This window comes from Gopherus flavomarginatus, chromosome 12 (genome assembly GCF_025201925.1).
Source record: "Gopherus flavomarginatus isolate rGopFla2 chromosome 12, rGopFla2.mat.asm, whole genome shotgun sequence".
In the NCBI taxonomy this organism is placed as follows: domain Eukaryota; kingdom Metazoa; phylum Chordata; order Testudines; family Testudinidae; genus Gopherus; species Gopherus flavomarginatus.
This window is the reverse complement of record NC_066628.1, coordinates 23,868,950-23,932,032: the sequence shown is the minus strand read 5'-3', so window position 1 is coordinate 23,932,032 and position 63,083 is coordinate 23,868,950. Positions and strand designations below refer to the sequence as shown.

Genomic DNA, 63,083 nt, shown 5'->3' with positions numbered 1-63,083 from the left:
TCAGGAATGAGAAGAGGGGTTGGATGGAGCAGCGGGGGTCCAGGGGCAATCAGGAGACAGGAGTGTGTGGATAGGGCAGAGGTCCCAGAGGGGCTGTCAGGGAATGGGGGGGTTGGATGGGGCAGGAGTCCCGGGGGGGGGGCAGATAGAAGGTAGGGGCCAGGCCACAACCCCCTCCCCTAACCAGCCCTCCATACAATTTATGAAACCCGATGCGGCCCTCAGGCCAAAAAGTTTGCCCACTCCTGCACTAGAGCCTTGAATAGAGCTGGGCAAAAATTTTTCAACAAACTTTCATTGAACAAAAAAAGCATTTTTCATTGTCTCAAATTATTTGTTAAATTTGGGTTGAATTCAACAGACAGTTTTAGTCAGAATTTTTTTTTTGAAAGAGTCGAAACATTTTGCTTTGATTTGATTTGAAATGGTGCCTTGATTTTAAATTTGGCCAGCTTTTCTTTAAAAAGCATCCCCCCTCAAAAAAAGGGGTGAAAAAAACCTGAAATGGCCAGATTGAAATGAAAAACACAAAATACGAATTAGTTTTGGCAACTGAAAAGGTTTGGTTGATTCAAAACCATTTTTCTTCATCAATTCAATAAAAAAAAAAGAAAAATAAAATTCTTTGAATTGGATTTTTTGTCCAGATTTTTCAGTTTGTCCATGACCAGAAAACCCTATTGTTTGCTCAGCTCCAGCCCTGCACGTCCTTCCCCATGTCCAAATATCCTCCCCTAAAGCCCAACCTATGTGGGTGTTCACACCTGTGGTGTTGGGGCATGTGCAGCTGCCTGGAGGGCAACTGTCCTACTAAAGTTAGCCCCTCAGGAGGCTGATGAAATGAGGGCCAGATGTGCAGTCAGCAAAGGGAAATTAAGTGGCATTGCTAGAATGCAGGGACAGAGGCAGCATTACCTCTGTGTTACAGATGGAGATGCTGCGGCACCAGGTAGACAGGTGCAGGTTCTGCAGGCTTGTCCTTTCAGTAAGCACTGAGGTGAAGCCTGGCTCTTGCACTCAGGTGACCGTAGCCCTCTGCTTCCTTGGCTGAAAATCAGGGGTGATGCTTCAGAACGGAGCTTTGAGGCTCAGCTAAACAGCTTGTAAGGTTTTATTACAGCCTGTCAGCAGTAGGAAGGAGGTAACCACCTATCCATTGGTCACACAGCATTCACCAGCATCAGGAGCCGTTTAAAAAGAAGCCCTTTGCATGTCCCCATGAAATCAACTGAGCAGTGTAATCTGCGTTCATTCTGCTACACATCATCTGCTGTGTCCGAGCCCACAGGCTACAGGTCTATAACAGGGTGGTGTTAGGCCCATAGCTCACCCTGTGTAGGGTCACATTTTTAGCTCTGGAGGTCCATGGTTCAATCCCTGGTGGCAACCAAGATGGCTCTGTTTACACAGTTGTACAACCTGCCTCAGAAAAATCCTTCGTATCTTTTGGCCCAGAACAATCTCAAACAAACATCTACTGATACAGTGCAGCCAACAGGATTGAGTACCATCATTGCCAGGAGGCATTGGAGATGGATCGGTCACATGCTTTGGATGGAAACTGATTCCATCACCAGGGTAGCAATAAGATGGACACCTGAAGGCAAGCGAAAATGAGGCTGCCCAAAAACAACATGGCGAAGAGCTGTAGAAGCCAAGCTGAAAAACATGGAATATAGCTGGGAAACTATTGAAAGACTTGCCAGAAACAGACAGGAGTGGAGAAGCTTTGTCATTGCCCATATATGCCAGAGGTGTAATAGGAACAGATGCAGCCAACTCATGCCAATGTGCTAACCTAGGGCATAGGACTGTAGCTAGTCCCAGAGGATTGATGGGGCCAAGTTCATTGTATACTTGGTTTTAATGGAATGTTCTGCAAAATAAGAAAAGTATGGGAAACTAGCCACGTTTCATATCAGAGTTGGGCACCATTTTTTCAAATAGATTTTTTTTTCCATACAAAAATTGCCTTTTTTTCTTGATTTTTTTTCTTGAAAATACTGATTTATTGATATTTGTATTGAAAATACTACTGAAAACATCATAATGATTCTAATGGTTTTTTTAAAATGAAAACCCAGTTTTCAGTAAATGAAATGTTTCAATAAAATTTTGATTAAAAAGTTTATTAAAAAAGTGAAAAAAATTCACTAAAAGAAAAAAAGGTCAATTTCAAGTCCTTCAAAACGAAAACAATGTAGACATTTAGTCATTTTTGACAAAACTAGTTTTCCTTTTCTTGGCTAACTCTGTTTCAGATATTAGTTGGTTCTCTCTCTGTCTCTCTCCTTTTAGTTGTTCCACATTAACAAAAAGCCACAACAATTGTTTTTGAAACAGTGGGGAAAATGTTTTTGTTTTCAGCCTCCAAAGCAGTTGAACAGACCCAGCTAAAATGGAAAAATAGGCAGATGCAAAGCTTTGAAAATGTCAAAAGTTACTTGTGTTGCAGTGTTTATTACATTTCCATTATAAAGGATTACAATCCTAACTACAGTGGCTGCAGCCAGACTTCACAATTATTAACTACTATCATTAATAATAAATATTTATATGGCACCATAACATGGCATGGTGCTTTACAGAGATTAAAAACTATATAGGCTTCCTGCTCCAAAGAGTTGACAATTCTAACAGTCTCATTGACTTTAACAGCACAGGATCAGGATCTATTTAAGCCAAAACTAGGACATGAAGATAGTCAAAGGAAGGAGGCAGGGAATGGAAGGATGGGCATTAAGACAAATATAAAAGAATAACATGATCACATAATAATAATACCCACGTGTACTGATATTTCTAAATAGCAACCAGGGTAAGAAAGAACAGCCCAGGGTGTGGGAGTCGATAGTTTGACATATGGTGGTGACATCCACATGATACACTGAATTTATTGTGCATTGTGCCCACAAAATCCATCTAACAGTCGAATCCCCGAATGCCTCAGGATGCCAGAAAAAACATGTCCCTCTTTCCTCCTGGAGATGAATTTCCTCCCCCAGTTTTCCTGTACTGAGGAGACTGGGGAAGGCGTTCGTTGACTTTGGACTTTGTTTCACTTTGCTATCAACCCTTCCTGGCCAGAATTCAGAGCTTCCCAGTGGTTCTACCCTTGGACTGTTCCCATTATTACTCTTCATAATTGAGCCCCAGCTGTGGCCCAGTACTCCATTGTTCTAGGTGCTCTACAGACACAGAACAAAAAGACAATCTCTGGCCCATGTGAACTGACAATGAGCTATCCCAAGGAATTGGACTTTAAAATCATGGCAGTAGGATGTAGGAAAAAGCTGTTTACAGTCAGTTTTAAAAGTAAGATGTGTTAGCGCAGCTTTCCTGTCCCAGTGAGCCTTGCACAGTTACTCTCAAGGTACTAAGGCAGCCTAGTTTTAAAGGCAGAAGGATATGAAAAATAGCATTGATACAATCGTTTAAAAGAATGGTTTTAAGAGCAATATAAGTCAAAAGACAGGTCTTTTGTGTTACAATTAAGATATTATTTACAAAAACATAAGAACTGGGGACATATAAAAGTAGATTTCTCCCCAGTAGAAAACCCATATCAGGAAATTACAAGATAATGAGACCTCTGGTTAAAAGAAAACAAAATCAAATAGCTACATTGTCTGAACTAGTTCCTACATAGTTACAGGGACATGATGATGGGAGGTTAGGTTGGGAAAAGGAAATGACCTAGCAAATCTCCCTAGATGATTGGAAGGCTATAATGCTGTGCTACTAAGAATACAGCACGCTTCTCCTTCTGGAGAAATGATATTTTCACACAAAACAATACAAAACAAAATAAAGACAAAGTTCTGATCCAAACGCTGGAGGGGACACCAGGATGTAGGGGAGTGTCTCTGTATCATCTGGGATCGCCTCAAGTGAAAAAGTTTCTAGTCTGATGTTGGAGAATTGATGCACAAGTTCTTTCAGAAACACATTCCCCAAATCTCTAACACTCTGGTGTCAAGGAAAGGTTCGGGGTTGCTGAAATGACATAAAGACATGAATGTATTTAGGATTCTTGTCACTGCTGCCAAGGGATGCAGAACAAAATGGTGTCTGTGGAAAGAGAAATGATCAGAAGAAAGAGCCATGGAGAGCCTCACTGTGTAAGATTATCTGTGAACTCTCCAAGGGAAGATGGGGCAAATGGGTTGAACTGATGACAAAAGAAAACTGATATAACTTTTACCAAAGCAATTTGTCTGCCTACTGAAATGCAGAATGTGTTCTGTCTCTGTTCAGCTGTATTCGTTCACCCTTTGTATCTGTCACCTTAAAACAGTGCCCCTTTGGAAACTCCAGCCACGACATGTATCCCATACCACAGCATCGCATGTTCTGCACACTCTCTCTCTGTCAGAGGATCCTTCTTCTAAAAACTTGTATTTTCACAGCTTGATTTCCTTATAAGCACAGTTTCATTATCAGACTCACCATGAGAAAGAACCAAAGAAGCCCGCACAGAAAAGATGCTTCTGCAGACAGTGATGTGAACTCTGCTGGCTCCCAGAGAAAAGCTGTCCTATGGGGAGGCCACTCAATAATTGCCCACTGCACAGTTTCTGGCACCTTCCTGTTAAGTGTCTAGTTCTGGCCACTGTTAGAGATGGGAGATTGAGCTGGAGGGACTATGTGTCAGAGCCAGTCTAATAATTCCTGTTCTGATGTCTTCAGCTCAGTAGCTCTTGCGGCCTCCACAGGCTGGAGTTTTGTTGCAACATAGGCCAAGTTTCATTAGACACTTGTGCCTTTCCAGTGCAGTCAACGATACATCACCTGTGTATTTTGTTTTGACCCAAAATAATGAATAGCATCCTTAATTGGACTAAAGCAGACTGAGCAGTGTAAAAACCAGGCGAACAGTTCATTGAACTGAAGACTAGATTTCAAATTGTTTTGTTCATGCCCTGTTATTTGTGAACAGTTCTCCAAATAGAGCTTTGCCCAAACCAGTGTTCATGGCCAGAAGCCTTTAGCTGAGATTTGTTCAAGGAACGAACAAAATTTGTTTTGCAATGAAAGAAAATGAATTGTGGATGGAAGCAGTTTATAAAGGTCAAGTCAGTCCACCAATCAGGGAACAGAATCTGTACCATGTGATATTCCTTACCTCTATATTGAAACACTGTGGAGGCACTCATACAATATGGTGACAGGGGCCATCGACAGAGAGATGATCCAGACAGACAAATGGCACAGCTCAAAGCAGAAAATCACAACTACTGCATAACTGATGGAAAACTTCTACATTTTGCAAACAATCCCAATTTCAAATATGTTCATAAAAACTACTCAAACCATTTCAAATAATAAACATTTTCTTAGAAATTGTCACCCAGTGGCAGAGAAGTCACTCACAGAGAAAACAGCTAACTCTGTGGAACACTGCTTTTAGCCAGTCCTGTGAAGTGTCTGCCTCCTTCCCGCACTGCTGGCCAGCAGTTCTGCTGAACGTTGCACAGCCATGAAGCCCATCACTTTGGACAGGACACAGACGAGAACCCTGTATCCAGCTGGAAATGCTGCAGGCGTTTTCAGGGGACAGAAGCTGATAGTGCCAATCCTTCCATGAGTGCTGCTCACCAGGGTCATTCTGCAGTCCAGTGAGCTCCAGATGCACAGTGCCCCTTCCTGCATGCTGAGGCTCTAGGCGCCACACGGTCTCAGCAAATGGACTCCCTGCAGCTTTGCCCTCCTCAGACTGGCCCTGCCGTGTGTCAGGGGATCTGCTTAGGTCAAAAGGAGCTCGGCTGTAGCTGCTCTTAGCCTAGGCCAATAGAGATGTGCTGGGCAAGCCCAGAGAGGGACCATCACAGGTACTGTCTGAGGAGGCAGCTGACACCACTCTTCTTGCATTGCTACAGGTTTCTTATGAAGAAAAGCAAATGCTCCCAAAGGGGCTACAAATGCCCAGTCAAAAGCCAGGGCCAGAGTCTGGCTAGGACATGCCCAGCCAGCTGCATGATGTTGGGGAAGCCTTGATTTGTCTTTGTGTCTCTGCTCTGGAGACCCTGCAAGGGAGGAGACATGCTGCAGCCCAGCCGTGAGGGTCCATGCACCCAGCCTCCCTGGGAGAAGTTGCTCCACCTCTGAGCAGTCTCCCACACACACCCTGGGCTCCAGGACTCTGCTGGTGCAGCTGTCAGTCCCCTGAACTGACCCAAGTTCCAGGGAAGGAACAAACTCTGGAGACTGAGACCCAGGTAGTCAGAGCCAGGGGAGCAGAACCACGGCAGCACCCAGCTCGCTGTTCTGGGGCAGAGATGTCAATGAATGGGCTGGTTGTGATATGGGGAGCAGGGTAAAAAGGGATGGACTGAAGGGAATGTAATCCACCCCAGCTGCAGAATTGGGGAATCTCCAGCCCCCAGCTCTGGCCTCTCATCAGCTCAGCTCTGACACCAAGACAAACTGGAGCTGGGGCTGATGTTTGGTTCAAAAGGTTTTGTTAATGACAATCCGTGTCCTTTATGGGTGCAGCTCGGCCCCATGTGTCATGGATGAGCTGGGGGGGTTCTCTCACAACCATAGCTGTGCGGGCCAGTGCAGAGAGACAGTGACATTAATAACTGGGGGGAGGAGCTATTTACACAGGAAAGGAGCGACAACCACCTTTTCTAAATGTATCAGCCCAGGGGGATCCGCCAGATCCATGTCGGATTCAACAAACTGCACGAGAGAGAGATGGGGATCAGTGCTGGGGAGAGGAGCCAGGTTCAGCGGCCGTGTGATGCACAGCACTGGCAGTGCAGTCCAAACTGTGTGCACATACACACACACCCCTACATCTCTCACATCCACACATACATGCACATACCTGCACACTCACAACCAGGCACACAACCACTCACACTCTCACACACATGGATGCATGTACACAATACTTGCGCACACACATGCATGCATGTATACCCACACTTGCGCTCACACACCCAACCACTCATTCTCTTCTCTCCTGGTCTGCAGGAATCGGTTCCAGGGAGAAGACAGAAGTTCAGTTTCTGCCCCATAAAAGCCTTCATCTCCCAGATGACACTGTCCCCAGGGTCCCAGCTAGTCCTGATCTTGATCCTGGGAGTGTTTTTTTGATGTAGATACCTGAGCTGCTGGAGACAGAGCTGAGAGCTGGAACTCATATCATACAGGCCAATGATGCGTTAAAACAAAAGATCTGAGTCTCACAGAGACCAAAACCTCCGTACATAGCTCAGGCAATGGGAAGGAGCTTTAAAAGCTAACAGAATGTTAGGAACCATCAGGAAAGGGATAGATAATAAGACAGAAAATATCATAATGCCTTTATATAAATCCATGGTACGCTCACACCTTCAATACCCTGTGCAGTTCAGATCACCCCATCTCAAAAAGGATATATTAAAATTGAAAAAAGTACAGAGAAGGGCAATAAAAATTATTAGGGGAATGGAACAGCTTCCATTCGAGGAGAGATTAAAAAGACTGGGAGAGTGCAGCTTGGAAAAGAGACGACTGAGGGGATATGTGATAGATGTAAATAAAATGATGACTGGTGCGGACAAAAATGAATCCGGAAGTGTTATTTACATCTTCACATAACACAAGAACCAGGGGTCACCCAATGAAATTAATAGGCAAGGGGTTGAAAACAAACATAAGGAAGTAATTCTTCATACAACACACAGTGAGCATGTAGAACTCTTTGCCAGACTATGTTGTGAAGGCCAAAACTATAACTGGGTTCAATAAAGAACTAGATAAGTTCCTGGAGGATGGGCAGGGACAGAAACCCCAGAAACCTAACTGCTAGATGCTGTGGCTAGGTGACAGGGTGGATCCCTCGAAAACTGCTCTGTTCTGTTCATTCCCTCTGAAGCATCTGGCACAGGCCACTGTCAGAAGACAAAATACTGGGCTAGATGGACAATTGGCCTGACCTGATATGGCCATTCTTATGTCTTTATGTTCAGTGAGGAACTGGTTAGAATCTGAAGTCCAGCTACTTGTGTGAAAGTGAGCATGACAGATTTTGTGATTCTAAGGGCAGGAAGGAGTGAGAGCAACAGAATACAGACAATGCACTTTAAAAAAGCAAATTTCAACAACTCAGAGAATTGATAGGAATTGGAAGGAAATCTAAGGGAAAAAGGAGTTATAGAGGCAGTTTCTAAAAGAGACAATATTAAAGACTCAACAGCAACCTCTAGGTAGAATAGTAACATACCAATATAGCTGCATCAGGAGTTCTTTAATAACCTGAAAATCAAAAAGGAATGGTACAAAAAGTAGAAACAAGGACAAATTGCTACAGATTATTACAAAAGAATAGCACAAGCATGTAGGGACAAAATCAGAAAGGCTAAGACATAAAATGAGTTACACCTTGCAAGAGACATAAAGGGCAATAAGATGAGGGTCTGTAAATACATTAGAAGAGTAAGAAGGTAGAAAGTGCAGGTCCAGTATTCAATGGAGAAAAAAAGAGCAATAAAGGATGACACATAGAAGGCTGAAGTGTTTAAGGCCATTTTTGCGTCAGTCTTCACTAAAAGGGTGGACTGTGACCAGGTGATTAACACTGTTAACGTTAACAAGGGGGAAGGAAGACAAGCCAGAATAGGAGAAATGGGTAAAAGAATATTTAGATAAGATAGATGAAGTATTCAAGTTGCAAGGGCCTGGTGAAATTCACCCTAAGGTACTTAAGGAAATAGCTGAAGTAATTTAAGGAACAAGCTGAAGCAATCTCTGAACCCTTAGAATTATCTTTGAGAACTCATGGAGGATGGGTGAGATCCCAGAGGACTGGAGAAGGGTGAACATATCACTTATCTTTAAAAAGGGGGGAAGGAAATTACAGACCAATCAGTCTAACTTCAAAATCCAGAAAGATATGGAAAAAATTATTAAACAAACAATTTGTAAGCACCTAGAGGCTAATAGGATGATAAGTGACAGCCAGCATGGATTTGTCAACAATAAATCATGCCAAACCCCAACCTAATATCCCTTTTTGATAGGGTTACTGGCCTAGTGGCTAGGGGAGGAAGTAGACACAATAAATCTTGACTAGCAAAGCTTTTGACACATTGCCACATGACATTCTCATAAGCAAACTAGGAAAATGGGGTCTAGATGAAATTACTACAAAGTGAGTGCACAACTGGTTAAAAGACCATATTCAAAGAGTAGTTATCAATGATTTGATATCAGATTAGGAATATGTATCCAACGGGGTCCCACAGGTCTGTCCTCAGTCCAGTACTATTCAATGTTTCTGTTAATGACTTGTATGATGACTTATAAAATCTAAAATCTCTGGATGACACCACGCTGGGAGGGGTTGCAGGCACTACGGAGGACAGGATTAGACTTCATAATGACCTTGACAAATTAGAGAATTGGTCCAAAATCAATAAGATGAAATTCAAGAACTACACTTAGGAAATAAAAAAATGAAATGCACAAAGACAAAATGAGGAATAACTGTCTAGGCAACCATACAGCAAGAAAGGATCTGGGGCTCATGCTGGATCACAAATTGAATAAGAGTCAACGTGATGCAGTTGAAAAAAAGGGAAATTTCACTCTGGGACATATTAACAGGAGCATCATACGAAAGACACATGGGGTGTTTGTTCTGCTCTATTCAGCACTGGTGAGGCCTCAGTTGGAATACTGTGTCTAGTTTTGGGTACCACACTTTGAAAAAGAGGGGATCAGATTGGAGAGAGTCGAGAGGAGAGCAAAAAGTGGTAAGAGACTTAGAAACTTGACCTGTGAAGATAGGTTGCTAGAACTGGCACGTTTAACCCAGAGATCAGTAGACCAAGGGGGGACCTGATAACAGTCTTCAAATATTTTAATGGCTGTTTTAAAGAGGAAGGCCATCCATTGTTCTCCATGCCCACTGCTGGGGGGATAAGAATAGGCTGTTTGCAGCAATGGAGATTTAGGTCAGATATCAGGAAAAACTTTGTAACTATAAGACTAGTTCAGCACTGGAAGAGGTTACTAAGAGACTGTGGAGTTCCCATCACTGGAGGTTTTAAAGAAGAGGTCAGACAAACACCTGTCAAGGATGGTCTAGGCCTCAGCACAGGGAGATATACTAGATGGCCTCTTGAGATCCCTTCTAACCCTACATTGTTATGATTCTATAAAGCACACATGAAGCACATACACACAACACACACAATCACAGATGCACACACACACCTCTTTCTTAAGCCACTAAATTTCCATGTCCCCAGGGTCCTCACCAATCAGTTATCCTATGAGCCAGCTGTCCCCCTGACACTCTCCTGTCCCCATAACCCAGCCAATCATACAGCCTGCCCCTCCCTACCCCACCCCTGTCTCTGGAGGCCCTGTCAGAGGGGTCAGCAACTCTAGAAGTTCTGACTGGGGTAGTGCCACAAGGGCAGGAAGGTGTCAGGGTTCTCGCCGGAGTGGGTTCTCTCGTGTCTCTTATGGTGGGAGCTGCGGCTGAAGCTCTTCCCACAGTAGATGCAGATGTAGGGCTTCTCGCCCGTATGGATGCGCTGGTGCTGGGTCAGGGTGGATTTGTCGGTGAAGCTCTTCCCGCAGTCGGGGCACTTGTAGGGTTTCTCCCCAGTGTGGATGCGCTGGTGCCGGGTCAGGTTGGAGCTGACGCTGAAGCGCTTCCCGCAGTGAGTGCATTTGAAGGGTTTCTCTCCTGTGTGGATCCGCATGTGTTTGACCAGGTCCGAGTTCTGGCTGAAGCTCTGCCAGCACTCAGTGCACGTGTTGGGAATCTCGATGGTCGGCGTCCGCTTTTTGACCTTGATCTCCTTGGCCTTGGCCACGGCGGCCTCCCCGCTCCGGTGGGAGCACTTGCTCCGGCCTTTGGCAGGCGGGTTCCGCAGGTGCCGCTTGCGGTGGGAGCTGCGGCTGAAGCTCTTCCCACAGTCAGCGCATTTGTAGGGCTTCTCGCCGGTGTGGGTGCGCTGGTGCTGGGTCAGGGTTGACTTGTCTGTAAAGCTCTTCCCACAGATAGGGCACTTGTAGGGCTTCTCGCCCGTGTGGATGCGCTGGTGCCGCACGAAGTTGGAGCTGACGCGGAAGCTCTTCCCGCAGTAGCTGCACTCATAGGGGGTCTCGCCGGTGTGGATGCGCTGGTGGGTGATGAGTGTGGAGCTCTGCCGGAAGCTCTTGCCGCAATCAGTGCAGATGAAAGGCTTATCACCTGTGTGGATGCGCTGGTGGTTCACCAGATCCGAGCTGTGCAGGAAGCTCTTCCCACACTCGGAGCACAGGTTGGGCCTGTCACCCTTGGGCAGCGGCTGGTAAACCAGGGTCTCCTCCTCGGGGGGGCTGCGCTTTGGCTTCTCTGACTTACGCTTGTTCTTGGGCTTCTTCTTCTCCAGGGTCTTGGCCACATTCCCCTTGGATTTTTTGGGTGACATTTCAGGTTGCTACTTGCACTTGACCCCTGGGGCCTGCGGAGAAATATTCACCTCCTTGTGCTCACTCACAGCGCTGTCATCTGCTGGAGCAGAGAGAGAGAGCCCAGGCATTAGCCGTTACTTCAGGGAAGGGACTGTCTATTGCTTTGTGTTCATATAGCACCCAGCATGATGGGCCCCACTCTTGGTTGTATAATAAACCCCTGATTAATAAAAATAAATTCATATCCCAGCAGTGCCTACAGATTTTCACTGAGATCAGGGCCCCATTGTGCCAGGCACTCCACAGATACACAGTGAGAGACAGTCCCTACCCCCGCAATCTTCATCTAAACAGACAAAAGGATGGGGGCAGGGGGAAACAGAGGCAAAGAAACCAGCCCCCATGCCACTGGCAGTTTTGCTAGCTATTTATATGGCCCTCATCACTGCAGTATCTGAGCACCTCAACTTTTTAATGTATTTCCCCTCACATAACCCCATGAGGTAGGCCCTTGCCACTGCCCCCACTGTACAGATGGGAACAGAAACACCGATGCCCAAGGTCACACAGGGAGTCGTCCACGCTGGAAACTGTCACTTCCAAAAAATCCTGCTGTGGTTCAACCACAAGTAACTGAGCTTGATTACCAGGGAGGGTTCCTGGCCTGCATGGTGCAGGAGGTCAGACTAGATCAGTGGTCTCCAACCTTTTTATGCCCAAGATCACTTTTTGAATGTAAGGGCAACCCAGGATCTAATCTGCCCCTTCCCCAAAGCCCCGCCCCGCTCACTCCATCCCCCTCATCTCTGTTGCTCCCTCTCCTCGACCCTCACTCACTTTCACCAGGCTGGGACAGGGGGTTGGGGTTCGGGAGGGGGTGTGGGCTCTGGGCTGGGGCTGAGGAGTTCACAGTGTTGGAGGAAACTCTGTGCTAAGCCTGGGGCAGGAGGTTGGGGTGCAGGAGGGGGTGAGGGGTGCAAGCTCTGGGAGGGAGTTTGGGTGGAGGAGGGGGCTCCAGGCTAGGGCAGAGTGTTGGGGTGCAGGAGGGAGTACAGGGTGCTGGCTCTAGGAGGGGGGTCAGGGCTGGGGCAAGGGGTTGGGCTGCAGGAGGGGATACAGGGTGCAGGCTCTGGGATGGGGTCAGGGCTGGGGCTTGGGGTGCAGGAGGGGACATGGGGCGCTAGCTACTGGAGCAGGCTCAGGGCTGAGGGGCACTTACCTCCTGCTGGGCAGCACTTACCTCTGGCAGCTCCCGGTTGGTGGTTCAGCATGGCTGCCACTAAGGCAGGCTCCCTACCTACCCTGGCCCCACACCGCCCTTATCCAATAAGCCCCTGTGGCCCCTCGGGGGGCGGGGCGCACGTGGCTCTGCATGCTGCCCCTCTCTGCAAGCACCACCCCTGCAGCTCCCGTTGGCCACAGCTCCCCTTTCTCAGCCAATGGAAGCACCATGCAGGCCAGGGACCCTCCCCGGTAATCAAGCCAATGCGAGCTGCGGGGGTGGTGCTTGCAGGCAGGAGTAGCGCATGGAGGGAGATCTCTGCCCCCTCTCCCCCAGGGCTATGGCAGGCGGTAGGGGCAGGCTAGAGAGCCTGCCTTAGCGGCAGCCCCAGTACACCACTGGAGATTGTGATTGACTGGGAGATCCTTTAGGATTGACCAGTCGATCGTGATAGACCAGTTGGTGATCACTGGATTAGATGAACACAGTGGTCCCTTCTGCCTTAACGTCAATAAGTTGAACACAGTCTATTCCCAGTCCACAGCCCTCCACTAGTCCATCCGCTCTACCCAGAACTGGAGGACAGGAACCTGAGAGACAGGAATTGGAAATGTAAAAACAAATGATAGTAATTTGTTTTAACATTTCCTAGGGTTTTCCCAGCATCCAGCACAAGATAGAAAATCACCAAGACATTTTTTTACACCCCTTCCCCCATGAATAAGGGAGTCTGAATCAGCGCTGCTTTGGGGGATTCCCCTGACACTGTCCCCAGGATAGCACACTCCCGCAACAGCGTGGGGACTAGGCAGAGGCAGGACTAATTAAACCCATCTGTTTGAGCTGAGCAAGTCATTCATAATTTCTCATTTCACAGGGCTCAGATATCACACCGATGGGCACAGTCCAGAACCTGAACAGAACAGTGCATTTTCCCAGTTTTTATGTTCACAAATTGTCCTTGGATGGGCAGAAAAATTCTCAAACCTGCTTGTTCTTCAGAATTAGGAGCACAGGGTGACAGCAGCTGCCACAGTAGATCGGAAAAATGGGCCCATCTAGCCTGGTATCCCACCCTTCGTGCTGCACCAGTTCATACTAGTGGGCTCTCTGGAGCAGTATCTCCATCTCCCAGCTACCTCACGTCAGACTAGGGTCACGTCAGAGTTGAGGACCAGATAGTACAGGGGAAAGTGTGAGAAATCCAGTCATGGGCAATTACAGAATAACCTGCACATACAGATACAGTCTCACTAAGACAGAAGCTGATTTTTGTCTTGAAGCAAGAGCATAGATATCCCTTATATACTCCTCCTAATTATGAGTGTTCTTGAGGGAGTAGCTCTGGGCCAACTGATTGTTCTGAACGGCGAGTACTGTCGGTGCAACTCATGCCGATTTTGGTTACTTTGATAAAAATGTCATAAACAGATGGTTAAGGGTTAATGCCTCTCTTACCTGTAAAGGGTTAAAAAGTTCACCTAGCCTAGCTAACACCTGACCAGAGGAACCAATCGGGGAACAAGATGTTTCAAAAGGAAAGAGGGAAGTTTTTCCTTTGTTTAGAGTTTCAGTTTCAGCCGGAGTGAAAAAGATCAAGGAACCAGCCTCTTATCAGAGTAGTAAGTTTTAGAAAGGAATAAGTAAGTTTATGTTTATTTCTTTGTAACCTGTCTTATGCAATTAGATGTAGAATCAAATTTGGTATTTGGGTATTTTTTTGTATAACTAAATTTGTGCCCAAGGGGAACATCCTCTGTGTTTTGAATCAGTTGTCTGTGAGAGTAGCTGGTATGCTACTCTCTCCCAGAGGGTTTTCTTTTACCTTTCTTTTCTTTAATTAAAAGACTTTTTCTTAATACCTGATTGATTTTTCCTTGTTTTTAGATCCAAGGGGATTGGATCTGGACTCACCAGGGATTGGTGGGAGAAAGGAGGGGGGGTGGTTAATTTCTCCTTGTTTTAAGATCCAAGGGATTGGGTCTGAACTCACCAGGGAATTGGTGAAGGAGTCTCTCAAGGCTACCCAGGGAGGGGAAGGTTTTTGGGGGAAAGGGAGTGATCCAGACACTGAAAATTCTGGATGGTGGCAGTGATACCAGATCTAAGCTAGTAATTAAGCTTAGAAGTGTCCATGCAGGTCCCCACATCTGTACTCTAAAGTTCAGAGTGGGGAAGGAATCTTGACATGGTGAGCAGCGGTGAGGGATATTTTAGGAACCAAAAGTCAGATTTTTTTTTCCTCCTTTGAGATGCTGGGGAAGCAGTGAAGGAGAGATACCCTGAAGGCAAACAGATAAAGGTTTTTCTAACAAAGCTTTGCTAGAAAGGATTTCCAGCTGGGCTTAGCTGGAGGGTAACTAACAGTTTGCAAAAGACAAGTTACAAACCAGTTTTTCTGGTTTCTTCTCATTCTGAGAAATCCAGTTAAAAGCTATGGGGTTTTTTGTTTTTTTTTTTTTTTTGCCTCGCAAACCAAGATAGCTCAGGCAGAGCAGGGAAAAATGTCAGGCAAGGAGAAAAAAACCATACAGCAACAACTAGAATTGGCCAAACTCCAGGCTGAGGAGCACCAAAAGGAACATGACAGACAGATGGCCAGAGAAGAGGCTGCCTACAAAAGAGCTATGGAGGCAAAAGAAAAAGAGATGGAGATCCAGAGGGAGGCGAACAAGCATGCCCTGGAATTAGCAAGGGCTAAGCAGGAGTTACCAGACAACCTTAACAACCCTTCTCCAGGTACTGTTTCCCATCCCAGAAAATTCTCCACCTACAAGGCAGGTGATGATACTGAGGCCTTCTTAGAAAATTTCAAAAGGGTCTGCCATGGGTACAGCATCCCTACAGACCAGTACATGATAGAGCTGAGGCCACAGCTCAGTGGACCCTTAGCAGAGGTGGCGGCTGAAATGCCTAAGGAACACATGAACTATTATAAACTTTTTCAAACCAAGGCCAGAATCAGAATGTGGCTAACACCTGAACATGCCCGTCGGAGGTTCAGAGCCCTAAGGTGGAAACCAGATGTGTCATCTACCCAACACGCCTACCACATTGGAAAGAATTGGGATGCCTGGATATCAGGAGCAAGTGCTGAATCTCTGGAAGAGCTGTCATTCCTAATGCAAATGGAGCAGTTCTTAGAGGGTGTTCCTGAGGAAATAGAAAGGTACATCCTAGATGGGAAGCCCAAAACTGTAACCGAGGTGGGGCAGATTGGAGCCAAATGGGTGGAAGTGGCAGAAAAGAAAAAAAACTACTAGCAGTTGGAGCGAATATCAGAGGGGGCAAACCAAAACTAAACCCTATCACCGGGGGCAACCCAAGGCCACACCTACAACCAAGGAAAGCCCCAGATCCCTTATTGTCCTACCTCACCAGTCTCCAGCAACCCACCTCGTCCCAGTGACCAGTCAGCTGGGCGATGTTTTAAATGTAATGAACTGGGACACATAAAGGCTCACTGCCCCCAAAACCCCAACCGATTACAGTTCATTACCCCACAATCACATCAAAGATCCCCAGGCCCAGATGCCTCTCAAATACCCTTGGAGCGAAGGGAAACCTTGAGAGTGGGCGGAAAGAAGTTTATCGCGTGAAGAGACACGGGGGCACAAGTGTCAGCTATCCACCAATCCTTAGTGGACCCCAAATTCATCAACCCAGAGGCCTAAGTGACAATTCACCCATTCATGTCAAAATCTTTAAACTTGCCTACAGCTGAGTTGCCGATACAGTACAAGGGCTGGTCAGGAATGTGGACTTTGCAGTCTATGACAATTATCCCATCCCCATGCTACTGGGGGAAGACTTGGCCAACCATGTGAAGCTGGCCAAGAGGGTGGGAATGGTCACACGCAGCCAGGCCAAGCAAGCTTCCACACCCATCCCTGTTCCTGAGCCGTCCACCAGGGCCCCCTCTGTGTTACCACAGACCCAGACAGAGGTGGTGGAACCGGATCTTCTACCCATGAATGCTACAGCCATAGTGAATCCAGTCCCAGAACCGGAACTGGCAAAGCAACCAGCACCAGAACCGTTGCCAGCACTGACTCCAGCACTTGCAAACCCATCTACAACTCCAACTCCGACGCCAGAGGGCACCAGCGGGCCTGAACTGGCACAACCAGTGGACAACCCTACCCAAGAGGCTCAGCCAGTGCCTGAAATATCACATCGTGCACCAGCAGAAAGCGGTTCACAATCAACGAAAACAACCTCATCACCTACATCGCTTCCAGAGGGACCAAGCCCAAGTCCATAGTCTAAGGAGGAACTGATGTCTCCAGCCTCAAGGGAACAGTTCCAGGCTGAGCAGGAAGCAGATGACAGCCTTCAGAAAGCTTGGGTGGTGGCACGGAGCACCTAATTGCCTCTCAGCTCTTCCAATCGATCCCGGTTTGTTGTAGAACAAGGACTTTTATACAAGGAGACTCTTTCTGGTGGACACCAGGAAGACTGGCGTCCTCAGAGACAGTTGGCAGTTCCAACTAAGTACCGGATAAAGCTCTTGAGCTTATCCCATGATCATCCCAGTAGTCATTCCAGGATGAACAGAACCAAGGACCGGTTGGGGAAGTCTTTCCACTGGGAGGGAATGGGCAAGGACGTTGCTAATTATGTCCGGTCTTGTGAGGTGTGCCAACGAGTGGGAAAGCCCCAAGACCAGATCAAAGCCCCTCTCCAGCCACTCCCCATAACTGAGGTTCCATTTCAGCGAGTAGCTGTGGATATTCTGGGTCCTTTCCCAAAAAAGACCCCCAGAGGAAAGCAGTACATACTGACTTTCATGGATTTTGCTATCCGATGGCCGGAAGCAGTAGCTCTAAGCAACACCAGGGCTAAAACTGTGTGCCAGGCCTTAGCAGACATTTTTGCCAGGGTAGGTTGGCCTTCCGACATCCTTACAGATTCAGAAACTAATTTCCTGGCAAGGACCATGAAAAATCTGTGGAAAGCTCATGGGGTGAATCACTTGGTTGCCACCCCTTACCACCATCAAACCAATGGCCTGGTGGAGATGTTTAATGGAACTTTGGGGGCCATGATACGTAAATTCGTAAATGAACACTCCAATGGTTGGGACCTAGTGTTGCAGCAGTTGCTTTTTGCCTACAGGGCTGTGCCATATCCCAGTTTAGGATTTTCACCATTCGAACTTGTGTATGGCCACGAGGTTAAGGGGCCATTACAGTTGATGAAGCAGCAATGGGAGGGGTTTACGCCTTCTCCAGGAACTAACATTCTAGTCTTTGTAAGCAACCTACAAAGCACCCTCTGACACTCTTTAGCCCTTGCTAAAGAAAACCTAAAGGATTCTCAGGAAGAGCAAAAGGCCTGGTATGATAAACATACCAGAGAGTGTTCCTTCAAAGTAGAGGACCAGGTTATGGTCTTAAAGGCGCAACAGGCCCATAAGATGGAAGCATCATGGGAAGGGCCATTCACGGTCCAAGAGCACCTGGGAGCTGTTAACTATCTCATAGCATTCCCCACCTCAACCCTAAAGCCTAAAGTGTACCATGGTAATTCTCTAAAGCCCTTTTATTTCAGAGAATTAAAGGTTTGTCAGTTTACAGCCCAGGGAGGAGATGACGCTGAGTGGCCTGAAGGTGTCTACTACGAAGGAAAAAGTAATGGTGGCATGGAAGAGGTGAACCTCTCCACAACCCTGGAACGTCTGCAGCGGCAACAGATCAAGGAGCTGTGCACTAGCTTTGCACCAATGTTCTCAGCCACCCCAGAACGGACTGAACAGGCATACCACTCCATTGACACAGGTAATGCTCACCCAATTAGAAACTGTCTGAGAGGGAAAGCCACTGGCCAATCAGTGAAAAAGAATGCTACGCCATTGTGTATGCCCTGGCAAAGCTACGACCATACGTTTGGGGACGGCGTTTCCAGCTACAAACCAACCATGCTGCGCTAAAATGGCTTCATACTGCCAAGGGAAACAACAAAAAACTTCTTCGATGGAGTTTAGCTCTCCAAGATTTTAATTTTGAAATTCAACACATTTCAGGAGCTTCTAACAAAGTAGCTGATGCACTCTTCCGTGAACGTTTCCCAGAGTTAACTGGTTAAATTGTCCTTGGAATGTGAAAAATCTTGCAGTTTCACATAAGTAGTAGTATATGTAAAGGTGCATGTGTTTTATTAATCTGTTTATTCTAAAGTTCTAAGAAGAAATCACCGCCAGTGTGGTTCAACACTGTCTGAGATTTGGGGGGCGTGTCATAAACAGATGGTTAAGGGTTAATGCCTCTTTTACCTGTAAAGGGTTAAAAAGTTCATCTAGCCTAGCTAACACCTGACCAGAGGAACCAATCGGGGAACAAGATGTTTCAAAAGGAAAGAGGGAAGTTTTTCCTTTGTTTAGAGTTTCAGTTTCAGCCGAGTGAAAAAGATCAAGGAACCAGCCTCTTATCAGAGTAGTAAGTTTTAGAAAGGAATAAATAAGTTTATGTTTATTTCTTTGTAACCTGTCTTATGCAATTAGAGGTAGAATCAAATTTGGTATTTGGGTATTTTTTGTGTAACTAAATTTGTGCCCAGGGGAACATCCTCTGTGTTTTGAATCAGTTGTCTGTGAGAGTAGCTGGTATGCTACTCTCTCCCAGAGGGTTTTCTTTTACCTTTCTTTTCTTTAATTAAAAGCCTTTTTCTTAATCACCTGATTGATTTTTCCTTGTTTTTAGATCCAAGGGGATTGGATCTGGACTCACCAGGGATTGGTGGGAGAAAGGAGGGGGGATGGTTAATTTCTCCTTGTTTTAAGATCCAAGGGATTGGATCTGGACTCACCAGGGATTGGTGGGAGAAAGGAGGGGGGATGGTTAATTTATCCTTGTTTTAAGATCCAAGGAATTGGATCTGGACTCACCAGGGAATTGGTGAAGGAGTCTGTCATAAACAGATAGTAGGAGTTAATAGAACAGAAGTACTTTATATCTCTTTTGCCTGTAAAGGGTTAACAAGATCAGTGAGCCTGGCTGTCACCTGACCAGAGGACCAATCAGGGGACAGGATACTTTCAAATCTTGAGGGAGGAAAGGCTTTGTGTGTGCTGTTAGAATTTGGTTATTGTTCTCTCTGGGTTCTGAGAGTGACCAGATGTGCAACCAAGTTTCTCTCCAGTCTCTCTGATACAGTCTCTAATGTGCTCAGAATTGTAAGTACTAGGTAGATAAGGCCAGTTAGGCTTATGTTTGTTTTCTTTATTTTCAAATGTGTATTTGGCTGGAAGGAGTTCAAATGTGTATTTTGCTGAAAGGATTTTAATTTGTACTTGTATACTTAAGCTGGGAGGGTATTCCCAGTGTCTATAGCTGAAAGACCCTGTAACATATTCCATCTTAAATTTACAAAGATAATTTTTACTGTTTTTCTTTCTTTTATTAAAAGCTTTTCTTGTTTAAGAACCTGATTGTTTTTATTCTGGTGAGACCCCAGGGGACTGGGTCTGGATTCACCAGGGAATTGGTGGGGAGAAAGGAGGGAAGGGGGAGAGAAAGGTTAATTTTCTCTCTGTGTTAGGATTACTTTCTCTCTCAGGGAGAGTCTGGGAGGAGGAGAGAGAAGGAGGGGGGAAGGTGAATTTTCCTCTCTGTTTTAAGATTCAAGGAGTTTGAATCACAGTGATCTTCCAGGGTAACCCAGGGAGGGGAGGCCTGGGAGAGGCAACGGGGGGAAAGGGTTTACTTTCCTTGTGTTGAGATCCAGAGGATCTGGGTCTTGGGGGTCCCCGGGCAAGGTTTTGGGGGGACCAGAGTGTACCTGGCACTGTAATTCCTGGTTGGTGGCAGCGCTACAAGTACTAAGCTGGTAATTGAGCTTAGAGGAATTCATGCTGGTACCCCATCTTTTGGACGCTAAGGTTCAGAGTGGGGAATTATACCATGACAGAGTCTCTCAAGGCTACCCAGGGAGGGGAAGGTTTTTGGGGGAAAGGGAGTGATCCAGACCCTGAAAATCCTGGATGGTGGCAGTGATACCAGATCTAAGCTAGTAATTAAGCTTAAAAGTGTCCATGCAGGTCCCCACATCTGTACCCTAAAGTTCAGAGTGGGGAAGGAACCTTGACAAAAAAGAATAATTAAAAAATGCTTACCTCTTAAAGCACACAAGTCACATGTTGTTGCTTCTATTTTTTGATTGGATGAGGAGGCTTTTCAAGGCAGGGACAGTATGTGTGTACAGCACCAGCAGATTCCAGCAGAATATTATGGCCAATGCTACGAGATGAAATTGACATGGTGTTAGTTAGATCCATGAATCTTCCAAACGGAGAGAAGAGATGATACTATATGACCCCTGCAGGTAACCAGTTATGAACTGCACAATGCACAGTTTCCTTTGCATTGACCCTCATTATCCAAGTATCTCTATGGCATCTATCAGCAAAGAATGTGAGTGCTCCAGTGTAGGCTCGTACTCCCGTTGAGGTAGGGAAATGTTATCATCTCTATTTTACAGATGGGCAAAGTAAGGAACAGAGAAATGTAAGGCCAGTAATTTCCAAGGTGATGAATGACTTTGGGTGCCCAACTTGCTACCTCTTTAAGGGGCTTGATCTTCATACAGTGCTGAGCACCCACTTGCTGAAAATCAGGCTCTTTTGTGGGGTTGCAAGCCGGGCACTCAGAAATCACTAGTCACTTCCAAAACTCTTGGTGTAAGTGAAGTACCCACGGTAGCACACCGAACCTCAGACAGCGCTGGACCCAGCCCACCTGAGAGCCCTGCAGAGTCTTAACTCATCCTTCCTGCCAACTGTACAGCAGGGCAAAACTGCAAATTACACAGTCAGACAAATCTTTCCCAAACGCGCTCGGGTTAAAACCCAGACTGAGAACTCGCCTTTCAGAAACACTGCCTGGGCGCTGGGGAGAGCGGACACCAGGCACAAGAAAGGCACCAGCACAGCCGAGCCGCAATTCGGTGCTGGACCTGCAGTGATGTGGCTGGTAATTAGCTCAGCAGCTCTAATACCTCCGGATGAAATTCACCCCAGGGCAAGAGGTAGCAGGACGCCTGGCACCACTTCAATCCTGCGGGGGGATGAGGAGCCTAGAGGAGCGGTCAGGGAGGGCAGCAGCTCTGGGACTCGCAGGCCCCCGCCCGCCCCCAGGAGTAGAACGGGGGGCGAGGAGGGGCCGCTGGTGCAGAGTCACTTTCCTGCCCAGCCCCAACCCTTCCCTCGGGTCTTTCCCCTCACCTGCAGGCTCCGGCTCAGGGGCTGGTGTCGGCAGAGCCCGGGGCTGCCCCAGGGGCTGATTGCAGCCCCTGGAGAAAGTCCCCCCGGCTGGGCACAGAGGGGCGCTAAGAAAGGGCTCTCCCCGCACACACCCCGCGGAGCAACAGCGGCTCAGCCTGGAAAGGAATCCGGACTCACAATGGAGGCAGCAGCAGCCTCTGACCCAGGAAGCTCAACCCTGATATCCTGAAGGGAGAAATACAGAGAGAGCCACCTCCCCCGGCCTCGCAATAACCAGAGACCTCTAGCGACAAACTCTAGGGGCACCGGCTCCCTGCGCTCCCCCAGGAACAGAAACCGGGCGCAGGGGAACCGGCCCAGAGTTCTGCGCCCTCATTCCTGACCAGAGAGCTCACAGGCACAGCCCTGCTAGACCAGACCCCAGCGCCAGGTGTAGCCCCGTGTCCAGGCTCCTGCATTGGCAGAACCAGATGCTCCAGAAATGTGCAAGAGCCCTGCAGTAGCGAACAGATGTGTGAAAACCTGTCCCCTCTCCAGTATTGGTCTCATCTTGGGCTCTAATAGCTAGAGATCGGCTCACGCCCTACACTAGGGAGTTCAGTATCCCTTCAGAAATGTTTGTTGGCGGGGGACCGCTGGATAGTCTTGCTGTCCACAGAAATGTCCAATCCCTTTTGAATCTTGCTAAGTTTGTGGCTTTCAACCACTTCCTGTGGCAAGGAGTTCCTTGGGTTAATTACCTATCGTGTGAACAAGTTTTTCCTGTTAATTGGTTTTGAATGTCTCACCTTTTAATTTTTGTGGTGTGTCCCTTGCTCTTGTGTTATAAGACCAGAAAAACAGAACCTCCTGATCTCCCCACTCTAGATCATTTATTATTTTATAGACTTTGACCCAGTCCCCTTTTACTCATCTCCTTTCTAAGGTAACAATCCCAGTCCATTTTCATATGAAGATTCTTCTGGGTCCTTGATCATTCTTCCTGTCCTTCTCTGAACGCCCCCCCCCCCCGGATTTTGCAGTAACCTGTGAAAACTGGGATCCCACTACTGCCCATGGTCTTCAGAGGAAGTCACACCATTGATTTATATAAAGGCATTAGAATATTCTCTGTATTGTTCACCATCCCATCCCTTATGCATGCTGACATCTTGTTACCTTTTTTGGCCTCAGTTGTGCACTAAACCAAGCTTTTCACAGAGCTGCCCACAATGGTCCTTTTCTTGGGCTGATGCAGTTCATTCAGAATTCTGATTTAGAAGAGTTTAGAATGTGTCCCTCCAATGTGCATTACTTCACAATTGTCAGAAAGAACTTAATTGGCCATCATGTTGCCTGTTCCCCTTGCTTAGTTAGGTCCCCAGAAACCTCCAGAGCAAAGAGATCAGAAACAGAGTCCCAGAAAAAGGTGTCCCATGATGTCATTCAGGGGCCCAGGCAGCCCCATCAGGACTTGTGGTTTCTGTTCACAGCTCTGGAAGGGGAGTGTTGTCTAGTGGTTAAAGCAGGGAACGAGATCGAAAATCAGAACACCTGAGCTCTTTTCCTGGCTTTAGGAGGGGAGTATGGTCAAGCTGTTCCAGCAGTGGCTACAATGAAGCACAAAGAATCGGCACATTCATTCTGAAGGGCGGAGTGGCTACATTTCTGCTTACTGGTATTAGGGACTTGGCTCTTCTCTGTGCTGTCGGAACTGCCTCATCTGAAATGATGCTTGTTTGCCTTTTGGGTTAGAGGTAGGAAACCTTGCTCTGCTATAAGGGCTGGGAAGCACACAGCATCATTGATACCAGAGTGTGGAAGAGCTGAGACCTGAGCTCAGATTCTCCTGGCTCCCAACCATGATCATAATGGGGTGGCCAGGCAACATTCCTCCTGGTAAGAACTGGGGCTTCAGGTCCACGCCAAGAGACCTGGGACGCTTAGAGTGTCTCCAACCAATTCTGGGAACTGCAGCTCCACAGCATCCCTCTCTGCCCCTGTAGCTCCTGCTGTCCACCACAATCATTTGCCCCGCAAGTGTTCTCCTGTGTCTCCACCTTCCCCTGCACCCACCATCTCCATCCCTGCTCCCTCAGCCCCTCCCTGCCTCATAATTATATGGTGGAAAGCCACTTTTCCTGCTGGCGGCCAGCTTCCACCCCACTGGGAACAATGGGAGGCACTGGCCCTCTTTAACAGCTAAACATCCATAAACGTTGCGAGGGCTGGGGAAGTGGCAACCATCTTGACTGAGGGGAGCCAGTGGCTTCTGTTCCACTGAGAACAATGGGGAGGTGGTGAGCGATCTGAAAGCAGGCAGCGCTCTGTGAGTTTGTTCTTAATTATCCTTAGACAATTAGAAGGTTTAAAAAGGCAAATATGTGATATTGTGAGTCACCATAATTTAAATTTTCTTCAGATAATCGCCAACACCCTGGAGCCAGGTTGGAGCCAATGCCCTTAGACGGGAAAGGCCCCATGTCCCATTCCCCCGCCTAGGGTCAGCCAGTTCCTCCGCCCTGGGACCCAATTGGAGCCAGTGCCCCTTAGAGTGAGAAGTCCCTGTGTCCCATTCCCCTGCCCAGGGCCAGCCCGTTCCCACATCCTGGGACTGGATTGGAGCCAGTGTCCCTGAGAGGGGGAAGTCCCCGTGTCCCATTTCCAAATTGCCATCTCCTGAAGAAATAAGGAAGCTGAAAAGAGAATAGCCCAGTGTGGTTAAATGCCAAGGTAGAAGAATTTATTTGCGCTCAGCAGGAATCATTCACACAGTGTAAAATCAGCCCATGGGTAGCCAACAGAAAGGGAACATAAACAGTGAGGAGGGAATTAGGAGGGAGAAGAGGCAATCTGGGGAGTCAAAGACATAAAGACACATAACCAGAAATTCTTCACTAATCCCAGAAGTAGGAAAGCTGTGCAAGTCAGTGGGCCCATTAGACCTCAGCCCCTCAAATCTTTCCACCCCTCTTAATAGATTGTCTTGTGTCCTATTTCCTATCCTGTTCCCTATTACCCAGGCCCTACCTCTTCTCCCATTGCCTGACACCACTCTCATTTCCTCTCCCTCTCTGTACAGGGGCAGCTAGCCTAGCTCCTCCTCAGTCCCAGCTACTTTCCAAGGCTGTCAGGCTTGTCATGAAGCATCAAACACACCAGGCGTAGCAGCTGGCAGGCCAGAGGGACAGACAGGCATGGGAGCAGCCAGCTGTCTGGACCAACGGCCAGAGTTCCACGTGCCACACTTCCATCACTTGGGTGAAACAAACTCTCTCAGAGGCAAGGACATTACTAGGAAGCTATGGGGTTTCTTTGCCTCAGGCTCCATCCCAGAGCGTGTTGTGGAGAAACTACCCCAGGCTCTCTGTGCAGGTAGCAAAGATAAGGCACTGTTAGAGACTGAAGTGTCCAAAGAGGAGGTTCTGGAAAAAAACATCCTTTACACTACACTAGCGCTCCCTCCCAAGCTCCTGGAGGATGCAGCTTAGCCAAAATATTTAAATATAATTTAAAACCATTCAAGTTACCTACTATCACGGAGGGGCTAAAGGGTGTTGTATTAAAAAAGATGGCAGGGAAGAGGCAGAGATTACAGACCAGCTTCCATACCGGCTGCATGGATTGAAACAGGCAGTGAAACAATCCAAACCCAGATGAGGACGATATGAGGGGATCTGACCAAAGGAACCTACTGGGATTCTCTACAGCACCTCAGCAGAACAGTGGAAGATGATCCAGGTGACATCTTTAATTCCGACTTCAAGAAAGCCATTGGCAAAGCTCCTCCAAGAAGCCATGAAGGGAACCAAGTCGTTGTGGGGTGAGTGGTGAAGTCTTGTCATGGATTGGATACTGGGAAAGGACAGGGCCCAAAGGGCAGAGCTCAGAGGTCAGTTTTCCAACACAGAAGAAGATTGGCAGTGGGCTGACAGTGGGAAGGAGCTGCTGAGTGATGTGTGGGAAGCAGTGTGGTCTGACGAATGGAGCACTGGCCTAGGAGCTATCAAATGAAGGGTCTGCTCTGACCTGCTCTGTGACCTTGGACAAGTCGTTTCCCCTGTGTCTATTTGGATAATAAGCTCTATATACAGACAAGAATATCCAGAGTAAATACTAAACATCTCCAGACAGGTTTTGGAGAGGATATAAAGCTTCAGGCTTCGGAACTTAACGATTCAGGGTTAATAGAAAACTTTTCCTGGAGACAGATAAGCTTGTAACTGCTCACTGCAAAGCTTCTTCACTTTCCTCTGAAGCATCTGGGCTGGCTACTGTTGGACCATGATCTGATCCAGTCTGTTCTTTGGGGCAGGGCCTGTCTCTCACTATGTGCCAGTGCCCAGAACAAAGGGGCCTAATCTTGGTTGGGGTCTCTAGGCACTGATCTGATACCAATAACATATAATATGGAGCAGAGTTATATTATGAAGGTCTATCAGATGCATTTGTACATGCAGACAGCGAGATGTTTCATGGATCTGACCCAAGTCAACCATTTGGAAGGAGGTTAATTAGCATCCCTGATGAATGTGTAACAAACACTTCTTGTGGATCTGCCCACAAAGAATGATGAGGCTGGGGAGGGGAGATGTCTGTTATGCAAACAAACAGCAAGAACTGGGTAATCGCCATTGTGAGGGGTGTCAGTGGATGAGGATCACTAACCCAGGCATATCAAAAGAACTGAAACACTGACAAGGCTCTTGAAATACAGATCACAGCAGGGAAAGGCCCTGGGGGTTAAAGGAGATGGATGAAGGATAGCTAGGTTTTGGCAAACAGAATGTCAGGCCTCATCTACACAGGAAAGATTTTTTTGGTATAGGCTAAGCGTGAATTTAAACCAGCATATATATCTCACCAGGTGGACAGTTACTCCAGTTAAAGCAGTTTTTTATGGTTTAGCTTATGTCGCTTGGGACAGGAGTTAAAATAAGCTGAAAAAAGTCACTCCTATACTGTAATAAAACTGTCCACATGGGGGTTTAACTGATATAATGGTAAAACTTTTATAACTGGTAAAACTTTCCTGTGTAGAGAAGAAAAAGATCACTGATGTCTAGAAATCTAACATATTTTCCTTTTAGTCTTCTGTAACTAAGCTGAGAGTACATCATCTAGTGTAGTCTACAAGCAGTTTAAATCTAGATATGTCATGCAATTCATTTCTTTGGGTTTACTAGAATAGTTTCTCTATTTTGAATATATCTAGTTTGTTTTTAAGGAGACGATAGGAGTAAGACTAAGTAAGGATCAGACTCTTTGGGTAATTTCACTCTGGACAACCCAAGAGAGCAAAAGCGTTCTATTCCCAGTCCTGCCACTGGCCAGCTTGGTGACCTTGGGCAAGTCCCTTACCCCTCTTTGGGTCTCTGGCCAGGTCTACACTATAAACTTACATCAGTATAACTACGTCACTCAGAGGTGTGAAAAATCTTGTGGAGGTGGATTAAATATGCCAAGGGGAGAAGCTCTCCCGTCAGCATAGTAGTGTCTTCACTGAAACTGCTACAGTGCAACTATGCCGCTGCAGCATTTTAAGTGTAGACCTGCCCTCTGTCCCCCTCCCCATTTGTCTGTCTTGTCCATTTAGCTTGTGAGCTCTTTGGGGGCAAGCACTGTCTCTCAACATGCGTATGTGCAGCTCCTGCACTGTGGGGCCCTGATCTCAGTTAGTGACTCTAGCCTGGATTGTAATGCAAATAATAAACTGAGAATGCTGATGGCTGCCTAGACCTCACCACTTGACTCGGGCCAAAGGATAGGGAGGAAGTAGTGTGTCAGAACAAGGAACAGAGAGATGCTGACACAGCAAAGAGGAGATGCACGTTAGAGTCAATGAAGATGACAGGTAGGGTGTCCTGTGGTTCTGACTTAGAACTTGTGTTTAATATATTTATTACTGAAGGAACAGGGTGAGCAGTGAGGTGACAACATTTGCAGATGACAAAATTATTTTAGTTTAGTCACATATAAAGGAAGCTGAGTGCAGAGGGATCTAGCAAAGCTGAGGCAATGTGATGGCAGAGGGAATTCAGTGCAGATAAGTGTGAGGTAATGCACTGGACAACAGTATGCCTTCATATTTTTTAATGAAGATTCAATTTATCGAGGAAGTGCTTAGATACTACTGTGATGGTAGCTATCAAAACCCTACTATAGATAGATACAAGATATTTTTTATAACTCTCCATTCACTTGATTAGGGAGTGCTGCTTAAAAATTAATGGCACTACATGGCCAATGAAAAGTAACAAGATGAACTACTCATACACAATGCTAGTAACATCTCAGGGAAAAGGCCTACAGGTCTTGGTGGACAACTGAATGAAAAGCTCTGCACGATGTGCAGCAGTGGCTAACAATGAAACACACACAAACAAGACATATAAACAGCTGGATAGAAAATAATACTAAGAATATTCTAATGCCACTATATAAATCAATGGTGTGTGTAGTTCCGGTCACCCCATCTCAAAGAGGACATAGGAGAAACGGAGGGTATTCAGAGATGGGTGACAAGAATAATTACAGGCCTGCAAGAGACTTTTGTATGACGAGAGACTGAAAAGATTGGAACCGTGTCAGAGAAGAGATTAATGAGAAGACAAATAAAACAATAAATGGGATAGAGAAGATGCTATTTGCCCTCTCTCCATACAAGAAAAAGGGCACAGTCAATGAAACTGAGAGACATAAAATATAAAACTGATAGACATGCTATTCTACACAATGCATAAATAACCTGTGGAAATCTCTGCCACAAGGTGTATGGAGGCAAATAGTCTCATTGACATTAGACACTGATGTGAAGGACAGAAATACCATCCCTAGTTACAATGGCTAGGAGGAACATTTATAAGGGGTGCTTATGTAAAGAGCAGAAACCAGCCAGCCACCCATTCCTGGATAGATGCAGCAGCTTTCCCCCATGAGTAGGCTACTGGAAAACTTTTCATTAGGGGAGTTTCACACCTTCCTTTGAGGGAAGTGGTAATAGCCACTTTTGGAGACAGGTGATGGCAGTAGAAGGGCAATTGCTCTGATCCTATGGACAAGAGACCATTCTGGAGTGCTGTGTCTAGTTCTGGTGTTCACACTTTAAAAAGGCTGTTGCAAAACTGGAGAGGATTCAGAAAAGGGCTACACAGAATGACTTGTAACATGCCTTACAGTGAAAGGAAACTTACGGAGCTCTAGCTATTGAAGGGTAGATTAAGAGGGGATCTAATCACAGTCTGTAGATATCTACATGAGGATCATATTGCTGATACCAGAGGGCTCTTTACTTTAGCAAAGTTCCAGTGGCTGGGAGCTGAAGTCAACAGTGTTCAAACTGAAAATAAGAGGTAAAATTTTACGGGATTGTAGTGAACCCTGGGAACAGATCTCAAAGGCTGTGATGGATTCTCCATAACCTGGAGCATTTAAACCGAGTTTGGATTCCTCTTTCTAAGACATACTTTCTCAGTCAACCACAAGTTACTGGGCTGGACGCAGGAGTTACTAGGTGAGATTCTCAGGCATGTGATGGGCAGGAAGTCAGACTAGATGATCTAATGGTCCCTTCTGTTCTGAACAGCTATGCAATCTCTGCGGCCGTTCCTAATCTCCAGAAGATAAATTCCCACCATGCAGACAGCTTCCCACAGCGGAACCCACACTGATCCCTGCATGATCCTCAAATGTCCAGCTGTTCAGAATGTCTGGGTGGGGAAGGTCAGTAGCAGGTTCTCACCCTTGTGGATTTTCTCATGTCTCTTGTGGTGGGAGCTGTGGCTGAAGCCCTTCCCACAGAAGGTGCAGATGTAGGGTTTCTCACCCGTGTGGATGCGCTGGTGCTGGGTCAGGGTGGACTTGTCAGTGAAGCTTTTCCCACAGTCAGAGCACGTGTAGGGTTTCTCCCCGGTGTGGATGCGCTGGTGCCGGAAGAGGTTGGAGCTGACGCTGAAGCTCTTCCCACAGTCAGTACATTTGAAGGGCTTCTCACCAGTGTGGATCCTCATGTGCTTGATGAGATCAGCATTCTGGCTGAAGCTCTGCCAGCACTCGGTGCACGTGTTCAGCACCTCCACCTTCCTTCTGGCCTTGGCCTTCCCGACAGCACCCTCACGCTGTTGCGGTGATGAGCACTTGCCTGGCTTCTTGCCCATCAGGTGCCGCAGGTGCTTCTTCTTGTGGGAGCTGCGGCTGAAGCTCTTCCCGCAGTCAATACACTTGTAGGGCTTCTCACCCGTGTGGACACGCTGGTGCTGGGTTAGGTTGGACTTATCACTGAAGCTCTTCCCACAGTCAGGGCAGGCGTAGGGCTTCTCGCCTGTGTGAATGCGCTGGTGCCGGCTGAGGCTGGAGCTGACGCCGAAACATTTCCCACAGTCAGGGCATTTGTAGGGCTTCTCATCCGTGTGGGTTCTACGATGGTTGATGAGGCTGGAGTTCTGGGTAAAGCTTTTCCCACACTCAATGCAGATATTGGGGCTCTCCTCCGTCTGGGTTCCCTGGTGCACCACAAAATCCTTTCGCTTCTTAATTCCTTGGATGAGTTTCACTGGTCTCTTCTGCATGGCCTCTATCTCCTCTGGCCTGTACTGGCTCTCACAGGGTTTGTCCTGCTCAGGGATCTGGCTCAGAGTCCTCTTGGATTTTCTGGGTGACATCTTCTGTGTATTTGCTTCCCTGGATAATGATTCAGCTCCTTACATTCAGTTGTATCCCATTGTGAGCTGCAAAATCAAAACAACTCTTCTATTAATTTCCTTAAGAATGTATTAGTATTTAGGGGGCATCCATCAGAAATACCCACTCAGAGAATATTAAATTCTTAGTCCCTTTGTTATAGTGCAAAGCCATCACTTAGCACCATGACTAAATGCAGTGAGACATTTTTAACACCCCAGTAATAGATTCTCTGATCCAAACACTAGAAAAGAGCATAATCCAAGGAGCCACTTTGGGGGAATCCCTCTGACCATGTCCCCAGGGCAGCACATTCCCGCAGCAGCGCGGGAATCGGCAGAGGCAGGAACTGGCTTTTCCTCTCTTTGCTCCCTACCTTGTCCCAGGAAAGTCAATCTGCCCAGGGGTGCTGCAAGGAACGGGGCTGGGCCGGGCTGGGAGCCGGGAATCTCCCTCCCCACTGATTGCTCCTGCTGCCCTGCCAGTCTCTCCCCGTCTCCCCCCTGCCCCCTCCCCTCGGGCTGTTCGCTCCCTGGAGCTGGCTCGGCTCCTGCAGGCGCTCATGGGGGCAGAGCCGGGGGGGCGGGCAGCAGCTCCGGGACTCGCAGACCCCCGCCCCCCCGGGAGCAGAGCTGGGGCGAGGAGGGGCCCTTGGTGCAGAGTCACTTTCCTGCCCGGCCCCAGCCCTTCCCCCCGGGTCTCGCCCCTCACCTGCAGGCTCCGGCTCAGGGGCTGGTGTCGGCAGAGCCCGGGGCTGCCCCCGGAGAGAGTCCCCCCGGCTGGGCACAGAGGGGCGCTGGGGAAGGGCTCTCCCCGCACACACCCCGCTGGGGCGCAGCAGCGGCTCAGCCCGGGCTCCCGGCTCACAATGGAGGCAGCGGCAGAGTCTGACCCAGGAAGCTCAACCCCCGATGCGCTGAGCAGACAGGCAGAGACCAGCTGCCTCCCTCCCATAGCAACAACCAGGGCCCTCTAGCGACAACATTGAATGGAAACCCTTTCCCTGCGCGCGCTCCCCATTGGCACAGAAATGAGTCACGGGGCATGCGGCCAGAATCCTTCTCTCTATCCTGAGAACCTGAGCACACAGACACCTCCAGAGGTAATGGACCAGAGACAGAGACAGCCGCAGAGGAACCTGCTCCTGCTGCCAGGCAGGGATTCTGAGAGTCCCTGGGGCCTTTATTTCAAGGATGCCTCAGAAAATTCCTGACTGAGTTCCTGGACTCTCCTCCTTCCTGTCCCCACCCCTTGTGTTCATCACGGGTAGTGCATGCGTGCCAAGCCATCTCTTTTCTGGTCTCTTCCATCCACGTCAACTGGGCCAAGAACTCTGGCCTGATGGTCTGGGATGGGAGGCAGGTGAGGTCCCTCCCACCTGCTCTCCACGCCAGGGGTGTGTGATGGGGCGAGATGCACTGGTTCACGTTAGGGTAGTCACTCATGCATACCTGGAGTACTGGACATTCTGGTACCTCCGAGAACGGTGTGGGCCTGCCCCTGTTGGCATGACCAGACTCAGAGACCTGGACTATGATCATAGAATCGTGGTATTAGGGTTGGAAGGGACCTCAGGAGGTCATCTAGTCCAATCCCCTGCTCAAAGCAGGACCAACCCCAACTAAATCATCCCAACCAGGGCTTTGTCAAGCTGGGTCTTAAAAACCTCTAAGAATGGAGATTCCACCGCCTCCCTAGGTAACCCATTCCAATGCTTCACCACCCTTCTAGTGAAACAATGTTTCCCAATATCCAACTAGACCTCCCTCACTGCACCTTGAGACCATTGCTTCTTGTTCTATCACCTGCCACCACTGAGAACAGCTGAGCTCCATCCTCTTTGGAACCCCCCTTCAGGTAGTTGAAGGCTGCTATCAAATCCCCCCTCTCTCTTCTCTTCTGCAGACTAAATAATCCCAGTTCCCTCAGCCTCTCCTCATAAGTCATTTGCCCCAGCACATTTTTGTTGCCCTCCGCTAGACTTTCTCCAATTTGTCCACATCCCTTCTGTAGTAGGGGGGATGGACCAAAATGGACACTGTACTCCAGGTGTGGGCTCATTGTGCTGAATAGAGGGAAATAATCAGTTCCCTCAATCTGCTGGCAGTGCTCCTACTAATACAGCCCAATATGCTGTTGGCCTTCTTGGCAACAAGGGCACACTGCTGACTCATATCCACCTTCTCGTCCACTGGAATCCGCAGGTCCTTTTCCGCAGAACTGCTGCTTAACCAGTCAGTACCCAGCTTGGGATTCTTCCTTCCTAAGTGCAGGACTCTGCACTTGTCCTTGCTGAACCTCATCAGATTTCTTTTGGCCCAATCCTCCAATTTGTCAAGGTCACTCTGGACTCTATCCCTACTCTACAGTTTATCTACCTCTCCCCACAGCTTAGTGTCATCTGCGAACTTGCTGAGGGTGCAATTCATCCCATCATCCAGATCATTAATAAAGATGTTGAACAAAACCGGTCCCAGGCCCGATCCCTGGGGCACTCCGCTTGATACTGGCTGCCAACTAGACATTGAGCCATTGATTACAACCCACTGAGCCCGACAATCTAGCCAGCTTTCTATCCACCTTATAGTCCATTCATCCAATCCATACTCCTTTAACTTGCTGGCAAGAATACTGTGGGAGACCGTCTCAAAAGCTTTGCTAAAATCAAGATATATCACAGCCACCACTTTCCCCATATCCACAGAGCCAGTTATCTCATCATAGAAGGCAATCAGGTTGGTCAGGCATGACTTGCCTTGATGAATCCATGTTGACTGTTCCTGATCACCTTCCTCTCCTCCAAGTGCTGAAAAATGGATTCCTTGAGGATCTGCTTCATGATTTTGCCGGGGACTGAAGTGAGGTCTGTAGTTCCCCGGGTTTTCTTTCTTCCCTTTTTTAAATATGGGCTCTATATTTGCCTTTTTCCTATTGTCCGGGACTTCACCAATCACCATGAATTTTCAAAGATAATAGCCAATGGTTATACAATCACATCAGCCAACTCCCTCAGCACCCTTGGATGCATTAGATCTGGACCCATGGACTTGTGCATGTCCAGCTTTTCTAAATAGTCCTTAACCTGTTCTTCCACCACTGAGGGCTGCTCACCTCCTCCCCATACTGTGTTGCCCAGTGCAGCAGCAAAGGGAGGGGATGGACTCGACAGCACTCGGCCAGTGTATGGGGCTGCCTGTCCTGTGTCCCTGTCATGTGCTCCAGGAAGGGAGGGCAGCCTTGCCTCATGCTTCTCTCGCTTTTCTTGAGCAGGTCCTGTGGGAGAGTGAACTCCTGTCCATCTCTCACCGCAGGCCCTCTGGAACTCGACATCGGGCCCCTAACTCCTGACAGCCTCACCGGCTGCTCCCAACATGCCACCTGAGTCAGCTGCATGACATCCAGCCAGTCCGTGTCTGAACCGCACCCAGAAAATACCTGTAAATGCTCATGCATCCCACCCCAACACCACATGGTGGGACCTGCTGCTGCTTCAGGAGGGGAACACCAGCCTCTACTCTCCTATGGTTCCACAGCCCACCAGGGATATTAGTTGGCAGCCCCTCCATGGAGCCATAAGCACAGGCATGTACCTGGTGAGGTTCACGAACTCACCTAATTCCTGTCCCTTCTGCAGAGATGGAGACCCTGGCGCACATCTATGTCAGATGCCCAAAGGTGCTTTTCCTCTTCCAGTACCTCTTACTAAGGTTCTGACTGCACTTCCCTACACATCCTAATCTATTCACACCCATCTGTGGCCCCCACAAAGTTGTGAGATCTTGTCAACCTCCTTCTGGCACTGGCCAAGACAGCCATCCATCACTCCTGAAGAACTTTGGACCAAGGGTTCTCTGCAACTGAGAGGCCTATTTCCACTCCCTCATCTGATCATGCTGCAGGGCAGAGTTCCTTTGGGCACTATCCACTGACTCCTTAGACATCTTTGAAGCAGTGGGTGCTGTCAGAGATTCTCTGCTCAGTTTCCCTCCCTGGATCCCTCATTTCCAACCTTTAATCTTCACTCCTGTCCCTGCTTTTTCATTTGTTGTCCCCAGAATTCACTTGCAACCTGGGTCCAATGACTGGGCCTAGACCCGTCTGCCCCAGCACTCTTAGTACCTGTTGTGCCAAGGAGATGCAGGCCAATGTCCATAAGGATACCACAATTGACAACTGGATTGCTGGCAGGGGTTGTTCTGTGTAAATAAATAATCATAGAAATAGCCTCTTTCTTCTAACACTGAACTGTAATGTTGGAATAATGGAAGCAGGATTAACCCTGGAGCTGCCCTGCATCTATCTGTCTCACTGCAGAACTTCTGCCCAGAGCCCTTCCCAGCCCCCTCCTGCTGCACTCCATGACAAGCAAATGGCCTTGGTGGGTGGGTTGGACATTGCTCGTGAGATCTTCGGCTCAGACCTGCTACAAGTCAAGCTCTTAGCCAGAAATTTTGGCATTGTTTTCTCTCTAGGTACTGTCTTTCTCCAACTCCGTGGGGGTGGCAGACCTGCAGCTTGGGATAGCTCTAAGGGGCTACAGTGTGGAAATGTGATGGAAGCGGGAAAAGAGCAGATGAGAAACCTATTTAGCAGGAGCAGTCCTGAGACCTGCAAAGGGGTCCTGAGTAGGGGGATTCACACAGGGTGATTAGGGAGAATTGATCATGGAGGGCACTGATTAATTATTGCAAGGGGGTAGGAGAGATAATTGCTGTCAGGGAGCTGAAAGATTTTAGGGAAGTGGTGGAGAATTGATCTTTAGAAGGGAGAATTGATAATGTCTGAGCAGGGGAATATAGAGTAGGTATCTCAGAAAAGAGATACAAGAACAATTCAACCTTGGGAAAACCTGCCTTGCAGTGAGAGACAAAAGTAAGGCCTGGTCTACACATAAAATGCAAAAGCATCGTCGGTTGCATCCAATGAAGTGGGTATTCACCCACGAAAGCTCATGCTCCAATATTCTGTTAGTCTATAAGGTGCCACAGGACTCTTTGCTGCTTTTACAGATCCAGACTAACACAGCTACCCCTCTGATACTTGACATAAAATGTAGTCAACATAGCTTGTCCCTCAGAGGTGTGAAAAATCCACACCTGTGAGCAGCTGCTTAGCTTCACCAACCTAACTACAGATGTAGACTTAGCTAGGTTGATGGAAGATACTACTGTCAATCTAGCTACCATCACTCAGGGAGGTGGCTGTCCTACAGCAATGAAAAAAATCCTTCCATAGCCTGCATCTGCATTACAGTGTATTGCTGGCATAGCTAAGGCACTGTAGCTATGCTGTTATTGTCCATGTAGTGTAGACAAGGCCTTAAGGAACTAAAACTATTTAGCACCGTGTTGCCACCTCTGGTGATTTTGCCACCATCCACAATAGTAAATGCTTTTTAATGTTCTGTGTGATCGCAGACACTTACTGGTGTCAAACCTGTGTGTTTGCCTGATTCAATCTTGAACCATCTATCTACAGGGTTGTTGAGTTTTATGGATTAAGCAGCAGTTAGTGCACCTCAAAACTAGGACAAAAACTTAAGAGGTGGAATCCTGCTCCTTATGGCATCAATTACACAGCTTCAAATGTCTCCCAAAGGGCCATGTTTCTATCCAGCTACTTTCTTACTCTCTAAGGCTTTAGCTCATGAGTTATTGCACATGGAAACCTCTCTGAAAGTTAAATCTGCTGGGGAAGAATGGCAGCTTTTCTCAGCTAAATGCTGGAAGTGTTCGCAGGGTTTCAGCCAGAGTGTTCTCAGCTTACTCACAAAGCTGTTGGGTCAAGTCCAGCTTTCTCCAGCACACACAAACAAGGACAGATAGACGAGAAGGCAGGAGAGAGAGAAATACAAGAATTGATATTCCATTTCTGGTCCAGTGGAAGGTGCGTGGTACAGAGCTGCCAACTTTTGTACAGATCTATGTGTGATGTTTTAGGCAAATTATTTAATGAGCTAATTTGCATATATATATAATTACTACTCCTGATTTGCAAAGTATTGTGTATAGCCCATTATTTTTGTTACCTCAGTTTGGTCCCTTTGTTCCTCTTATCCACCTGTTATATGCTAAGCTCTTTGGGACAGGGACTGTCACTAGCTGTATGTTTGTACACCACCTGGCACAGTGGAGATCGGACCTGGATGAGGCTTCTAGGTTCTATCACAGTCTAAATGTTAAATAAATAATGTAACTCTAAACTTATGAGAGAGGTACCCATGCAACCTTCACCCTGCCCCTTGTGCAGGTGCATTAGAATACATTCTGTCACTGCATGATCACAGACTGTGTTTTCCCTCAGGAGGATTTGGGCTGAGGCCATGCAGATCCACCACCTGGATTTCTGCTTGAGATAATGGAGCAATTGGTAGCAGAAGCAGTGTGCTAGGCACCTACGTCCCAAGTTTAGGCTTCACTGTGATCCAGAAACCCCACTCCACTGCCTGCAAGCACCGCAACTTACCCCATCTAAGTTTTCAGGGTAAAAGTTCCCTAGGTGCCTACGTTTCTGCCTCTGAGCATGCACACTGGTGCCTGCCTCTAGGCATCCGGACACTTATCTCCACCTAAGGCCCAGAACAATCTATGAACTGGGGAAGACAGGTGAGTGAACACCTATCTTGCCTGTAGGGCCAGGTCTGGTAGGTGTGCTCAGAGGCCACCTACCAGACCAGGAACCATTCAAAATGTGGACATCCAACTTGAAACCCCTTAACCCAGTGATTAGAGAAAATAGGGAAATAATTTGAACAAGGGTCTCGCAAGTAATAACTATGGCCCTGGCACTAGCATGTGGTGCAGCAACATAAAATGATGTCCTGGAGAGAGGGGCAGACAAGAAGAGGGCAGCTCGAGTGGGGAGGCGGCTCAGGATCTACCAGAAAAAAGGCAGAGAAGGTGCCAAAAAGAGGATGTGTTGGGTAAAAATGGCATTTACTGGGGAGGGGAAAGCTGGCCCTTGAAGGGTTGTATGCAAACAGCCTCGTGGTGAGGGGCACAGAGCGTATGATCAGTGAGGTTGACCATTGAGAGACTGACAGAGGAAATATACTTTGGTGCCTAGGTGTGGACCGCTGGGTGAGAAGCTGACATTCGTTGGAAAGAGAGTCAGTCATGAAAGGAGCATCACAAGCTGCAGAGAGGCAAAGGTGGGACAGCTGTGGTGAAACTGGACTTTGCAGCCAGAGGGAGGAGGAACTGATTCCCTCCCAGGGTTACACAGCATGTTGTTGAAAAACTTTTTTTATTGTGAATGGTGATTTACAGTTTAACATTTTCCTAAGTGACTATTTGATGTTACTTTCTATTCAATTGTTTTGACTTTATAAAGTTTAAAATGTAAGGTTATCTCCATGGTGTTGTTTTGCCTCCACCTTTCTTCACACTAGGCATAGCCTAGCCGAACTCTGGGTCACAGCATCTACCTCTCAGGAAAGTGCTAACCACTGAGCTATGGGATATTCAGGTGTGGGGCTCCTTCAATTTCTCTTGTTCTACTGTTTATAAATAAAGAGTCATGGGGGCATAGAGAGTGAGAGAATGACTCTGTAGCCTGGTGTTTTTGAGGTGGGTCATCCAGGCTCAAGTCCCTTTGCTCCTTTGTGAATCCAGGCTTTACCCTCTATGTGGACACCTCCTAGAGAGAGATGCAACATTCACTTTGCCATGGGTTATACAACTATTTGTGATACAACAGTGGAATGTAAGAATTAGGGCTCCTGGGTTTGGCAGAGAGATGTGTTCAGAACTGGGGTTACAGACAGGGTAGCCAAGTACATAGATATGGCATAGGTATTCTGAAAACATCACTGGTAAAGGTATGGAACTTGGATCTGGCATTGTAGGGATCTCGGATCTATTTCCAGGTAGAGACCTAGCTTAGTCAGTCAGGTTGTGAACTACAGAAATAATATGACTCTGGAACAGAAATAAGCATAGAATTTAGTCACCTGGCTCACAAGTGCACCTTCTCCTAGGCCAAGTGGTGTTCTGTGTGCAAGTCCCACTCATGCATATCATGCATAGGGTGACCAGATGTCCCAATTTTATAGGGACAGTCCCGATTTTTGGGTCTTTTTCTTATATAGGCTCCTATTACCCCCCACCCGTCTCGATTTTTCACATTTGCTCTCTGGTCACCCTAATCATGCATGATATTTTATTTGAGACACAGGAAGGCCTGCGAGGGCTGCAAACGCAAGAGTTGGTAGGTTGGGGCAACTTGTCCACTTCAGGCCAAACTCTAAAGACAGAGAGTCATAAAACACCCCATGATTGAAACTAACCTGCACAGCTTCTGCAAAGCAAATATCATGTCTTCCTGATCTAGAGGAATGCTTTGATCATTTATTAACAAAAACTAATATACAAACTGGTTCTCATTTATCTAATTTATTTAGACTTTCAAAAAAACCTTTTGACAAAGTCCCTCAGCAGAGGCTCTTAAGGCAGCCAAGTAGTCACAGGATGAACAAAAAATGTACTGTTATGGATTGGACACTGGCTAAGAGGCAGAAAACAAAAAGGATAAATAGTCAGTCAGTTTTTCAACATGGTAAGAGGTTAACAGTGGGGTGCCTTCAGAGTCCTGCATTAGGACTAGTTAAGGTGACCAGATAGCAAGTGTGAAAAATCAGGACGGGGAGTGATAATGGGCACGTGGGGGGGTAAATAGGATCCTACATAAGACAAAGCTCATAATAATGAGGACAGTCCTGATAAAATTGGAACATCTGGCCACAGTTTGACTTTTATATTGGGGCGGGGGGAGGGGGAGCTTCAGTCAGGCCAATGAGGCTGTGCTGTGGAAGGGGGAGGGGCAAATTCCACACTTGCCCGAGACTTGCAGTTTTGGGAGCAACACCCCCTCTGCCCCATCCAAACTATGCCCATGCCTAGGGCCAGTGTTTAATATGAAAACTGAGGTGGCAAAATTTGCAGAGAATACAGCATTACTTTGTATATAAAGAAGGCTGAGTTACTTCAGAGGGGACCTAACAATGTTAGATGAACTAGACGACATGACAGCAGATGGAATTCAGTGCAGGTAAATGCAGCACAATGCACTTTGAGCCATATCATGCCATCAGTTTAAAATCAGATTTCATTTTCCAGGGAAGTGTTTAAATACTATAGTAATGGGTTCTATGAAAAAACCTTATGATTGACAGAGGTCAGCTGAGATTTTTCAAAAACATCCAAAGGGATTTGGACACCCAGCTCTGGAAATTTGGGAGTAAAATTTTCAAAAGTGCCTAAGGGCAAGATTTTTAAAGTTATTTAGGCACCTAAAGGGATTTTCATAATTGCCTACATGCCTAACACCCATTGATTTGAGGGGCTATTTCAATGGAGTCAGGCACTTAGGCTCTTTTGAATATCCCACTAGACACCTATCTGCATGTCTAGGTGCTGAAAGACCTTTGAAAATCTGGCCTTAAGTGATGTAGAACAACTTTTCTTGACTTTTAGTGGGAATTAGGCTCCTAAGTGCTTAAATCAACTTTGAAAATGAGACTTAAGCCTGGTCTACACTACGAGTTTATCTCGAATTTAGCAGCATTAAACCAAATTAACCCTGCACCCGTCCACACAACGAAACCCTTTATTTCGATATAAAGGGCTCTTAATATCGATATCTGTACTCCTCCCCGACGAGGGGAGTAGTGCTCAAATCGGTATTGCCATTTCGAATTAGGGTTAGTGTGGCCACAATTTGACGGTATTAGCCTCCAGGAGCTATCCCACAGTGCACCACTGTGTTCGCTCCGGACAGCAACCTGAACTCAGATGCACTGGCCAGGTAGACAGGAAAAGCCCTGTGAACTTTTGAATTTCATTTCCTGTTTGCCCAGCGTGGAGAGCTGATCAGCACAGGTGACCATGCAGTCCGAGAATCAAAAAAGAGCTCCAGCATGGACCATACGAGAGATATTGAATCTGATCTCTGTATGGGGAGATGAATCTGTTCTATCAGAACTCTGTTCCAATAGATGAAATGCCAAAACATTTGAAAAAATCTCCACGGCCATGATGGACAGAGGCCACAACAGGGACTCAACACAGTGCTGTGTGAAACTAAGGAGTTGAGACAAGCGTGCCAGAAAGCCAAAGAATCAAATGGACGCTCACGGAGGGAGGGGCGACTGATGACAGTAGCTATTCCACAGTTCCCACACTCTCTGAAAACCATTTGAATTCTTGGCTGAGCTCCCAAAGCCTGAAGGGTCAAAAACATTGTGGTTCAGGGTATATTTCGTCTCCCCACTCCCATGAAAGCAAACGGAAAAAAATCCTCTCTCGCCTTTTTCAATGTCGCCATACGTCTACTGGATTCTGCTGGCAGATGCAGTGCTGCAGCACTACACAGCAGCATCCCCTTCCTTCCCTTCCCGACGGCAGATGGTACAGTAGGACCGATAGCCGTCATCCTTGTCCTATGAGTGCTCCTGGCTGGCCTCGGTGAGGTCGGCCAGGGGTGCCTGGGCAAAAATGGGAATGACTGCAGGTCGTTCTCTTCTTTAACCTTTAATGGAGAGTCACTCTTGCCTGGAATATCATGGCAGCTGGAGGCTGCCCTCCCCTCCCCCCTTTGATCTCTGCTTGCAGAGTGTTGTTTACAAGTCAGTGTTGTTTCTTATTCATGCATTCTTTATTACTTCATCACACAAATGGGGGGATAACTGCCACGGTAGCCCAAGAGGGGTGGGGGAGGAGGGAAGCAACGGGTGGGGTTGTTGCAAGGGCACCCCCTAGAATGGCATGCAGCTCATCATTTCTGCGGGATGTCTGAGGCTCTAACCTAGAGCGGACATTTGCCTCTCTGGTTCTTTAGTAAGCCTGCCTGATATTCTAGGCAGGACTGACTCTCCATTAGACAAAACTTAAAGAAGAGAATGACCTGGGGAGTCATTCCCATTTTTGTCCAGGCGCTCCCGACCAACCTCACCGAGGCCAGCCAGGAGCACTCATGACAGCAGCAGACGGTACAGTAGGGCTGGTAACTGTCTTTGCTAACATGCAAAGGCAAGGGAATGCTGCAGTGTAGTGCTGCAGTACCGCGTCTGTTAGCAACATCCAGTAGACATACGATGACAGTGAAAAAAGGCTGAACGGGCTCCATAGTTGCCGTGCTATGGCATCTGCCTGGGCAATCCAGAGAAAAGGGTGTGAAATGATTGTCTGTCATTGCTTTCACAGAGGGAGGATTGACTGATGACATTTACCCATAACCATCCATGACAAATTTTTGGCCCCATCAGGCATTGGGATCTCAACTCAGAATTCCAATGGGTGAGGGAGACTGCGGGAACTATGGGATAGCTACCCACAGTGCAACGCTCCGGAAGTCGACGCTAGCCTCGGTACATGGATGCACACCGCCAAATTAATGTGCTTAGTGTGGCCACGTGCACTCAACTTTATACAATCTGTTTCCAAAAATCGGTTTCTGTAAAATCAGAATAATCCCATAGTGTAGACATACCCTTAAGTGTTGCAGTGCTGAGCAGAACAATGCCTAAATACCATTACAAATCACTTAGGTGCTTTTGAAAACCACACCCAGGGCATCCAAACTCCTTAGGCTGCTTTGAAAGTCTCTGCTAATATATATTTAATCTCCCTCTTCACTTCAGAGAGAGAGTTCTGCTTGGAAGTTGCTGGCACCATGTGGCCTGCTAAAAGGGACAATATCATCTACTCATACACACTGCTAGGATCTAAATTAAGTGCAACAACTAAAGGAAGAGATGCAGAAGTCATACTAGACACAGCAGTGAAAACCTCTCCACAATGCGCAATAGTGGATAAAAAATACAGTATGGATAAACATTTGGTTAGAAAATAATACTGAATATTCTAATGCCACCATATAAATTGATGGGACACCCAAACCAGGAATACTGCATTCAGATCTGGCCATCCCATCTCAAAAAGGATATAGCAGAATTAGATGGGGTTCAGAGACAGGAGACAACAATTGTTACAGGGCAGGAGAGACTTCTGTATGAGAAGGGGATGAAAAGACTGGAACTATTTAGTCTAAAGAGATGATGAAAAAGAGGGCACATGTCTTAGGTGTATAAACAGCAGAGAGAAAGTACCAGCAAATTGGGTTCCCCACTTGCCCTCTCTCACAGTACAACAAAAAGGAGATGCCCAGTGAAATAATGGGTATTAATTTAAAACTGACAACAAGAAATACTATTTACACAATGCATGGCTAGCATGTTTAACTCACCGCGACAAGATGTTATAGAGAACAAGAGTAGGATTCCAAAAAAAAGGGAATTAGACACATCTATGGGAATGATAAAAAATATCATCAAACAGTTACCATGGCTAGGATAAAGATTTCTAAGGGATCTTTATATTGAGGACATAAGCCAACCAATTAACAGTCTGGGAACAGGCAGCCACTTTCCCCCCATGGACAGGTTATTGCAAAATTGTCCCTTATAGGAGTTTCACACCTTCCTTTGAGGTATGTGATTAATAGCCACTTTTGGAAATGGGACTGGAATAGTTTGACTGTCAGTCTGATGACATGCAGCAGTTCCTACTCTCCAGGTCACACAGTGCTCACTTTCTCTCTCTCTATAATTCACACCAATCTGCCTTCTGGCTCTTTAGTATGCACCCCATTCTTTAGAACGTTTGAGTGGGGTAGGGCCACAATGGCAGGAAGGACACCGAGTTCCTTCCCTTGTGGATTTTTTCATGTCTTTTGTGGTGGGAGCTGTGACTAAAGCTTTTCCCACAATAAGTGCATATATAGGGTTTCTCTCCCGTGTGGATCCGGTAGTGCTGGGTCAGAGTGGATTTGTCAGTGAAGCTTTTCCCGCAGTCAGAGCACGTGTAGGGTTTCTCTCCTGTGTGGATCCTCTGGTGTCTGATCAGGTTTGAACTGACATTGAATCTTTTTCCGCAGTCGGGACACTCATAGGGTTTCTCTCCTGTGTGGATCCTCATGTGTTTGACCAGGTCCGAGTTCTGGCTGAAGCTTTGCCAGCATTCAGCACAAGTATTGGAGATCTCAACGGTCGAGGTTCTCTTCTTTGATGCTTTGGTTTCTTTGACCTTCCCAACAGCAGTACTTTCCCGGTGGGTGCATTTGCTCTGTCTCTTCCCTGGAGGGCTCCTCAGATGCCTCTTGTGGTGGGAGCTGCGGCTGAAGCTCTTCCCACAGTCAATGCATTTATAGGGCTTTTCACCCGTATGGACCCGCTGGTGCTGGGTCAGGGTCGACTTGTCCGTGAAGTTTTTCCCACAGTCGGGGCAGTTATAGGGTTTCTCTCCTGTGTGGGTTCTCTGGTGTCGGATGAGGTTTGAGCTGATGCTGAAGCTTTTCCCGCAGTCAATGCATTTATAGGGTTTCTCCCCCGTGTGGATTCGCCGATGGTTAATAAGGTCTGAGCTCTGAAGGAAGCTTTTCCCGCACTCAATGCAGATGTTGGGCCTCTCCCCCATGAATGTTCTCCGGCGGACGATGGTGCCTTTGCGCTTCCTCACACCTTGTCCACTGTGAGCAGATTTACTTTCCTCTGGAGTGTTTGGCTGCTGTGCTTCTGATTCGCCTGGACTCCTAGGGGATTTTTCCTGCTCGGGGCTCTCAGAAACATTGCCTTTGGATCTTGTCAGAGACATCTTGTATGGTTCCTCCATCTCAGATTGTTCTCCTTCTTGTCACTCACAGCTGGGATAGAGAGAGAATCCATAGATGAGTCATTGCCTGTGCTGTGGGGGAAAGGGAACCTCAGAAGGGGAACAGAAAATCAACACCTGTTGACAGAATATCTTTGAATTTACCACAATAAAAAACTCTCACCTTTCATGAGCCCTAAATTCATGACAACATCATGGACCTAGCAAACCACTACACTGTCCGTCTTCCAATACTCTCCTTTGCCATCATCCCTATAAACATCTTAGTAATGGTGAGCTATGACCACTCTTTATCACACTGATCACAATTGCCTGTTTCTTTGTGCTTCCCATCAGTTTGTTGCATTTGCGTGTTGTACTTTAGAATGTATAAGCTCTTAGGAGCAGCAACTGTCTATTTGTACAATGCTCAGCACAACAGAACTGGATTCTAGGCTCTCCCACAGGACAAATAATAATGCTACGAGGTGTGGGTGCTCAGCAACTCTGAAAATCAGCCCTTCTATTTACCAAAGGGAACATTTTAAGCACTGAAATAAATTACCTAGGGAGGTTGAGGATTCTCTGTTATTGGAGGTTTTTAAGAACAGGTTAGATAAATACCTGTCAGAGATGGTGTATTTAATACTTAGTCCTGCCTCAGTGCAGGGGACTGGAGAGATCATCTAGTCAAGGTCCCTCCCATCCCACATTTCTACGATTCTATGATTTTCCAGTGGGCCTAACTCCAACTTGCAAAAGCATTTAAGGGACAGATTTTCAAAGGTATTTAGGAGCCTCAAGATGCCAACAGATGCTTTTGAAAAGCTCCCTGGGTGCATAAACAGGTTGGATGCCTAATTCCCAATGAAAGGCTCCTAAATGCCTATGGTGCTTTTGAAAATTGTATCCATTCCTTAGATATTAAAAATAAACTGATATAATATCATCACCAAGATGCACCCATACTTAGTGAGTCATCCCCTGAACTCATTACAGTTTCACTTGTTCCTTCTGTCCCCCATTGCTTCTGCCATGACCCTCATTTGTGTCAGGTCTGAACATTGGACCCAATTCTGCATTCAGTTAAGCAGGTGAAAAACTTAACTTATAGGATTGATGTTATTATTTTCATGAGAAATTTACATACAAAAATGTCTGCAAGATTGGGCAAATGGGTTGACCTGGGTAATGACAGCCCTGTTGGTAACAGAATGGAATAATGGAATGAATACAGGACCCACTCAGTAAAAAATTAAAAGATGGTAACAACATGGTTTTATGGAAAACAGATCTTGTCAAACAAACTTGATATTTTTGACGAGATTACAAGTTGGGTGATAAAGGAAGTCATTATAAAGTCATTGCTGGTAAAGTATGACTCAAAAATTATTAGACTAGTAAAAATGATAATGATAGGTCAGTATTGTAGAGCAAATGGGAGCTCTTGATAAGATGAGCTCATCTGAAACACATTTGTTTTAATATAGTCAAAGGTAAGGTTATACATCTAAGAACAAATGTAGGTCATGCTTACAGAATGAGGGACTGTACCCTGGAAAGCAGTAACTCTGAAAAGGACTTTGGGGTCATGGTGGAACCCAGATAAACATAAGCTCCCAGTGTGATGCTGTGGCTAAGAGATCCAATATGATCCTTGGACATATGAGCAGGGGAATATAGAGTAGGGAGGTGGCCTATTGTCTATATAAAACATTGGTGAAACCATTAGAGGAATTCTGTATCTGATTCTGGTATCCACACTTTTAAAAAGAATATTGGGAAACTGGAGAATTCAGATGAGAATGATTTGAGGCCTGGAAAACCTGACTTCAGAAACTCAATCTATTTAACACATCCAAAAGAAGGTTAAGCAGCAATGTGATCACTGTTTTTAAGTATCTACAAAGGAAGACATTTTTGATAGAGTAAGAATCTTTCATTTAGCAAATAAAGACAGAACAAGATCCAATGGCTAGAAGCTGGAGCTAGACAAACTCAGGAAAAGGTGGAAATTTTTAACACTGAGGATAATTAACCCTTGGAACAGCTCATTGGATGGATGTGGTGAATTCTCCATCACTTGGAGTCTTTCAGCTAAGATCAGATGTCTAACTAAAAGATCTGCTCTAGCTCAGCCACAAGTTATTGGGTTTGATGCAGGAAACATTAGGTGAAATTCTCTGACCTGTGTGTTGAAAGAGATCAGCCTAGATGATCAAAATGGTCCCTTCTGGCCGTAGAATATATGAATTTGCTGTGGACTATATGCATACACTTCTTTCTGCAAAAAGCCCAGGCTACTTTTGTGTGCCTGAAAAGAACAATAATCATCATCATAAAAAGCAGAATCAAAGGAGCAGCTTTGGGGGATACTCCTTGGCATTGTCAGGAGCTGGCCTTCTCTCACTCTGCTCCTTGCCCTGTTCCCATGAAAATGAATCTGCCCAGGGATGCTGCAGGAAAGGGATCTAGGCAGGTCTGGGAGCTGGGAACCTCCCCCCTTCCTTTGGTATGCTGTATCTACTGCCAGAAGAGGGGTTTTGTTTCAGTTTTTTTACAGGATAACAAATGACAGCCAATTCTTGGTAAAATGCCAGTGGAGACAGGGCACAGCCAGATTTTTACTGGGTTCAACACTATACCCCCTCTCCACTCCTGGGTATGTCCTTGCTTAGCTACATTAAAAAAATTAAAATTAGAGTAATTTCTCCACTAAGATTTTACAGCAGGAAAACAAAACGGTGTTAGCTATCTCCCACTGTAAAAACATCCCCTAGGTTGGCAGCAAAGCCACAGCCTCAGACTGTCTATCCTTTGTTCAGTTCTCTGTAAGATTTTCAAGAGCTCAGCCCTCAGCAACTCTCACTATTCTCCATGGGGAGGGGGCACTCTTCATTGTTCTCCATGGGGGCATTCTCCGTTGTTCTCTATGGGGAGGTGTTGGCAGCTGAGCACTTTTGAAAATCTTGCCCTGAATGGCAGTATTGATCCCTCCTGACATTTTGTTCTCTCCCTTCTTCCCTCTCTCCCCTCCCCTCTGCCCGGGAGGCTCGGTCCTTGTCCCGGCTCGGGGTGTTCGCTCTCCCGGAGCTGGCTCGACGCCTCCAGGGGCTCAGGGGGGCAGAGATTGTTGGGGGGGGGGTGTCAGGGAGGGCAGCAGCTCTGGGACTCGCAGAACCCCGTCCGGGAGCAGAGCTGGGGCCAGGAGGGGCCCTTGTTGCAGAGCCACTTTCCTGTCCGGCCCCAGCCCTTCCCCCGGGTCTCTCCCATCACCTGCAGGCTCCGGCTCAGGAGCTGGTGTCGGCAGAGCCCGGGGCTGCCCCACGGGCTGGTCCAGCCGCCGGAGAGAGTCACCCCGGCTGGGCACAGAGGGGCGCTAGGGAAGGACTCTCCCCGCACACACCCCTCCGGGTAGCGGCAGCTGATCAGCGCGGGCTCCTGGCTCACAATGGAGGCGGCAGCAGCAGAGTCTGACCCAGGAAGTCCAACCCCAGTATCCTTAGCAGACAGACATAGGGTAGCCTCCCCTCCATGCAATAGCCAGAGCCCTCTTGTGGTAGAATCTGAGGAAACCTCCTCCCTGTGTCGTCCGCCCCTCAAAGGGATCCAGAAAGAACCCTTCTCTGCTTCCTGAACAAGGAGAAATCTCCGGATTGAATGAATCAGAGGTAGAGATGGCCCTAGAGCAATTGCTCTCAGCCTTTTCAGACTACTGTACCCTTTCAGTTAGGGTGACCAGATAGTAAGTGTAAAAAATCGGGACAAGGGGTGGTGGATAATAGGTGCCTATATAAGAAAAAGCCCCCCAAACTGGGACTGTCTCTAAAAAATTGGGACATCTGCCCACCCTGCTTTCAGTGGTCTGATTTGTCTTGCCTATCCCCAAGTTTCAGAATGTGGTAAGGTGAGCACCACATTTTGTAAACCGAATCCAGGGACACACAAAGAGGTGGGAGCACAGCAAAGAAGCCAAGACTGAAAATGTAAGTTGCAGAGCATAGGGAGGCAAATTAATTTAGCATCTTATATTTTAGCAGTTGCACATTTACACTACAAATACAAAACAAATATGCATGTAATCAGTTTGGATGTGATGTCACACTAAAGAAGTGCATTCAAACACTGGTTATAAACAATACAACATCAGTTTTCCATACCCACTGTCTAAATGGTCTATTTTAAGACTATCTTTCTTTGCACCGATGCCTATGTCATTTATTTTTAACAGGCTTATCAATGAATGCTGTGTTATCTCTATGTTGCAAGAAAACTGGCATGACAACTTGTTGCTTCTGCTAGTGGAGTCCACCTAGAGATTAACTTGCAGGTCAAAGTGAAGTTTGTTTTTACAGTAACTTGAGAATGGCTTTCACAGTTTCAACCTTGTATCTGGATTTTTGTCCTGTCCACAGGTCACTCATGACAGAAAATATCATTGTGACTGAAGCATTACTGCCAGGCAGGCACAGGCTCAGTTCTGCCAGTCTTTTTTTATATTTGCATGTGGTACTGAGGATTCCTTACAATGTTTGATTACTTCATCCCATCTGCCACACACTATGATAATTGTAGTTGTGTCATTGCATTCACATAGTTTCCCTGTCACAAACTCATTTATCAGAGTTACTTCATCAAACATCAGAGCGGTAGCTGTGTTAGTCAGTATCCACAAAAACAACAACAAGTCCAGCGGCACCTTAAAGACTAACAGATTTATTTGGGCATAAGCTTTCATGGGTAAACCCCCCCACACTTTTTGATGAATGCATCTGAAGAAGTGGGGTCTTTTACCCATGAAAGCTTTTGCCCAAATAAATCTGTTAGTCTTTAAGGTGCCATCGGACACCTTGTTGTTTTCATCAAACAGTTCATACTTGTTAATTGTCACATTGGGGTATTTCCTCTGCAGTAACTCAACTGCTTTTTCAATCTTGGATCTTAAAGGAGCTTTCTTTAAAAACAAACACTTCAAATCACTCAAATCATCTGTATGTTTTCCCCATGTACATATGTATTTTATGGCTGTATTGAAGAAAGCTCTTGACACATTAAGATAGCACTGATGTGTCACAATCCCCACTTCTTCTAGGTCTCTAAGTAGTTTTCTCTTAAAACTAGCACAAAGTTTTCTTTACACCTTGTAATCAGCTTCTTTTTGAGATTGTTTAAGATATTCTCTGACTTTACTGCATAGCGATCATCTCCCTCAAGTGATTTGATTGTGTCATGAAAAAGTGTCATGTTTGCATGCGATTATATTCCTTGCAGTTCAGGCACAGCCCTGGTCTGCACTACAAGTTTAGGTCAAATTTAGCAGTGTTAGATCGATTTAACCCTGCACCTGTCCACACGATGAAGCCATTTTGGTCGACTTAAAGGGGTCTTAAAATCGATTTCTGCACTCCTCCCCAACAAGGGGATTAGTGCTGAAATTAACATCACCAGGCCCAGGTTGAATTTAGGGGTAGTATAGGCACAATTCGATGGTACTGGCCTCTGGGAGTGCTCCACTGTGACCACTCTGGACAGCACTCTCAACTCAGATGCACTGGCCAGGTAGATAGGAAAAGTCCCGGGAACTTATGAATTTTATTTCCTGTTTGGTCAGCATGGCAAGTTGATCAGCACAGGTGACCATGCAGAGCTCATCAGCAGAGGTGACCATGGAGTCCCAGAATTGCAAAAGTGCTCCAGCATGGACTGAACAGGAGGTACTGGATCTGATCGGTGTATGGGGAGATGAATCCATGCTAGCAGAACTCTGTTCCAAAAGACGAAATGCCAAAATATTTGAAAAAATCTCCAAGGGCATGAAGGACAGAGGCTATAACAGGGATCTGCAGCAATGCTGCGTGAAACATAAGGAGCTCAGGCAAGCCTGCCAAAAAACGAAAGAGACAAATGGCCGCTCTGGGTCAGACCCCAGACATGCTGCTTCTATCATGAGCTGCATGCAATTCTAGGGTGTGCCCCTACAACCAGGGCTGGTGCAAGGATGCTTTGCGCCCTAGGCGAAACTTCCACCTTGCGTCCCCCCGCTCCCCTGAGGCGCCCCCACCCCGTGGCAGCTCCCCACCTCCGCTCCGCCCTGAGGTGCCCCCCTGCCCCAGCTCATCCCTGCTCCGCCACGAGCATGAGCACCCTGAGCACAAGCACCCTGAGCACACCGTGGCTGCTTCACTTCTCCTGCCTCCCAGGCTTGTGGCGCCTAAGCTGATTGATGCCACAAGCCTAGGAGGTGGGAGAAGTGAAGCAGCCACAGCGTGCTTGGGGAGGAGGTGGGGCAGGGGTGAGCTGCTTTACTTCTCCGGCCTCCCAGGCTTGTGGCGCCAATCAGCTTAGGCGCCACAAGCCTGGGAGGCAGGAGAAGTGAAGCAGCCACGGCGTGCTCGGGGAGGAGGTGGGGCAGGGGTGAGCTGGGGTGGGGAGTTCCCCTGCGTGCCGCCCCCCCTTACTTGTTGCAGGCAGCCCTCCCCGCGCTCACCTGCCCCAGCTCCCTCCAGCTGCCGTGATCGCTGCTGAAGAAAATGGTGCCCCCCAAATCCCAGCGCCCTAAGCAACCACCTAGATCACCTAAATGGTTGCACCGGCCCTGCCTACAACTACCCCACCCCTGTACATGGACTCCTGCAACAGGGATGAGGATTTTGGGGATAAAGATGATGATGAGGAGGAGGTTGAAGATAGCACACAGCAGGCAAGCAGAGAAACTGTTCTCCCGGATATCCAGGAACTGTTTATCAGCCTAGAGACATTACCCTCCCAACCTGGGTTTCTGGACCTTGAAGGCAGAGAAGGCACCTCTGGTGAGTGTACCTTTGTAAATATAATACATGGTTTAAAAGCAAGTGCATTTAATGATTAATTTGCCCTTAAGACTTGGGATGTATTCACAGCCAGTAAAGCTACTGGAATGCAGTCAAGCAACATCCGTTCTTTATCTCTCTGTGTTATCCTCAGGAAAGGATTATTCATAGTCACCTGGTTGAAACAGGGGAATTTTATTCAGGGGACATTCAGAGGTGGCCCTTCCTGCTGGCCTGTGTGCCTGTGGCTGAAAAGAAATCATCCCCGCTGTTAGCCATGCAGTGGGGGGAGGAGTGAAACGATCATCCCAGAGATTTGGATGTGAGGGGGGGTTTAGTTGGGTTTGTGCTGCACATTAACCCGAAAACCGCAGCCCCTCCTTTTAAATGGCCAACCCATTTTAAATGGTCAGCTCAACTCTCCTATTTTTTCCTTCCACAGCTGCAAATGTTTCAACACTCCCCCTATTATCTCCGTCCCAGAGGCTAGTGCAGATAAGAAAGTGAAAAAATGCACTCATGATGAAATGTTCTCTGAGCTCAGGCAGTCCTCCCGCACTGAAAGAGCCCAGCAGAATGTGTGGAGGCAGACAATGTCAGAGTCCAGGAAAGCACAAAATGAACGCAAGGACAGGAGGGACACATGAGAGGATAGATGGCTGGAGCAAGAGGAGCAGTGGTGGCAGCGTGATGAGAGGAGGCAGGATGCAATGCTGAGGCTACTGGAGGATCAAATTGATATGCTCTGGCATATGGTTGAGATGCAGGAAAGGCAGCTGGAGCACAGACCACCGCTGCAGCCCCTGTGTAACCAACCACCCTCCTCCCCCACTTCCATAGCCTCCTCACTCAGACACCCAAGAACTCGGGGGGCGCTCCAAGCACCCAACCATTCCACCTCAGAGGACTGCCCAAGCAACAGAAGACCGGCATTCTATAAGTTTTGAAGTGCAGTGTGGCCTTGTCCTTCTCTCCTCCCATCCTCTACCACCCAACCAGGTGCTTCCTTTCTCCACCACCCTTCCCGGGCTATCTTGGCAGTTATCCCCCTATTTCTGTGACTAATTAATAAAGAATGCATGAATTTGAAACAACAATGACTTTATTGCCTCTGCAAGCAGTGATTGAAGGAGGAATGGGAGGGTGGTTGGCTTACAGGGAAATAGAGTGAACCAAGGGGACGGGTTTTCATGAAGGAGAAACAAACAAAACTTTCACACTGTAGTCTGGCCAGTCATGAAACTGGTTTTCAAAGCTTCTCTGATGTGCAGCACACCCTGCTGTACTCTTTTAACCACCCTAGTGTCAGGCTGCGTGTAATCAGCAGCCAGGCGATTTACCTCAACCTCCCACCCCGCCATAAACATCTCCCCCTTACTCTCACAGATATTGTGGAGCACACAGCAAGCAGTAATAACGATGGGAATATTGGTTTTGCTGAGGTCTAACTGAGTCAGTAAACTGCGCCAGCACGCTTTTAAATTTCCAAATTCACATTCTACCACCATTCTGCACTTGCTCAGCCTATAGCTGAACAGCTCCTGACTACTGTCCAGGGTGCCTGTGTATGGCTTAATGAGCCAGGGCATTAAGGGATAGGCTGGGTCCCCAAGGATAACTATAGGCATTTCAACATCCCCAGGGTTATTTTCTGGTCTGGAAAGTAAGTCCTTTGCTGCAGCCATTCAGACAGACCAGAGTTCCTGAAGACGCGAATGTCATGTACCTTTTCTGGCCATCCCACGTTGATGTTGGTGAAACATCCATTGTGATCCACCAGTGCTTGCAGCACCATTGAAAAGTACCCCTTTAGGTTTATGTACTGGCTGCCCTGGTGCCCCGGTGCCAAGATAGGGATATGGGTTCCATCTATCACCCCACCACAGTTAGGGAATCCAATTGCAACAAAGTCATCCACTATGACCTGCACATTTCCCAGAGTCACTACCCTTGATAGCAGCAGCTCAGTGATTGTGTTGGCTACTTGGATCACAGCAGTCCCCACAGTAGATTTGCTCACTCCAAATTGATTCCCGACTGATTGGTAGCTGTCTGGCGTTGCAAGTTTCCAGAGGGCTATCGCCACTTGCTTGTGAACTGTGAGGGCGGCTCTCATCTTGGTATTCTTGCGACTTAGAGCAGGGAAAAGTAAACCACAAAGTTCCATGAAAGTGCCCTTATGCATGCAAAAGTTTCCCAGCCCCTGGGAATCATCCCAGACCTGCAACACTATGTGGTCCCACCAGTCTGTGCTTGTTTCCTGGGCCCAGAATCAGCATTCCACGGCATTAACCTGCCCCATTACCACCATGATGTCCAGATTGCCAGGGCTTGTGCTTTGAGAGAAGTCTGTGTCCATGTCCTCATCACTCTCATCACTGTGCTGCTGTCGCCTCCTTGCCTGCTTTTGCAGGTTCTGGTGCTGCATATACTGTCTGCAGGATAATGTGCAAGGTGTTTACAGTGCTCATAACTGCCATAGTGATCTGAGCAGGCTCCATGTTTGCCATTGTATGGCGTCTTCAGGAGAGCAGAGTGGCAGTGGAAGCAGTCGTTCGGTCGTTCGATGATGATGGTTTGCAGCCCTTTTGTACCGTCTGCTGCCAGGGCAGGAGAGAAGAGTGGCCGCGGAAGCGTGACGATGGTTGCACCCCTACTGCATGGTCCGCTGCCAGCAGCACTCAGAACACAACAGCGGCGGCTGAACCGAGCAGGCTGCACACTTGCCATGGTATGGTGTCTGCGCAGAAAAAAGGCGCAAAACGATTGTCTGCTGTTGCTCTCATGGAGGGAAGGGCAACTGACAACATGTACCCCAAACTACTCACAACAATGTTTTTGCTCCATCAGGCATTGGGAGCTCAACCCATAATTCCAATGGGTGGCAGAGACTGTGGGAACTGTGGGATAGCTATCCACAGCTACCCACAGTGCAACGCTCTGGAAGTTGATGTTAGCCTCAGTACTGTGGACGCACTCCGCCGACTTAATGCGCTTAGTGGGGGGACACACAATTGACTGTATAAAATTGCTTTCTAAAAAATTGATTTCTATAAATTCAACGTAATTTTGCAGTGCAGACATACCCACAGTTATGCACTATGTAAGCAGGGCATCCAAGGACTTTCATGTCCCTTGTTAAGCTTGTCTTTACTTTGGTGTACAGATTTTCTCTTTCATGTCTGTATAGGCCACTAAAGTTTGTATTTGTATTATCTGCTGAGGCCACAACCTTATTTTTGATTCCATACTTATTCATAACATTTATTATCTCAACTGCAATAAGTTCTGACTTTTCCTTTAAGTTCAACAAAATCCACAAATTTAGTTTGCACACGTGAACTGCCTTCATGAGCCTTGAAATAGTGAACCAAGGCAGGACGCAATTTTACATGTCAGTGATTCGATTCATCAATATCTTTCAGGTTGTCAGTTAGATCATCATTTGCCCATGGAGCAAAAATGTTTGCAAGTAACTATTGCTTCACCCTTTGTCCATGCACATGAGAATTTGGGGTTGCTGAATTTTTTTATTTAAATTTGAAGTACAGTCCATTGACCTGTAACTGTGATTATATCTAATGGTATGCATATATTCCTTCTTGCAAAGCAAGGTCATACTCAATCTGTGTTGGCTCAACTTTGTGAAAAAAAAAATTGGTAACAGAACTTGAACTAGCACATGCTGTAAGAGCAGCTTTATGTTTAGTGGTACCTGCATGTTCTTTTATAGATTTGCTGCCTCTACCTGAAATGGAAAATACTGACTGTCATATTGAACATAATATAGATGTTTCTTTTCCGGTTGGATGTAAACATGGAAAATCCTTTTGAAGCTGGTTATTAAAGCAGAATTTATGCTTTTTTGACAATGTCATTTTCACTTTACACCAAATCTTGAATCTCACATGTGTTCTGTGTCATACACTATTCAGTCAGCATCACAGCTATGGCAACTGCAATAGTGCTGTACCATCTGTTATAGCTAATAGTAATAATAATTATTATTATTAATAATAGAAACATTCTGGATGGTTCTTTCTAAAGCATTTATGAAGTAGGCATATTAACCAACATGAGAAATTAAAAGTAAAGGTATTTGGGGATAAATTTCATGAACCTGGGGACTTTCCAGGGATATAGTTGTGTGGGGACACAGTGCCACATCTGGGGACTGTCCCTGGAAAACAGGGATGTATGGTCACTCTACCATCAAGGCAGTGGAATGGCCAGAGACCTAGCGGGGCAGGAGGCTTTTGGCAGGGGGAGATGGGCCAGGTCGAGATGCATCAGGAAGAACTAGCCCAGGGGCTGGGCTTTAATATGGCCATGTTCTGTGGGTTTCTATTATTTCTGGATCAAATTTAGTAACAAAGAATTCAGGGGCAAATGCAGCAGGAGGAAGGGAGAGAAATAAACAAAGGGGAAATAGGTTGAGGCCCAGGGGAAGGGGTGAGAGAGCCCCTCTATTCCTGTGCTGTCTTTTGAAACCCCTTCTGCTCCAAAGTTGGCCAGAAATGTTGCACATGGATCTGCACAAACCGTGGCACCACTATGGAGACTCCAGGGGAATCACCCCAAACCTCCAGTCTCAGGGGAGCTGCCCCAGCTGGCACTTGGCTCAATGTGGTCACTTACTCTTAAAGAGGCTTAAACCTCCAGCACCAGGAGCAGTTGTCTGTGAGCTTCACAGGGAAGGAAGGTGAAAAGGTACAGAAAGAACCCAGGTCTCTTTGGTCCCAGTACCAGACATGGAGAAGGGAGGCATACGTGGACTCCACCATGTGGGGGCATGGAGGTATTCCATCAGTGACTCCATTGAGACCAGGCCATTATTCCATTATAATGGAGGTCACTGATGGGACTTCAACAACCAGACTGATTTCTGCTGGGGTGGGCTTCCTGGCTGAACCCGCCCATCTCCCTGCTCTGCTCTGATTCCATCCCAGCCCTGTGGGCCTTCACTGCCTCCCTGCACCTTCTCCCTTGCAGCAGCAACTCAGCCTGTGACAGGGAGTAAAATGGTCTCTAAGAGATGCTTGGGGTCGGTCACTGCCCAGCAGGACTCCATGTATGAGCAAAGGCCACAGGTTTGGTCCCATAATTCCTACTTCCCAGACAGAAACCATCCTCAACCCCTTCAGGGTCCTGTATCCCATTGTCTGTGGCCCTGAGTCTGCCAGCCCCATCAATCTGGTGTAGAGTCAGCACACTCAAGGAGAAAAGTCTCTCTATCCCTCCCTCAAACCACCACCCTAGGGCTAGATTGGAGCTGACGCCCACTGGGGGGGCGGGGAAGGTCACTAGAAACCCTTTAAAGGTGGTTGGGGTTTTCATGGAATTTCAGGAAGTCGAGAAGAGATGGGACCCATCAGCCCCATTGCACAATGAGACCTCGCCCACCTTGTAGTCCAGGAAAATGCTCACCCGTCTGGGCCTCAGGCTTACAGTGAGGGGTCAGTAGGAGGTGAGAGCCTTGTGCCCATTCCTCAGCCACACAATGCCATACCTAGTCTCCGGTGATGTTATGACTGCCTGCTTTGGGGCAGTCTCAGCAAACCCACAAGCCCCACTCAATCTTGTCTCCCATCTCCACCTCCCAGTAATGCCTGATGCCCAGTGTAACACAGTATAGAAGGGATGATAACCAGATATATACTAATGTATCCTCACTGCTGTATCACCATTGTTTCAATCACTAATGTATCACCACTGTTAGGAAGTTGCACTAAATCTGCTACAAAGTATGTCATGTAAAGTATCAATGGAAAAGTTGTAACCTGCTAAGTATGATAACCTTGTTTATATGAATGTATCATGTTTGTATCTGAAGTTATGAATATTGGCTATGTATTTCTATCTCAAACATGTTTTGTTCCAGGGTGATGCCCCCAGACAATTTTACATTCAAATTAGCCATCATAAGTTGATGGGTCATGTAAGGACCTGTGATGAGGAATGTGACGTAAAATTCCATCTTTTACCAGTAACTTTCTGTGCTCATATGACCCTGGACTCCATGTTAGCCAATAACTTTCCAAGCACGTGAGCTGAGCTATAAATTGCAAACTGTGACATCACTGCTTTGTCTTTATTTCTGCTTCTTATCTCTGGATTGTGATCTCTGAGGAAGCTTTGAACAAGGAACTGAATGATCCCCAACCTGCTTGGGTAAAATCAGAGTCACTTTTTACAAGCCAGGAAATACAACATCACTGCTATCCTGATCTATGAACACTGATAATCACTCGTATGTATCTGAGTCCTTAAACATGCAAGAACTCTCTTCTTTCCTTTTACTAATAAAATCTTTACTTAGTTTACTAAGGATTGACTGACAGCATGATATTTGTATAAGATCTGAGTGTCAGAGTCACTGGGGCAATGCGCTGGAGCCACTCCATATGAAGCCAGTCAGGACTCTGGGAAGCATGCCTCCTCTCTCCGAGCATACTGTCTCCAGGGCAAGAAGCTTACACAGCTTCAACTTTCCTGGGTCTGACCTTGGAGCATTCAGCATCCCCTTCCACATTGTGCACTTCCCACAGTGAGTCCGCCTGGGTTGGGCTCCTGGAGAAGCCATAGGGCCCTGCACCCGAACTTTGCTGTCATATGTGATTCAGACAGCCAGTAAAACATAAGGTTTATTAGATAACAGGAACGCAGCATAGGACAGAACTTGTTAGCACAGAAATCAGTGACTTTCAGCCAAGTCCATCTTGGGGGGAGGGGAGCTCTGGCCCTCCCCCTGAACCCCAAGCCAGCCCAGACTGACTTGCTTCCAGCTACCTGGCCCCTGCCCTGTCTGTTGCTTGTCCTCCAGCCTTTGTCTCACTTCCCAGGCCAAGAGTCACCTGGTTGCATCCCCCTCCTGGGTCTCAGATTACAAATGGCAGCCATAGCATCACTGCAGGGAGCTGGAGCAGCCCACGCAAAAGTTACACACCCTTATTCCCACCACCTAGACATTGGTGCAATACACAGGGAAGCTGAGACACACAAAGCATTCATGCAAAACAGTAAGACTCACATAGGTTTACATACAACATAACAAGGGAAAATCCCCACTTTGTCACACTGAGAATATTAACATGGGCGTAAGTGTCTGATCCTTTGGGATTGGTAGAACCTCACGTATGGTGAATTGGGTTTTCAGTAACCTCTCATCATAAAGTCCAGATGTCTGAATGGTGAGAAGTCCTAGATTGCCTAAGGGGGACTGTGCGTTGGCTGATTTGTGACACAAAAGCTTGCTTTTTTACTGGTTTGGTAAATCTAATTATAGAAATAGCCACCAGTTTTGGGGTATATCTGCCCTATTTTATCAGTCTGCCCTAAGTTTGGCACTCTCGGCTGTGGCCTACTTTAGGCACTGTGACACCCAGCATGATGCAGCCATCGTCAGATGTCTCAGGATTGTCAGGCAGGTTCTGCCATGTGTCTCTGAATCTCTTGATTTTCTAATCTTCAGACAGGATGAGCCAGGGATTTGCTGTGTCCAAATCCAGAGTCATATCCACTGAGGGACAATCAGAGTCTGAGCTGGTGCAGGGAATCTGCCATTATCATCATCTTCCCATGAGTGATTTATTGGCTCATTTTGCATTGAGTCGGTCCTGGGATAGCAGGGGATCCTCAAAGGGGGTGGCAATGGGAGAAGTGGTGTTCTGGGGTGGTGGTGGCAATGGGGACTAGAGCTCTGGGGCACTAGTAATGTGGGGCTGGAACTCCCAGTGGCTGGGAACCACATTGCTCCACCTTCTCCAGATCTTTGACTGGCTCTGTGCAGGGTGAGTGCAGAGTTTGTCCTCAGCAGGGTCCCACGGCATGGTGGGATTGGAAGGGATGTGCAGTAGCTCAAACCCCAGGAGAGATTTTGTCTAACCCACCTAGAAGTGCCCCCTGGGGAACCTTGACCAGCACACTCCAGCTGTCTCACCTTTTGGGGGGCCCTAGCATCCTTCCCATGCAGGCCAGCTCCTTCAGTGGCTTGGGGGGGGTGGGAATTAAGGTGTGTCATCACTCCCCCCCCAGGCATCTAAGGGCTAGGATGGCCTTTTCTGTACCTTCAAGTCAGGATCCCTGTGTTAGACCCTTCCCTCACGGAAACCCAAGAGGGCAGTGGGGCCTTAGTCTCCAGGCATATGTCCCCTTCAGGGAACAGTTCCTTCCCCTCCCAACATGTCTGTCTCCTGCACGGCTGGCAGAACATGGATTAAGAACATAAAAACGGCCATATTGGGTCAGATCAATGGTCCATCTGGCACTGGACACTGTCAGGATGGAATGAACAGAACAGGGCAATTATTGAGTGATCCATCCCTCTCGTTCAGTCTCAGCTTCTGGTAGTCAGAGGTTTAGGGACACCCAGAACATGGGATTGCATTCCTGCCCATCTTGGCTAATAGCCATTGATGGACTTATCTTCCATGAACTTAACTAGTTCTTTTTTGAGTCCCGTTATACTTTTGGCCTTCACAACATATCCTGGCAATGAGTTCTGCAGGTTGACTGTGCATCGGGTGAAGAAATACTTCCTTTTGTTTGTTTTAAAGCTTGCCGTGTATTAATTTCATTGGGTGACCCCTGGTTCTTGTGTTGTGGGAAGGGTAAATAACATTTCCCTATTCACTTTCTCCAACCATTCATGATTTTATAGACCTTTAATATATCTCTCCTTAGTCATCTCTTTTCTAAACTGAACAGTCTTTTTTTCTCTCTGTCCTCATATGGAAGTTGTTCCATACCCCTAATCATTTTTGTTGCCCTTCTCCATATGTCTCCCAATTCTAATATATCTTTTTTTGAGGTGGGGTGACCATCTGCATGAAGTATTCAAGATGTAGGTATACCATGGATTTATATACTGATGTTATGATATTTTCTGTCTTATCATCTATGCCTTTCCTAATGGTTCCTAATATTGTTAGCTTTTTTGACTGCTGCTGCACATTGAGCAGATGTTTTCAGAGAACTACCCATGATTCACATCCCTGGCTCAGGGCTTCAGTCTCTCCAGCTACTTCCTGCCCTGACTCCAATTTTCTTCTTATTCAGGGGCTGTGCAGTTATTATTGTTCCTACACCAGTGGGGCCACTAGCTCTCACCCCGGTCATGTTTTCTCTCTCCCACGATGGAAAATTTCCAGGGATTGACTCTCCCTCTAGGGTGTGGAGTCACCGAGGTCCCAATCCATTGCCAACAGGCATCAGTGTTAGTGGGCTTGCCCCCATTAGCTGCATGTTCTTGGGCTCTTCTGAGTCCAGAAACCAAACTAGAGTGAGAGCAAGTGAGTTTCCTGCTGAAAATCCCCATGCAGCAAGCACCAGCACTGGGACCTATGGGCCCTACCCTGCATCTTGGCATGGGAAGTACTTGGACTGCCCATGTCACTGCAGCATGAAGGAGATTGATCCCTGATTCAAGCTGTTCCTGAGCAAGGTGCCCCGAGCAGTGCTGACCCTTCCCCAGTGCCATGGGTCTTGCTGCAGGCTGCAGAGGGAAATGTATGCAAAGGGTAGCTACATCCATTTAACCATTAACTCCCAAGTATCCCTGTGCCACCATCTACAGCTGCCCTGGGTGCCACATTCATGAACTGTGGTACATTTGCAGTGTGAGTGCCACTACATGAAGTGTAGATGGGTGTTAGTGTGAGAACATAAGGGGGTTTCCAGTGGGGGAAATAGACCACCCTGCCCTGGAAGGCAATGGGTCCAGTCCCCAGGACTGGATTAAACTTTTGTGGGACTGGCACCAAAACATATTTGTGGGCCCCCATGGGGGGCAATGGAGCTTGGTGCGGGCAGGGTGGGGGTTGGTCCCTGGAGCGAGGGGCCGTCCAGGGACATGGCATGGCATGGCATGGCAGGGGCAGCCATGCTCTGCCCAGCCCAGTGTGAAGGCACTATTTACACAACAGGAGTTGCCAGATGCACAAGGGCCTGCCTGGCCCTGTGCTGCCAACATGCCTCTTCCCCTAGGGGGTGGGCCCATGCTGCACCACACACACACATACACACCCCATACCCCCCACGGAACACCCCTTCAATTCCCTATGGCCAGAGCCTGCCTGGACCTGCTATGCCCAGCGACCCTCCCCATACTCTGACACAAATGCACAGCACCCCCCGCAGAACCCCCATTCCCTAGTGCCCCAACACACAGCTCCTCCCTGCCCCTTCACAGCCCAGCACACACCTGCAGAGACCCACTCCCCCATGCTCTGCCTCTCGGCCACACTCACTGGCCCTGCTGAAAGGCAACTGTATCTGCTGAGCTGAGCTGGCAGTGCAGCCGGGGTTGGTCTCGTCTTGGGGAATTACTCTGGCCCCTCAGGAGTGGTGCAATCAACCAGGCCAGGGCCTGCCCCAGCTGGGATCCCTTAGGGCCCACTGGCCTGGAGGGACCCAGTCAAGCTCCCTACACTGTCCCCCCTGCAACTGGCTGAGATTGGCCAGGCTTATGCACCAGTCCCAGTCAGCTCAGCTCTGGGGAGACAGGTGGGGCCCCACAAGTGGTGAGAAGCAGAGACTGTCCGGAGTCAGAGGTGCACTGGGGTCTGGCCAGGAGGCAAAGAGAAGCCCGTGGGTGAGGCAAGGGGGCAGAGAGAAGCTCTTGGCTGGCTGGCAGGCAGACAGGCAGACCTAGAGGAGCAAGTGGTGGGTGGGGGGGAAGCCAGCGGGCTGGCAGGATCTCAGGAAGCAGTGCAAGCAGAGCAGGCCGGGGCCCCTTCTGAGCATGGGCCCTGTCTCCATGGAACCACAGGTGCCATTGTAAACCTGGTACTGCCAGTCCCGGCAGCATGGCCCAAGGGCAATGAAGGGAGATGTTCCTGTTGGAGTTCTTATGGTTGTCTGTGTGGAGCAAGCATCATTGGCATAGCTATTCTGCAGTAGCTTTCGATGTGGGTGTGATTATTTCATTCCAGAAGAGTTACCAGTACTCTGTTTTGGAATAGTGCTCCTGGGGATTAGTGCAGGGTAAAATACACATCTGTAGCTTGGATCAAGTGCTTGGGGGACCAGTGTCAACACCAACTTTTGTAAGTCAGGTCACTTACAAATCAGGATAGGTACAATCAGATACAAAAGTGTAATGAAGACAAGACCTTGAGCTTGTCAGAGGCCCAGTGAACTGCCATTAAAGGTGACTGGGTGGGGTTACAGTCTATGTTCATGAAACCTAGGAGGAGATGAGGCTTCCTAGGATTCAAGCCAATCTCTAGCCAATGTATAGTAATCAGATCCTCTAGGCATTCCCTCAGGCAGCTAAGAGCATCTGGCAGAGATGTTTGCAAACACTCCTGACAAAAACAGTAGGGAAGAGAGAACCAACCCTCCCAGTCTCACGATTGGCTGTAATAACTCCCCTGCGTATCCTTCCCCTAAGGTCACTTTATACCCATTGGGGGTGCTATTTCACCTCATGTCAAGGCCTCCCCCCAACCTTCTCCTCTGTACTATTCCTATCTCCAAATAATCATCTTTCTCCACAATCATCCCCACTGGGAGAGAAAGGAAAAACACAAGATGATTCACTATGGAGCTTGGGGTGTTAAACAGCAGCCATTGATAAGGGAAAAGCTAACAGCTTGTCTCAACACTCAGACTGTGAAGAGCTCTCCTGCAGGAGCACCCCTCTCCTCCCACAGGTGATGCAGACTCTGATGGGTTTGTTCCTGGGGAAGGTAAGGGATGTTAGGGCTGAGCTGGGCTGAGCATTTTTAGCAGACACCAAAATCCAGCCTGGCTAGAGGCAGACACTGTCTGAGCCCTTTGCACAGTGAGAGGCAGTGATTTCCCTACACCCCTGCTGAATTTCCCCAACACCCCCCCCCAGTTTTGTGAACTAGTTACATTCCAAACCTGGTGGCTGAACTTTGTGACTTTGTCCTCACCCACAACTATTTCACATTTGGGGACAATATATACCTTCAAGTCAGTGGCACTGCTATGGGTATCCGCATGGCCCCACAGTATGCCAACATTTTTATGGCTGACTTAGAACAATGCTTCCTTAGCTCTCATCCCCTAACGTCCCTACTCTACTTGCGCTACATTGATGACATCTTCGTCATCTGGACCCATGGAAAACAAGCCCTTGAGGAATTCCACCATGATTT

The 63,083-nt window shown here is 47.4% G+C and overlaps 2 protein-coding genes across 5 annotated transcripts; both read right to left on the bottom strand.

The window, feature by feature from the left end:
• Positions 1-2,440: 2,440 nt before the first annotated feature.
• LOC127032166 (zinc finger protein 345-like) lies at positions 2,441-31,603 on the bottom strand. The gene is made up of 3 exons (XM_050919172.1): positions 31,215-31,603; positions 29,531-30,550; positions 2,441-11,429 (listed from the first exon to the last, which is right to left on the bottom strand). Exons 2-3 carry the CDS (start codon positions 30,482-30,484, stop codon positions 10,383-10,385), a joined length of 2,001 nt encoding a protein of 666 aa, XP_050775129.1. The 5' UTR covers positions 30,485-30,550; positions 31,215-31,603; the 3' UTR covers positions 2,441-10,382.
• Positions 31,604-38,880: 7,277 nt separating this feature from the next.
• On the bottom strand, positions 38,881-47,671 carry LOC127032477 (zinc finger protein 436-like). Of its 4 annotated transcripts, none has more exons than XM_050919784.1 (3): positions 47,426-47,670; positions 46,338-46,463; positions 38,881-44,242 (listed from the first exon to the last, which is right to left on the bottom strand). In XM_050919784.1, the coding sequence occupies exon 3, from the start codon at positions 44,168-44,170 to the stop codon at positions 43,154-43,156; it is 1,017 nt and encodes a 338-aa protein (XP_050775741.1). In that variant the 5' UTR covers positions 44,171-44,242; positions 46,338-46,463; positions 47,426-47,670; the 3' UTR covers positions 38,881-43,153. The 4 variants fall into 4 exon arrangements, with proteins under 4 accessions (XP_050775741.1, XP_050775740.1, XP_050775743.1 ...); XM_050919783.1 differs by having other exon boundaries at positions 38,881-44,201; XM_050919786.1 differs by lacking the exon at positions 46,338-46,463 and having other exon boundaries at positions 38,881-44,201; positions 47,426-47,671.
• Positions 47,672-63,083: the final 15,412 nt, after the last annotated feature.

Excerpts from the sequence above, each read along its gene's own strand:
- LOC127032477 (XM_050919786.1), bottom strand. The coding sequence starts at position 44,170 with ATGGAGGAACCATACAAGATGTCTCTGACAAGATCCAAAGGCAATGTT.
- LOC127032166 (XM_050919172.1), bottom strand. The coding sequence starts at position 30,484 with ATGTCACCCAGAAAATCCAAGAGGACTCTGAGCCAGATCCCTGAGCAG. Across the intron at positions 11,430-29,530 it reads TGACCTTCCCCACCCAGACA|CAACCTGAAATGTCACCCAA; the intron begins TTCTGAACAGCT and ends AAGTGCAAGTAG.